The sequence below is a fragment of the Aedes albopictus genome, chromosome 2, assembly GCF_035046485.1.
Source record: "Aedes albopictus strain Foshan chromosome 2, AalbF5, whole genome shotgun sequence".
Lineage (NCBI taxonomy): Eukaryota > Metazoa > Arthropoda > Insecta > Diptera > Culicidae > Aedes > Aedes albopictus.
In genome coordinates, this window is record NC_085137.1 from 332,940,897 (window position 1) to 333,012,985 (window position 72,089).

The following is a 72,089-nucleotide window of genomic DNA, read 5'->3' on the forward strand; positions in this document are numbered from 1 at the left end:
CGATGCAGACAGGTGGCCAACTTTTCTGGGCCTATCTTGATGAGTTCAGCTGTGATCAGGGATGCCAGATGATTTTTTGAAAAATCTGTATCGCACTTTTTAAAAATCTGTATCCCATACAAAATTTGGGTGAAAAATCTGTATTCCATACAAAAAAAAAAAAAATTGGCCCCTCTAGCTAAAAAATCTGTATTTCATATAAAATGAAATCTGTATGGAAGCTTAAAAATCTGTATAATACAGATAAATCTGTATATATGGCATCCCTGACTGTGATACCATCCTTACCAGCTGCTTTGTTGGTTTTGAGCTGGCGAACTTAACTTCCCTCAGCGTGGGAGTTGGTTCATTTCCATCCTCCGCTGCACTGGCGTCGTCGTTTCTTCTGTTGCCGTGGGCTCCCGTGCCTACGTTCTCCACGCCGTTCAGGTGCTGATCGAAGTGCTGCTTCCACCTTTCGATCACCTCACGTCCGTCCGTCAAGAGGCCTCCGTCTTTGTCCCTGCATATTTCGGCTCGCAACACGAAGCCGTTGCGGGATGCGTCGAGCTTCTGAAAGAACTTCCGTGTTTCTTGGGAACGGCATAGCAGTTCCATCCCAAGCAGCACCTGCAACATCATCCAAAATGTGGTTTTCTATGCTTTGGTCTAAAAGAGTTGCAATAAAAGCGCACGCAACTTTCATCTTGTCAGTTGAATTGCATTTAAACTCCGAATATCGTTAAGTTGCAGCTTTGTTTCATAGGAATTACAAATAACATCGTATTTAACATCGATTTATGGAGGCGGAGCTTACATATTCCTCACAAGTGGCAATACAGTCAGCTTGCATTAAATGTGCTATGTAACACACATGAAACATCTTACTCTGCTTTGTTTGTTCAGATTAGGTTCCAAATGTGTTGCGGAAAACTTGCGCGTCTTTTCATTTTGACTTGTGGCAAAGACGGTACAATAAAGTAACGCGTAACTTCAGTAGCTTTTATGGTGCATTGAGCAGCAAATCTTTCACAGAGCTTCTGGTGTAGTATGTAAGGTGTGTGGTTAATACTCCTGGTGTCCATGGTTCGAGTCTGAATATATTTTTTTAATTTTTTTACCATTCCCCCTGGCTCATGTTGCATAACGATTTAAAATTTGCGCTTTTTGCGTTCCAAAGAAGAAGCAATTGTGTTGTGTTGTCCTTAATTAGAACAGTGAATAAATTGCACTGATGTTGCTGATACTGGCTTTGAAACAAGTCGTGTTGCTTGGGATTTCTTCACATTCCGCTTCTTCCAGGCGGCGCTTTTTCTCTCGAAAGAGGCGGGTCTGCTGTTTCCGCTTCTGTTTACAACGTTCCACGTTCTGTCGAGTCCCTTGCTGCAGCATTACCGCCCTCGCTGCGTTCTTCTCCTCCAAAACCGTTCTGCACTTTTCGTCGAACCATTCGTTACGTCGATTCCGTTCCACGTACCCGATGGTGCTCTCGGCTGCGTCGTTGATGGCTGCTTTCACTGTACTCCAGCAGTCCTTTAGAGGGGCCTCATCGAGCTCGCCCTCGTCTGGCAACGCGGCCTCGATATTCTGCGCGTATGCTGAGGCGACATCCGGTTGTTTCAGTCGCTCTAAGTCAGTGGTGCTCAGGCTGGAGGATACCGCGGGCCAAATTTGCAACTCGGGATCGATCTGCGGGCCGCATAAAACATCGATGCATAAAAACAACAAAAAGAACAATTCTAAAGCATATTTATTAAAATTCTGAAATGTTCAATTTAGATTCATAAGTTTGGTTGAGAAAAACGTTTGAGCTTCAAATTGAAACTCAAACAAACCATTTAGAAGTTGCCCCTAGAATTGCCTTGAAGCCACTTCAAGAACTTGTCAAGCAGCTTTTACAAGAATTTCTTTTGAATCGCTCCAAAATGGTTTGCTGGATTTTCTCCTGAAATTTCTTGTAAAGTTGCTCCAGAAGGTTTTCGAGAATGCAGTTTCTTTTAGTTTTTCTAGAATTTTCTTGGAACACCACCAAGAACTCCTCTTAGATTTGCCTTTGAAACTGCCCTGAAGTTACTTCAGGAATTCCTCATTAATCGTTTCCAATAATTTCTCCTAGAATAGCTTCCGGATTTTTCCGAAAAATTTCCAGTAGTTTCTTGAAGATTTTTGCAAATTCTTTCAATAAGTCTCTTCTAAAGTTGATGAAATACTTCATCATTAAATTTATTCAAAAATTAGATTGTTAACAATTCTGGCGTTCGATTTGAATAGGTCGAATTTACATAGGAATCACAGCAAACATACGACCTATTCAAATCGAACGCCAGAATTGTTTCCGGAAGTTTCTTCAACATTATCTTCTGAAGTTGCTGCATAAGTTGCTTCAAATTTATTGTTCAAATTTTCCTCAGGCGTTCTAGGCATCTTTTGTGTCTCGATGCAGTTGGTCCTGGAATCTTGTTTGTAGTTACTCCTGAAAATGCTCTTTTTGTCGCTCGAGGAATTTATTCTAAAGTTGTTTAAGAAATTTCTGTTTGGGCACCAGAACATTTTTCTAGGAGATGCTCGTATAATTTACATGCAGTATCGCCACAACTTTCTCATTGAGTTTCTTCAGGTTTATTTTCTCCAGGATGATTTGAGTTTCTCCATATATTTCGCTTAGAGTTGCTTAAATTTTTTCTCCAATAATGTTTCCTGGAGTTTCTCCAGAAATGTATCCAAAAGTGTCTCCATAAGGGCACAGGAGACGCTTTATGAATCTCGCCTGAGATTTTTTCTTAAAGTTCGTTCAGGAGTTTCGCTTGGACAATTCAAATTGGATTCGTAAGTTTAGTTTCGAAAAATGTGTGAGTCTTATAATAAAAATTTAAACAAACAGTGACAATTAAACAATATTGGCAACCAAGTTGAGATTTGTTGAGAATTTTGTCAAAAACTTCGTACTTTATGTTTTTATGTTCTTCGGAAAGGCGAAATGTGAAATATTTGCTCAGCGTTGCATTGACTGCGCTTAAAAACTCAAGATTACATTTTTAACAAACTTTTATTTGATTCGTACCACTTATAAATAACTATAAGCTGGCTTCGTGACTTAGCTGAAATGCCGAAGTATTTCGGAGTTGCGATTTCGTATCTTACCAGAACGGATAGTTCTTTGTATTTATTTATCATTTATCAGCATTTTATTTTTTGTTTGATTTATTAATAAATTTAACGAGTTATTTCAAATAATCGTTCAAAAATTTCGATTCGTCTTAACGTACTCCGCGGGCCGCATCTTAAGGCTTGATGATCTTGACGTCGTGGTTTGAGCTGCGCGTAAAATGCGTCCTTGTTATCATCAGTGCTTCCGGAGTGTGGGCTGTGCACGTTTATTATGCTGAAGTTGAAGAATCGGCCCTTGATCCTCAACCTGCACATTCTTTCGTCGATCGGCCACCAACCGATCACGCGAGTCTGCATATCACCCATCACGATGACAGCTGTTCCCAGCTCGCGTGTGTTGCCGCAGCTCTGGTAGATGGTATGATTACCTCTAAACGTTCGCACCATGGATTCTGTCTAACACACCTCCTGCAGCGCTACGATGCCGAATCCGCGGTCCTTCAGTAGATCGGCGAGTATGCGGGTGCTCCCAATGAAAGAGATCGGCAGTTCCACGTACCGAGTTTCCAATCGCAAGTCCTTTTTGTTCGCTGGGGTCGTTGCCGTTGGTCTCGGTTCGTATTATTTTGTTGCTGATTTTCCGTTACAATGGTTTTTTACGGCTGGCTCGTAAAGCCTGACACCAACCCCCTACTTTCCGGAGGACCATAGTGCACAGTTGAGCTTAGAGTCCTTCCCTGGCACTCGGATGTAGATCAGCCGCCCCTAACATGGGGATCAGACGCTGTTGTGAGCCGCTCCTCCTGGAGAACATACGCTCAGGTTTGCCGAAGCAAACCCCCCCCCCCTTCCCTGTCAGCCTACGACCAAAGTTCCCACCGGGGTTGGTTACCCGATCTTCCCTAAGGTTGCTCATAGTTTCCGGCCGGTACCACGTGGAGGTAGGGATAGGAGTTGCTGGGCAGAGGCTAGTGGATCTCGATGGGATCTGAATTGCGCAGCATACCCAGCTAGACGTGTGCGCCGAATATTCGGCGTTAACTCGGCGTGAATCAGCGTGGGGCTTCTCAAACAATTATGAACAAAGTTGACTACTTTCTAATGATTGGATGATTGGATTGGATTTTGATGATGGTAGCCTTTCAGAGAAGGGATACGCCGATCGGCGTGCGGTTTTCACGCCGCCGCCGCCACCGATTGCCACGCCGTCACACCGTTGCTTCCTGGACCAGCTTCAAACAACATAACTATAAACTTTTTCCACCAGTGCATGGGTATAACACCCCTTTAACAATCCCCGTTTAAAAAATAAAGTATATTTGATTCCTGTTGACTTGGGGCGCCGCAAGCCGATTCACGCCGATTTCTTATCGATTTCCAAACAGGGCACAGTGGGAAAAAAACGACCCAAAAAGGCACCTAATTATTGCGGTTGATTGCGATCTTTGAAGCCCATCTTTTTCTAATGGAAAAATGCCAAGGAATCGATTGGTGATAGTTTCATTCACCGGAGTTGAGTGTAAGTGTCCATTTTGCCCCATTTTCCCCTAAAAAACACTGTTTTTCTGAATTAAATAATGGTTTCAACTGATTGCGGCTAACCAACCAATTTTTTATTGATGTAGAATTGACAGGTGCATTTTATGGAGCATACCTCAATCTGTGTCTTTGACTGGAAGTGCTCATTTTACCTCATTTTCCCCAAAAAATACTGTTTTTCTGGATTAAAAAATAGTTTCAACTGATTGCGGCTAACCAACCATTTTTTTCTTGATGTAGAATTTACAGGTGCATTCTATGGGACACACCTTGATTTGTGTCATTGTATGAAAGTGCCCATTTTGCCTCATTTTCCCCTAAAATACAGTTATTCTGAATTAAAAAATAGTTTCAACTGGTTGCGGCCAACCAACCAATTTTTACCTGATGTAGAATTAACCGGCACATACTTTGGGGTGCACCTCGATATATGTCATTGACTGGAAGTGCCCATTTTGCCTCATTTTCCCCTAAAACACTGTTTTTTCTGAATTAAAAATTAGTATCAACTGATTGCGGCTTACCTACCATTTTTTCTTGATGTAGAATTGACAGGTGCATTTTTTGAGGCACACCTCTTCCCGTGTCCTTGACTGGAAGTGCTCATTTTGCACAGTTTTCCCCTATAAATACTGTTTTTCTGGATTAAAAAATAGTTTTAACTGATTGCGGCTAACCAACCAATTTTTACCTGATGTAGAAACAACCGGCGCATGCTTTGGGGCACACCTTCATATGTGTCGTTGACTGGAAGCACCCATTTTGTCTTATTTTCCCCTAAAAATACTATTTTTCTGAATTATACAATTGTATCAACTGATTGCGGCTAATCAATCAATTTTTACTTGATGTAAAATTTACCGGCACATACTTTAAGGTGCACCTCGTTCTGTGTCTTTGTGAGGTAGTGCCCATTTTGCTCCATTTTCCCCTAAACTACGGATTTTCTGGATTTAAAAATAGTTTCAATTGATTGCAGCTAATCAATATTTTTTTCCTGATGTAGAATCGACCTATGCATACTATGGGATACACCTCGCGCTATGCGTTAGTCTGAAATTGCCCGTTTAACCAATTTTCCCCTAATTAGTTCCAACTAATTGCTGTTAACCAAGCATTTTTTTTCCTAATGTGAAATTAATCGATGCATTATGACTAGAAGTGCCCATTTCCCCCTTTACCCCATAAAACACTGTTTTTCTCGTTTGAGAAACAATTTCAACTTATTTAACCCTAAAAGGGATACCTTCATGGCCTCAGTTTCGTCACCTCGCTGAGTGTGTTCCATCAAAGACGAGCTCTGAAAGGCGCTGGGGTCCAATGGACCCCAGGTATCCCTTTTAGGGTTAAGCTAACAAGCTAAGCAATTTAAGCTAAAAGCTTAAGCTAACAAAACAAGTTTTTCCTCATGTAGAATTGATCAGAGCATATTGTCAGACAAACTTTGTGTCATTGATTGGAGGTGGTCATGTTGTCCTATCTTCCCCTAAAACACTGTTTTAGTTAGTTGGAACAAACTTTTTAACCCAGAAAACAGTATTTTAGGGGAAAATGGGATGAAACGAGCAATTCCTGACTAACGCATAGCGCGAGGTGTATTCCATAGTATGCATAGGTCGATTCTATTTCAGGGAAAAAATATTGGTTAGTTGCAATCAATTGAAACTATTTTTAAATCCAGAAAACCCGTACACAGAAACAAAATTTGAATATTCATTGGAACGTAATTCAAAATATAATGTAAATGTGAGCCATGTAAACATCTTCTTAATATATATTTCCGTGATAAATCATGGAATCAAAAAGTTATTGGCATCGCACTCAACATTCAGCTATCTTTGTTTTGAATTTCCGCAACACTAGCATACTTGCACGCTAAAACTCTCAAGTTTACATGAACTCGCTGTAAACTTGATTCGTTGCAACATCCAACATGGCGTCGATGTAAACAAACGGTCGTGTTGAGAATCGGATACAGTTCCAAGGAAAAACTTCAATTTTATGGCAAAATCAATGTGCCCACCAAGTTTTTCGGGTAAGTTTTGTGAGAGTTTAATGAAAATATAACAGTATTAATTGATTTGTTATTACATATTTCCAGATAACCAGTGCTGGGAGGTAATTATTAGCAGCACCATCGTCTCGTTCGCCAGAATAGTCCGCTTGACTAAATCCACAATTGTTCGAGCCTACGCATTGATTCCGCATGGAAAACGTTATCAAATGTCCAAATCGGGACCGGAACTACCAGCCTTAAGTACACGGATGATCAATCTTGACGATTACCTAAAACGGTCCCATCCACAAAGACGCTTGCTGCGAATTTTCATAACGGACGAGTTCCATGACCGCCGGTTTGGAATCTTGTCACAGTGCAATTAGGTAGTTAGTGTTGAAATGTGATCCTCATTGTATTTACATACCTAATAGAACATCAATAATTCTACATTTGAAATGATTATGCAAATAAACGCACGCAAGAACAGGAAAAAGTGTGTTCATTTCATTTACAAAAATTGAAGGAAGCTCATACAATACAGTAGCGGTAATATTGAATGTAAATTTAATGCTTTGGCCAACAAGTTTACACGACTATTTTATAGATGGAAGGTGAAAAATAATGTGTCATGTAATGTTACAACAAATGTCACACTCCAATTATGTGCATTATATATAATGTAAATGTACACTAGTTTTTCGAACTGTGTAGTTTAGAGGAAAATGGAGCAAAATAGGCACCACCACCCAAAGACACAGAACGAGGTGTGCCCCAAAATATGCGCCAGTTAATTTTACATCAAGCAAAAATCGATTGGTTAGCTGCAATCAGTTGAAGCATGTCTTTAATTCATAAAAATAGTATTTTTAGGGGAAAATAAGACAAAATGGGTGCTTCCAGTCAACGACACATATGAAGGTGTGCCCCAAAGCATGCGTCGGTTAATTCTGGAACAGATTGAAAATGGTTGGTTAGCCGCAATCAGTTAAAACTATTTTTTAATCCAGAAACACAGTATTTATAGGGAAAAATTGTGCAAAATGAGCACTTCCAGTCAAGGACACGGGAAGAGGTGTGCCTCAAGAAATGCACCTGTCAATTCTACATCAAGAAAAAATGGTAGGTAAGCCGCAATCAGTTGATACTAATTTTTAATTCAGAAAAAACAGTATTTTAGGGGAAAATGAGGCAAAATGGGCACTTCCAGTCAATGACATATATCGAGGTGCACCCCAAAGTATGTGCCGGTTAATTCTACATCAGGTAAAAATTGGTTGGTTGGCCGCAACCAGTTGAAACTATTTTTTAATTCAGAATAACTGTATTTTAGGGGAAAATGAGGCAAAATGGGCACTTTCATACAATGACACAAATCAAGGTGTGTCCCATAGAATGCACCTGTAAATTCTACATCAAGAAAAAAATGGTTGGTTAGCCGCAATCAGTTGAAACCATTATTTAATTCAGAAAAACAGTGTTTTTTAGGGGAAAATGGGGCAAAATGGACACTTACACTCAATTCCGGTGAATGAAACTATCACCAATCGATTCCTTGGCATTTTTCCATTAGGAAAAGATGGGCTTCAAAAATCGCAATCAGCCGCAATAATTAGGTGCCTTTTTGGGTCCGTTTTTTCCCACTGTGAGGGGTGGACTTGAGAATTTAAGGATATTTTTGAAAAAGTGAATAGGCCTAGTACAGATAGTCTGATAATGCTTAACGTTTTAAACATCAGCGATAAAATCTCACTTCTTGGCACTGTATATAAATAGGCTAATCGATGCTTGTTGGCACATATAACGTCACGGTCGATTAACAAACCACAACCTTGAACCATAGGGTAAAAAATATAATTTGGACATGTATGTAATTTGGACATGCACGGCGATATATGTCTTGTTGCGGAGAGCTTATTAAAGTAGATACTTCTCAATATCGATTATTGGATCAAACAGACCCTATTCTGATGAAATTCGTTGAAAATAAGCTTAAAAATTACGAATTTACTTCAAAATTATCGAAAATGTAAATTTTTTCACTAAAACCCCTCAAATGCACAGGTATGCAAGACGACATACACTTCACAGTCACATGCAATATTCACCCTAAAATCGTTGAAATAATAATTGTAAAAAATTTAAATGCCTTATTGCAATGAAAACTGTTCAATAAAGAAGCATTAGGCAGCCAATCTCTTAACATTCATCTAGAACGCTTAAAATATGTGGTGTCCAAAATACATTTCATGTTTTCTACTGTTAATGTATTTTGGTCATCTGACGAACTGCATGGGGATGCTGTGCAATTGCATACTTGGAGGCGTATTCTTTGGGTCTGGCGATATTTTCTCGATTGTAACAAAAATTGTGAAATTTATCAAAATAGATGCCTGTTAAGCGGAGAAATTTGATTATTTGCAAGAAAATATTTGTTAATGTATGCTACTTCCATGATTTAGCAGTACACATGGCTGAACATTGAGATAATTGCCTGTCCAAATTATATATACCTGAGGGTGTCCAAAACATATATTCGGTGACCAAAATGCAATTCTAACAGGCGATTTGAAATTATGATTTTCTCAGCTTAAAATGCTTTCGTTAAGGTTTTTGTCACCAGGAACGCAAAGTACAATCATATTATAAGCGTATTAGTAACTTTGCAAAATAATCAATTGCTTTCTAAGAAAGCTAGGGGACGATTTTTCCAACGTTGTCCTCAGCCTGTCCAAAATACATGAATTACCCTAGCGTCCACAAATGTCTATCGTTTTATGTTAATGGCACAGTTTTGCAACGTGTCATATATCATCCTCAGCATTTTCACAAGAGCTATACTTTAACAACATACAGATATATTGTACATATGCGTAGATGCATATATCAACAGATGCCGACATGAGCCAAATGGTTACACCGTTCAACATTAGATTGCGATGTATGGGACATACCATCAAATCCGCTGAAGATATCTTTGCATGGGTACCTATGTTTGCAAAAGTTATGATAAGAAGCATGTGGTACCACAATCCAAAACTCCTCTAAATCACATAATGAATGAACACGCTTGCTCCACAATTAGTTGAAGCTTGTTTTTTTTCTTAAGACAACGATTTCTATGGTTTCAATTTACTTGGACAAATATTGCTAATGATAAAATTCTTAGACTTCAATAATTTAAAACTAACATTTACATTAGGACAACGCGAGTAGCACAAATTCGTAGGTGGTAGACCGCTGTTTTGCGGGTTGCCTTCAAATCAAACTAATTAAGAAAATACAATACATACACAGATAAAAATAATGAGGTTTACACGTCATGTAAACTTAATTTTAGTCATGTAAACTTAGTGTTGTGATGGTTTACATGATATATCATGTAAATTTGTGTTACATGTCATGTAAACTCTCAGAGTCATGCTGAATTACATGACATTTAATGGAAGTTTACATGATATTTCATGAACTTTACATGATATGTCGTGTAAACTTCTGTGATATCCCACGCTCCAATTATGTGCATCATATGTCACTGAATTTTACACTCTTTTTTCGATCTGTGTATAATGAAATTGCTTTCAATGTTTGAACCCCCGCATTACTCTGTACCTCTCTGTACAACAATTTGCTCTATTCCTAACCATCCTAATCTAAACCATTCAAAATTCGTATACCAGTGTTATCCTTATCTTTTACTATAGTCAATGTCAAGGTCGTTGGCACCACCAGAATGACATACATATACATATGTGCTTGCCAGGCGCACAATCTTTCCCGACTTTCATCTCCTTTCAATTCAATCCTCAGAAGTTGTGCATAGTTGTGATAAAGGGGAGATCAATCTACTTTTTCAGGGTGTAATCACAGATCAACAGACGTGCCACTTAGAACAAATTACTATTTAAATAATTGACTTAGAACGCAATCGCCCAATACTAATCACGATGTGTTTTCTAAAGCGCATATTATAGGTTGCGATAGTGAATAAACGCCTAAAAACGCCAAACAAGCTCAAGAACGATATATTGCGAACTACAGCGTATTTGAACTAACCGTTAAAAAAATTACCGATAGGAAATTATTAGAGTGAGACATATTTTTGTCTATGGTGTAATCATACACAAGAATACAGAATCATCCATCAACAACAAGTTTCGACATTGTTGAATTTAGTTCGTACTAGGATCCGATTGCACGACATAATGCTTATTAGATTTCACGCGACGTTGATTTAGGATTACTACGTGACACTGCACTATCCGAACATTTAGCACAGTTGTTTCACTGTATCGGTTGAATGCACGCACTAGGTCGCTACATTTGTGAATGTAAAAGACGCGCGAATTAGTTAGACCACCACATGCCGTCATCTGTACGTACATTACCGGCGAATGTCTGAAAACGTACTGAAATCTTATGAATGGAAGCGTATTGTCTCCGATTCGTACAGCTGACGCCAACAAATTGTTGCGCGACAACAATCAGTTGCGTGATGCCAAGCGTCGTGACATGATATGATGATATGATACATTAGTATGTGCTGCCATCTCTCAGCGAATACTGTGTTGCATTGAAACGTAATTGCTTTGAGTATGATTGAAGTGCAATAAAGCAATCAATAACGTCTTTTCTTCTCACATGGCGACAACTCCATGAAGCTTCTTTCATCATAAATGAAGAAATGTCCCTACCGACCAACGCCATCTGCCATCCGATCGTTCTACACGCTTTCCACGGAAAACCGCTTCCCCCACCCTAATCGCTTTCCATTTTCCCCTGATTTTTTCCATCGGTTCTCTGCAGAAACGCCATCGCGCGAGTCTTGTTCGGTTTAGCTGCTGTCAAAATGTGTTGATTTTAGCAAAATTTACAGTGTCGGACCGACGATAGGCACCCGAAATGAAGTTTGCCGAGCACCTGGCGGCGCATATTACGCCAGAATGGCGGAAGCAGTACATCATGTACGAGGTAAGCACCGTGGATAGTGGATTTTCATCCCGCGTGAAGGCTTGGCCAGATTTGACCCATCGTGACCTACAGAAGAGAAGCCAAGAGCTCTCGTGCGAACTTGAACTGGTACACACGCTTGGACGGTGTGTAGGAAACGCGATCGGCCGTCGGTGCGCATGTGCGCCATTTTTGGTCGATCGATTTTCCCACGCCGACGCAGATGGCGTTGTTTACAAACGATGTGAGGATGATTTACTGTTTACACGCGATCAGCTGACACGGGGACGCTGTCTCAATGGCAACGAACCGGTGGTGAACCGTTTCCAGGAGGGGGTTGAACACGTGCTTTCCCGGCGGGAGGAGAAATGGCCGGTCACGTTTTTTCTCATTGTTTGCAAACAATGCTTACGTACCGTTCGTGAATATGTAGGTAATGCAACCTGTTGCATGTAAGGCAGCGTGTTAGTAAACGTAGACGATCGGCATAGCGTTTAAGTTATTTTCGGCATGCATATGTTTGCTAATGGTGAGTGACATGTGATGTTTTACTTTTTTTGCAGGAAATGAAAGCTCAGCTGTACGCAGCGGTGGAGCAGTCACCATCCGCGGAGTTGGTTGATCCGGAGGTACTAACGCGATACTTTGCCAAATTCGATGAGCAGTTTTTCCATTTTTGCGATAGCGAGCTAGCGAAGATTAACACGTTCTACTCAGGTAAGCATGGTTTGACCTTCTTCATGCATTGCGTTGGTATATATATGAATTATACATATACGAATTATATTATCACAGACAAACAGGCGTAATACTCTTCAAAACGGCTTGGCACATGCATTTAACGAACAATTCAAATTTCATTTCATTTGCGCGATCCTTCCACTAGGTGCGCTAATGTTCGATCGCTTTGACGTTTGCCAGTGTACACGTTGCTGAATGATGCAAATGAAAATCACAGGTGATTTGTGTAGTGGTGTGCGTGTTAGCCAAACGACAAATCGAAATCCATAATGACCGACATACAGGGCATGGCCAAAATGTTTGGGATAGGCAACTTTTTTTCTCTCACAAAAACGTTCAACATGCTATAACTTTTCATAGAGTGCATCAAAAAATCTCAAATTTTGACTGTTTGTCAACCTATTATATGTGCATCATTGGTACAAGTTTGGGATCGATTGATTAATCTTTCGCAAAGTTAGAACCGTTCGGGTAAAACACTATTTTTTGACAACTCATTTTTGAGCTGTTATATCTCGGAAACCAAATTGAATTAAACCGAATTGAATGAAATTTTGAACGTACACTTACAATATACAAATGCTTCATAAACTATTAAAACATAGATACTTTTTGAACGTTGAAAAAAGTTATCATGGATTGACACTTTTTAGATTTTTCTCGAAAAAATGTATTTTTATAAGTCAATGTCAATAAAGTTTAATGTTGATGTCCAAAGATTTTCCACTTTTGTTCTCAAGTTATCTTTAATCTGATATATTGTAGCCTATTAAGATTAAAGGAAGAACACATTTAGTAATTTTTGTGTGGTATTGTAAATTTGACTTATTTTCCCCTATATGGGTAAAAATTCCAACCCGGTATAACTTAATTCGCCGTGAGAAAATATTACATTTTATAACGATGTATTAAGTAAATATATATTGTTGATAAACGTTAAAAAGTTCATTCAATTCGATTCACTGGTTTCCGAGATATGACAGCTCAAAAATGAGATGTCTAAAAAATAGTGTTTTACTCGAACGGTTCTAACTTCGCGAAAAATTATTCAATCGAGCCCAAATTTGTACCAACCAATGATGTACATATAGCAGGTTGACAAACAGTCAAAATTTGAGATTTTTTTATGCACTCTATAAGAAGTTACAGCATGTTGATTTTTTTTTGTGGGAGAAAAAATGTTGCCTATCCCATACATTTTGGTAACCCCCTGTATCTCGCGCGGTTCTGCATTAGAATAACCAGCCACAGAAATCCAATGTCGCGACTGTTCGTGTGACTAACATCTAGTTTGCCTCGCCCTTACAGCGTCAGTAGAGGTACTATAAGTGTCAAATAAATTTTGTTTACCAAAACAAAAGGTCCTCTACAAGATGGGCACTTAAACATAATCAATTATTACAACTAAACTTATTAAAATTATTATTGCTGTGTGCATTCAAAATGCAAATATCAAATGCGGGAGCACCAAATGCGGTAAGATTTTCTAACAAGTAACCCGATGTCAGTGAAAGCTTTCGAATCCTAGGTTGGCGGTGATATCGGCTATGGTTGCTACGTTGCCTTTGGTAACATGTGTTACCGCGTTTGAAGCGCATTTGGGCACCGTTTGCATCTTGAACGCACACAGCAATAAATAGGAAAACTGAGTACAGCGCCATTCGCGTTCTAGTGTATTTCTATTGGTTCTACCAACAGGTGGCAGTATGCTCATGAAAAGACACCGGGCAAAAGCTTTTGATGATTTTTTTTTCCAAGAGTTACGTCAGTTTGTCTGTGATACTATACTTCTAATGCAATATTGGTTACTATGGTTTGCCTAATGTTTAATAAGCATTATTGTTGATAAAGCTTTCGATGTATTTCTATATTTTTTGTGCTCCAAGTCATTCAAACTGTCTTTGAAGATTGAGATACTTTCAAGATATTCAGGAACATCCAAACTGTCCTGCTTTTCACGACATGGGATTCACAGCTGTAACAGTAAATTTTCCACCTTTTTTTTTATTTATTTATTACATATAACAGTAGCGTAAGGACAATCCTTATAAATTACTACATTAGTAAAGATTAAGTTTACAAAAATTCATTTACAGTAACTCTGTTAACCTTAAATCTAATATCTTAATACGTATTATGTGCTAGTCTATATTATTTAGCAAGTTGGTGCATTCGAGTCGAAATCCACTCAGATTTCGGAGATTTTTAAGCTCAGAAGGTAGTTCATTCCAATAATTAATGCTCTGCACAAATAGGGTGCTTCTGTAATGGGAAGTGTTGAAATGTGGAAGAAGGAAATTACGGTTTCGGTTGCTTTGAAGCGGTTGAAATTTATCGCTTAAGTATGTAGGCGTTAGGGAATTTATAATTTTAAACATTGTTAAGCATGTCCTGAGTTTAAGAAAGACTATTCTTTCTTCCGACATTCGCACTACGTGTCCAGCCCACTGAAGTCTGCCGTATTTTATACGTTTCACAATATTCGCATCTTCGTACACTTGGTACAACTCGTGATTCATGCGTCTGCGCCACACTCCATTTTCTTGTTTCCCACCGAGAATTGTCCGCAGCACTTTGCGCTCAAAAACTCCAAAAGCTTTTCGGTCTACCTCCTTTAACGTCCACGCTTCGTGACCGTAGAGGGCAACCGGAAGAATCAGCGTCTTATACAGAGCGAATTTTGTTTGCGTTTGCAAGTTATGGGACCTAAGCTGGCTACGCAATCCGTAAAAGACCCTATTCGCAGCTGCAATACGCCTTTTCACTTCACGGGAAACGTCATTGTCACATGTCACAAGTGTTCCAAGATAAACAAATTCTTCAACAACTTCAAACACTTCCCCATCAATCACTACCTCAGCACTAACACCACTAGGCCTGCTTCTGTCTCTACCCGCTATCATGTACTTCGTCTTGGTAGAGTTAATCGTCAAGCCTATCCTCGCTGTCTCTCTCTTCAGAGGAGCATAAGCTTCCTCCACTGCCCTACGATCGATGCCGATGAGATCAATATCGTCCGCAAAACCGAGGAGCATTGCGACCGTGTGATGATAGAGCCATTCCTCTGCACGCCTGACCTCCTAATCGCTCCTTCGAGTGCAATGTTGAACAATAAATTTGAAAGAGCATCCCCCTGCTTCAATCCATCCAAGGTCACAAACGACGTAGACACTTCGTCCGCGATCCGAATACTTGATTTTGATCCATCCAGCGTTGCGCGTATCAGCCTAATTAGTTTCGCCGGGAAACCATGTTCTGACATTATCTGCCAAAGCTCATTTCTTTTCACTGAATCGTACGCTGCTTTAAAATCAATGAACAGATGGTGAGTCTGCAAGTTATATTCCCGAAATTTATCTAGGATCATCCGCAGGGTAAACATTTAATCCGTCGTTGATCGGCCCTCACGAAAACCAGCCTGGTATTCGCCGACGAAGGACTCCTCAAGAGGTCGCAGTCTGTTGAACAGGACACGCGACAGTATCTTATACGCCGAATTTAAAAGGGTAATCCCTCTGTAATTGGCACACTCCAGTCTGTGCCCTTTCTTGTAGATTGGGCATATGAGGCCATCCAACCAACTAGTGGGCAATTCTTCATCCTCCCAAATCTTTATAATAATCTGATGGATTGATTGATGTAGCTGCTCGCTTCCGTGCTTAAGAAGTTCGACCGGGATCTCGTCCTTCCCAGCAGCCTTGCTGTTTTTCAGCTCCTTAAGGGCCTTTTTAACCTCATCCAGTGTTGGTGGTTCCACTGCTTGACTGTCATCCATTATGTTAATCCTGTTCCTGGGTGCTCCTTCGCTGCTACCATTCAACAAATCTTCGAAGTGCTCCTTCCACCTGGCTGCCACCATTGTTTTGTCTGTCAGCAAATTTCCTTCCCGGTCATTGCACATGGCGGGCACTGGCGCAGTCTTGCGCCGCGCGCCATTGACAGTTGCATAAAATCTCCGCATATCGTTCCTGTCCATACTTTCCTGCGCTTCAGCAATAACACTCTCTTCGTGTTGCCGTTTTTTCCTGCGGTGGATTCGTTTCTCTTCTGCTCTTGCAACCCTGTACCGCTCTCTGTTCTGCCGGGTACCGGCCACTAGCATTCGACTTCTGGCGGCATTCTTTTCGTTCGTCGCTCGTTGGCAGTCCTCGTCAAACCAAGCATTACGTTGGCGTCGCTGAGCGGTACCAATCACCTCTTGCACTGTTGTTGTCACTGCTTCGTGGATACTTCCCCACAAGCTGTTGACATCTCCAGATCTGTTGGTCTCTCCTATCCTCTCGTCTAGCTTCTGATGGTACTGTGCAGCAACCCCTTCGGCTGATAAGCGTTGGATATTGAAACGCATCGTCCTGTTGTTTCTTGAACTCGTGACGCTGGATAATCGCGCCCGAATTTTAGCGGCTACAAGATAAACGACATTTCCTTCATTTTAAACAAACTAAAAGTTCTAATTTATGCCGATGACATGAAGCTCTTTCTGGAGATACGAAATGAAGAAGACATCAATGTATTCCACAATGAAATTCACATATTCTACGTATGGTGCAAAAAAAGCCTTTTAGAATTAAATGTAAAAAAATGCAACTTAATATCATTTAGCAGAAAAAGAACAACACCAAACATTTCAGTTGCATTAGGAAATCAAAATGTGGAAAAATGTGAAAGAGTAAGAGACTTAGGAGTAATCTTAGACTCTAAGCTTACTTTCGTAGACCACTACAACACAATAATTCACAGGGCTAATAACATGCTAGGGTTTATTAAGCGTTTCTGCTACAACTTTAATGACCCATACACAATAAAAACTCTGTATATTGCATATGTAAGATCAATACTGGAATATTGCAGCATTGTATGGTCTCCTTTTTCAATCACGCACGAAGAAAGATTAGAATCAGTACAAAAGCAATTTCTATTATATGCTCTTCGTAAATTAGGTTGGACTTCATTTCCACTTCCATCATATGAAGCACGCTGCAAGCTTATCGACATACAAACATTGAAAGAGCGGCGTGAAATTGCAATGGTTTCTTTTGTTAACGATATCGTTTCACAACGTATTGATTCAACAAAAATCTTATCCTCATTAAATTTTTACATACCTTCTCGGCAACTACGAAATCGAAACATATTCATAACAAACCACCGTAGAACAAACTACGCCAAATTTGGGCCTCTTAATCGAATGATGGACATTTATAATCAACACTGCGAAACCATTGACTTTACAATGTCTCGGCATAACCTTAGAAAATACTTTTTTGTAATTACGTTGCGAAAAGTTTTACTTTTCCATCAGTGAAAATGTCGGGAAAAGGCCTACTTTTCCACACTTGAACAACAGTGCCGAAAAGTACTACTTTTCGGCACTCTCAAGTGTGCCGAAAAGTAGTACTTTTCGGCACTGTTGTTGAAATGGCCAATTTGATTATTCTTTTGCACTCTTTTGTACTACACTAAGTCTAACTAACTAAGTCAATTTGCTGGACGTACATTTCTTTTATGTTCAGGTACGTCCTGCATTTGATTTCCGGTATTATTTCTTTCAAAATTAGAAAGCTAAGTGCCAGACCAAACTGGACGTGAGCTTGAAAATTTGTGACAGTCATCTCGGTCTGTCCTGATCTGCCGGCCTTCTGAAACGCCTACTTGATTAGATAATAGCCTAAAGCACGTGGAAGCTCGCTTACCTGTTATCTCAGAATGTGTTCGTGTGGCAAATGAAGGTGGTATTCGATGGTTGTTTTCGTAATTACAAAAAACTTTGTATGCAACTCGTTGCAAAACTCGATTTTTTCAGCACTCGTTGTATTTATCCAACTCGGCAAGCCTCGTTGGATAAATGTACAACTCGTGCTGAAAAAATCATCATTTTGCAACTTGTTGCATAAATAACTATTACAGTCTTCGAAGTCCCAACACCTAAAAACATTATAAATACACTACCTATCCTAATTTAATTTTTTAATATTTTTTATGTATTTCTTGGACTAAACTATAGCATTAAGAAACAAAAAATATGTATATGTAAATGTACTAGTCTACGTCGGTTGACGAAATAAATAAATAAATAAATAATGATCCGAGTCGATGTTCGGGCCTCTGTAGGACCTCACATCTATGACGTCCGAGAAATGTCGCCCGTCGACCAGCACGTGGTCTATCTGGGAGCAAGTGTCACCACTCGGGTGTCGCCAAGTGTGTTTTCGGATATTCTTACGTGCGAAGTAGGTACTGCTGATTGCCATCCCTCTAGCAGCAGCGAATGTCACAAGGCGCAGACCATTATCGTTGGTAACAGAATGAAGGCTTTCCGTTCCAATGACAGGCCGAAAAAACATTCTCTGCCGATCTGCGCTTTTGCATCTCCGATGACTATTTTGACATCTTGTTTTGGGCACTCTCCGTAGGCCTTATCAAGGCTCTTATAGAACTCATCCTTCATGTCATCGGGTTTGTCGTTCGTTGGCGCATAGATGCTGATCAGGCTGTAGTTGAAGAACTTGCCCTTCATCCTCAACCCACAGATTCGGTCGCTTATCGGCTTCCACCGAATAACTCGCTTCATCTGCTTCCCGATCACTGTAAAGCCAACTCCGCGTTCTGCCTTATCGCCGCAGCTGTAGTAGATGTGGTGCTTGAATGAAGTGTTGGCGATGGGATTCGCGTTCTCCAGTTTTGGGCCAGCGTATCTCCTGGATAGCGGCCACATTAACGCCGACATTCCGCAGTTCACGAGCTAGGAGCCCAACACGTGCGGGTTCATTCAAAGTTCTCACGTTCCAAGATCCGACTTTCCAATCGTTGTCCTTTATTCGTTGCCGGGTCTGTTGCCGTTGAATCAATCCGTTTACTCTACTATTGCTTTTCTGGGTGTTTGAAGGTTTTCAGCAGGCTACCTTACCTGGGCCGCGCTGCCTACATTGCATTGAAGGGGCTGCCTCCTTAGGTATAGCTGACGCAATACAGCATTTCATACTCAGCCGCTGGATGCCAGAACAGACGCTGTTTGAGCCGCACCTCCTTGGTGACTAGACGCTCGGATGGTACCTCCTCAATCTAGCTGAAGTCAGAAGGACAACAGTGCCCAGGCTGCACTACCAGCTAAGCACACAACTCTTTTTTTTTTTTTTTTTTTTTTTTATAGAATGAGGAAACCTGTTGGTTAGCAACACCGTAGGAAAACCACATTCTGCACTACCTGACCTTGCTCCGCGGCACGCCCGTTAGGGATTACTTCGTAGAGGAGGGGGGGGACTGTGCTTTCGCACTCTCGCTCATCTGTCAGCCATCACACTCGGCATATCTCTAGGGGGCCAACTCGACTAACTGTTGGTCGGCCCGCCATTTCCTTTGGAGGTGGAGCACGATTGTGGATACCGTGTTCGACACGACATTCCACTCGTCCACCCCCGTACACATCCTCTCAATAATGTTATCGGGAGTAGTATCCCTGCCGCATACCTCTAACATGCTCGACCTCTGCTCCGCAAAACGCGGGCACTCGAAGAGTACATGTTCCGCCGTCTCCGCCCTGTTTGCACACTCCGGGCATGAGGGTGAGTTTGCATGCCCGAACCTGTGCAGGTACCACCTAAAGCACCCATGGCCCGACAGAAATTGTGTCAGGTGAAAGTTCACTTCGCCATGGGGTCTACACGTCCACCGGGACACGCTCGGTATGAGCCTGTGTGTCCACCTACCCTTTGTTGAAGAGTCCCAGACTCTTTGCCATTTCACCATAGACGAAGTTCTGGCGTTTCGTCGCGCACCTCTCGTACCTCTTTCATCGTAGCACTCAACATCCTCGGCCAACACCAGTGCTATCGGCATCATGCCCGCTAACACGCATACCGCGTCTTTCGAGACAGTCCGGTATGCACTGGCCACCCTGAGGCACATCAGCCTATGTACACTCTCTAGTCGGTCAACATTCCTCTGCAGCTTGAGCGCGTTCGACCATGCGGCGGCGCCATACCGTAGTATGGACACCGCGACTGACGCGAGCAGCTTCCGCTTACTCGAGACAACTGCCGAACTGTTTGACATCATCCTAGACAATGCCATAACCGCTACACTCGCCCTCTTACAAGCATACTCGACATGACTACTGAAGCTCAACTTGTCGTCGACCATGACTCCAAGGAGCTTCAGTGAGCGACAGGACTCGATCGAGCACCCGCCCGTGGTGACCACTGCCTGCTGTGCAGACTGGCGGTTGTTCACCACCACCACCTCTGTCTTGTGGTGTGCGAGTGTCAGTTGCCTCGACCTCATCCAGCCCTCCACTATGTCAATCGCATGCGCTGCCGTCAATTCCACCTCTTCGAGCGACTCACCGTATACCACCAGGGTAATGTCGTCGGCGAAGCCAACCAACTTTACTCCCGGTGGTAGTGCTAGCCTCAGTACTCCATCATATGCCGCGTTCCACAGTACCGGACCCAAGATGGATCCTTGCGGTACACCTGCAGTGACATTGTACTGTTTTTGGCCTTCCTCGGTGTCGTAAATCAGCACCCTGTTCTGGAAGTAACTACCCAGAATACGCCTTAGGCCAGCCGGGACCCCTAAGCGAGATATGGCGCTCTCTATGGCGGCCCAGCTTACACTATTGAAGGCGTTTCTAACGTCTAGCGTTACGATCGCGCAGTACCGTATGCCTCTCCTCTTTTTCTGCAGCGCAATTTCGGCCAATCCAGTCACCGACCTAATGGCATCCACTGTCGATCTACCTTTGCGAAACCCGTACTGGCTGTCTGATAGCCCCGCGTTGTCCGACCTCTCGGTATAGACCAATAACCTTGACAGAATGATCCGCTCCAGGAGTTTCCCGGCCGTGTCCAGGAGGCAAATTGGTCTATAAGCCGACGGGTCGCCTGGTGGCTTCCCGTGCTTGGGCAGTAGAACCAACTTTTGCCTTTTCCACCTCTCCGGAAACTCGCCTCTATCCAAGCATCTCTGCATAGCCGATCTGATCATGTCAGGGCTAGCCTCGATGGCCGCTTTGATAGCCACCGTCGGAATGCCATCCGGGCCCGGGGCCTTGTTCAGCTTAAGTGATTTCGCAATTGCGGCTAACTCCTCATTCGTCACTGGGGGAACCTCACTCGGACCAGGATGGTCTTGTGGTGTGGGTGCCCATGGTCTCACCTCGTGGTGCGGGAACAACGTTTCCACGATCCTCTGCAGCATCGCGGGAGAGCGTTCCGGTGGTGCAGATGTGCCTTTCGTTTTGCACATGACTACGCGGTACGCATCACCCAAGGGGGTTGTGTTGGCCGTCTGACAGAGATCGTTGAAGCACGCCCGCTTACGCGCCTTGATCTCTTTGTTCAGTGCCAACTTTGCCGCCCTGTATGCCACCTCTCGCTCCGCTCTCGACTCATCGGTCCGGGCTCTCTGCATCCTTCTCCTTGCCCTGTGGCAAGATGCACGGAGCTCCGCGATTTCTTGACACCACCAGTACACCGGTCTTCGTCCATTCCTGGGTATGGATCGCCTCGGCATTGCCGCATCACACGCTCGTCTCAAGGTACCAACTAGACCGTCGCTAGACAAGTAGTCTGTATTCTGCTCCATGAGCATCCACTCCACAAATGCTGGCTTATCGAAACTCGAGGTTAGCCATCCTCGGTGAGTGTCGGTTATCCTCGACTGCTGCCGTCTACCGCCCTGTTCGATACTGTATCGAATCGCCAGGTGATCACTATGCGTGTACCCGTTATCAACTCTCCAGTCTGAGCTAGGGTTAAGCCCTGGGCTCCAGAAGGTCACATCAATGATGGACTCCGCACCGTTTCTGCTAAAAGTGCTTACACTGCCGACATTCGCGATCTCAACGTTCAATCCCGCCATAGCTTCGAGTAGAGCCCAACCTCTCTCGTTCGTAGAGCGACTGCCCCACTCGACCGCCCACGCGTTAAAGTCCCCACCGATGACCAAGGGGCTCAGTCCAGCTAGAGCGCTTGACAGCGAATCTAGCATGGACGAGAACTGACCTATCGGCCACCTAGGTGGGGCATAGCAGCTGCAGTAGTAGACTCCGCCGATCTTCGCAATCGCGAAGCCCTCGCACGTCGTGGAGATTATCTCCTGGACCGGGTACCGACCGGTCGTACAGATCGCCGCTTTCTTGGCCTTATCCGCAACCCAGTTTCCGTTATTGGGGGGGATGCGGTATGGGTCCGAAAGAAGCGCGATGTCTATACTCGACTCCGAGGCGGATTGCCACAACAGCTGCTGCGCGGCTTCACAGTGATTCAGGTTCAACTGTGTGACTTGCGTCATTTTCGGCCGTTACGTCCACTTATGCTTGGGCACTTAGGCCCACCCGTCACATGGCCCTTGTTCGTCGTGCAAATCAGACACTTTGGCGCCGATTTACACTCCCTGACGAAGTGGCCTTCTACTCCGCATCTCCTGCAGAGCTTGCTCCTATCCGGGCCTTTGCACGCCCACGACTTGTGGCCTCGTCCGAAACACCTGAAGCACACTTCCGGCGGCTCACATACACTGAGCGGGCACTCTGACCATCCGACTTCGACCATGCCCTTAGCAGTCGCTTTCTTCGCTTCCCCGACTGGAAGCTTGATCGTCGCGATCTGCATACCTGCTGGGCCTCGCCTCATGCGGATCGATGCGCATGGCGCGTCCACATTACACTGCTGTTTAAGAACAGCAGAGAGCTCCTCCGCGGTGGTGATCTCATCCAAGTTCTTACACTGGATGGTCATCTCCGGCGTCAGAGCCCTCACCCGCACTTTTTCACCAAGCACTTCTTGTGCTAGAGCCGTGTAGGAAGAGCCCTTGTTAACGGCATTCTTCTTCAGCTCTAGCATCATCTCTCCAGTCCTAGTGCGCCGGATGCTTTTAACATCCGCACCTAGTCCCGAGAGACGATCCTCGCTCCGCATAGCCCGCAGCACATCTGCGTAGCTATTGCCCTCTGCTTTGAGCACCAGTGCGTCGCCTTTCGTACGCTTACGCGCCGGCTTCGCCTTGGTTTTGCTCAAAACCTTCTCTCTTTCTACGCGCCCTCTCTTGCCAACCGTGATCCAAGGGTTCACCTTCCCTTGGACCGGTTGGTCACTGCTACCGCTCTTAGCAGTCTCGCCTCGGGGTTTCGGCTCTTTGCCCCGAGCCCGTTTCGCTACCGGCTTGGCGTTACTCGCACTACGCGGGCGTTTGCCACTCACCGGCCGCTCCACATCCATCGATCTCGGCCGTTTGGTTTGGGCCGAGATTTTTTCACTCTCTGCAGCCCCACCTGGCTGCACCTTGCACACACTCTCTGTGGAGGAGCGGTCCGTTTGCGTGGACCTCTCCTCTCTACCCGCACTACGATCAAACAGGAGATCGTACTCCCTCCGGGCCTGGGCGACCGAATCGCGGAGCCTCAGCAGACCTTTTTTAAGGTCTTTACTGATGTTGTTCCGCCCACTGGTGTATCCGATCAGCTCGTCGAGCTGTTCGGAGACCACCAGCAGCTTCGGAAGTCCATCCCTGTTGCGAGTCAGCGCACGCGTGAGCTCTGCCCCACTCATCTGCGTGTCCTCTATTGCCGACCCGACCCTCGGAGTGCCGTACTCCGACACTTGCGGGGATTCTACCCTCGACGCCTGCGTTGGTGATCTGACCAGTCCGCTTTTCGCGAACGGGTTGATCACCTCACCCTCCACGTTCTCAGATTCCCTAATCAAATACGATTCCATCACTGCTGTAAGGGTCCCCCTTAGAGCCGCTATCCCTCACTGCCACTGAAGTAGTCGCCCAAGGATCCCGGTGGTTATCTATGCAAGCAGGGAGGCCACCCACGGGTTGGCACAGGCCCTTATGGGACCTGAGCTCAGAGCCAGGATCAGCGCAAATCAGGATACTTCAACTGAACCTACCTCCACCCAGTTAGTTTCCTAAGCTGGATACAGTTCGGGAACGTACTCTAAGGCCTTGCCAAGGTTTTATGGGACGGAAGGCGGCTCCGACATTAGCCCATCCGTCGTTTCAGGTCAGTGTCACCCGGCCCTACTAAGAGGATAGAATGCCGTCACCACCAGCACTCCTCTACTCCGCGGTCCTCTTAGAGTGTACCATCTCATTGACCAGTAACGTCGCGCGCCAGTATATCGTAATCAGGAGCTTACTGACATCGCTCCTGATGTGCCCGAGGCACCCCTGACTAGGCTGTGGCACTTTGGAAGCGGTGCCGGTTCGCTTGAACAGAGTTGATGCTTCCGGATGTGTGGTATTTCTGAAGAGGCCCAGCAGAGCCCACTGCTGAACCCCCGCCACGCCTAGGCAAACCCCGCTTGAACAGTTCGTGTGCAGCGCACATGATGCTCGGTCACCTTGCGATGCCAAAGGTGAGTCCTCACTGATGTTAGAACATGCTTCGCCTAAGAAACGCCATCTTAAGCTCCCACCGACACACAACTCTTAGCTGGCGGTCTTTGTCATCGTTTGACCCGTGGAAGCATGAGGTAGGAACTTGTGAGGACCAGAGCTATGTTGGACGCTCTCCTTATCGATTCACCGTTTTGCAGCCCCAGACCATCTCATTACTCTTGAAAAATCTGCGTTCACTAAGTCGGCCATAACATGTAAAGGTAAATCCAAGGAGTGAAAATAAATTTGGACGACGTCAGCAAACAAATTAATGAAACAGGATTTCAGTACATCAGGTAAATCATTGATAAATAATGAAAAAAGTAAGGGTCCTAAAATGGAGCCTTGTGGGACACCAGAGGTAATGCTAGCAGTATTAGAGTAAACTCCATTGGCGAACACTGATTGAGTACGATTGCACAGATATGTCCGTACCAATCCAATTGCAGAACTAGAGAATTGGAAGATTGATGAAAGTTTACGTAACAATTTAGCATGGGAAACTTTATCGAAGGCCTCAGAAAAATCTATAAGCAGTAAAAAAGCAACCCCTCTTTTATCGATTGAAGCATGTGTATATCGTCATGAACTTTAAGGACTGTAGTTGTTGTACTGTGCCCACAGCGGAATCCAGATTGATAACGCGACAGCATGTCATGAGCTTGGAAGTGTTGTTGGATTTGGGATTTGAGCATTTTTTCGAATACCTTTGACAAGGCCGGAAGAATGCTGATTGGGCGAAGGTTATCAAGAGTGTTACTTCTAGACTTTTTCCGAATGGGGATGATCTTGGCGCATTTCCATGCACGAGGATATTTTGAAGTTTCAATAATCAAATTGAATAAAAACGTTATCTTTGTAACTAGACAAGGTAAAACTAGTTTGATAAATTTTAGAGGTATGTTGTCTAAGCCAACTGCATCAGATGTAATGGATTTTATTGCCAAAATTGTATCTGCATCATCAACTGGAGAGAAACAAAATCCGTTATCATTACCTACAAATATAGAGTCGTTACTACTACCACTAAAGTTGGTTGCAAAAACATCATTAATTTCGTCGCTAGAATGTTCCCATTTTTCTTGGTTGGTAGAAGGTTTTGTAGAGTTAATTTGCTTTAGCTTTTTCCACAGATTTTGACTAGAGTTAGACAAACTGACGCGATAATCAACGTAATTGGACTTCGCGGCATTTATTAAGCTAGTAACTTTATTCCGTAATCTTCTGTACTGAGCATGATGATGAAAAGTCCTATCAGTATTCCAAAGTCTCTAGGCTATATCGCGTTCAATCATAGGCTTCTGAATTTCAGGAGTGAACCATGGGTTGCGTTTTGGATTACAACGGCGAAGAGGAACGAAAACATCATGCAAATCTGATAGAATTGTATTGAACAAATCGATAGCAACATCAGTGTCAGTTATGCTACGAGAAACGTCTCAATTTACAGAATCGATCGCATCTACGAGTGATGGAATATCTACGCTATTGTAATCACGAAACATATACATACTATTGCATTCGATGCGGGAAATATTAAGTGATGCAAATATTACATCATGCTTTGAAAACGCTGGGGCGGATACTTGATGAAGGTTGCTAACAAACTGAATATCAGAAGTAAATACAAGATCTATTTGAGAACAACCACTTATGAAAAAGTGTGTAGACCAAAGCAACCAATCTGTCTGTTTTGTAAGAAGGTTTACTCCAGTCCGTGTTAAAGTTACCCAAGATAACTACATCTGTGTAATTTAAAGAAAGCTCGGTAAATTTGTCATACAAAACTTGAGAACAATCTGATTGAGGGGGGTTGTAAATTGTAGCCAAAAGAAATTTATGTTGTTTGTACCTAATTTCAAGAAAAATATATTCGGTGAGATTGGAATAAGCTGCATTCAGTAGATGCTCTGACATCGAAAGGATTTTATGGTTCAGATCATTTTTTATGTACACACAAATACCTCCTCCACGACCGTAGATTCTATCATTTCGTACTAGTTTTAACCTTGTAAAGAAATCAAATCATCTGGAATTTCTTCAGTAAGCCAACTTTTATTTAGTTAGTTTTGAGTTACTCTACTTCACCAATGGTAAGCAGAAAGCTCAAGAGATAATGTGACAGACTTACAGAAACTCCTGCAGCTTATGGAATTTCCGGAAGCTGTTCTTAATCTCAAAACTAAAAGACAATGATCTATTTATAGTTCCATCATATAAGGCTAGATGTATTTCATACACCCATGATTACTGAGTTTATTGGGATGTAGACACTCATGAGAATATTCCATACGTTGTTGATCATCAAAGAAATCAGGTTTTACAATGCAGAATAATTCAAAAATGCAGAGCAATGTAGGACATTTATAATTTGTTTTGTAACATTCTGTAGTGCAGTAGAAAAGAATACTGTCGCCAGTATAGACATGAATTTCTGAACTTTATGGAAAATTAGATGACATAGATTAATCCAAATCATATTTGTTTGTATAATGAGACCATTTATAGTCATAGTGACTAATGTTATGACGGCAGATTTGAAAAGATAAACTCCATAACAGTTTTGATCGCACATAGTTTCCCAAAAATAATAAGGTTTAGTAAAGAACCACGAGATTTATGTAAATATGATTTGAATTGCGTTCAAAATACCGGGAAGCCTGGAAGTACTGGTACTAGTTCTGATGTAACGTCAGGAAAAAAACATACTTTTCAGAGACGAATACGTCCTAGTTCCTGTTTTGACATGGTGTTTGTTTCTTATCTATTTGCAGAAAAGCTAGCAGAAGCCACCCGAAAATTTGCCAATCTACGCACGGAGTTGAGTGAAACGCTCGAGCTCGAAGAATCTACCAAAAAGAAAAAGGACAATCTCCACAGGGTAAAGAAAAACCTTTTGCGGAAAAAGAATGTTTCCGTTCGTAAAATCCAGGAGCTGAAGCTTGCCTTCAGCGAGTTTTATTTAAGTCTTATCCTGCTGCAGAACTATCAAAATCTCAACTTCACCGGATTTCGCAAAATTCTAAAGAAACACGACAAACTGTTGAACGTGGACTTTGGTGCACGATGGAGAGCGGAGCACGTGGAGTCGGCACACTTTTACGTGAACAAGGACATCGACCGGTTGATCCACGAAACGGAAAACATTGTTACCAATGAAATCGAGGGCGGCGATCGACAGCGGGCCATGAAGCGTCTCCGAGTGCCACCTTTGGGCGAGCAGCAAAGTCCATGGACCACTTTCAAAGTGGGGTTATTTTCCGGATCGCTACTAGTGCTGTGCGTAGCAGTGTTGCTTTCGGCTATGTTCTACGATCGCAAAGATGACTGGATAGTTGCATTTCGATTGTATCGTGGACCACTTTTGGTAGTGGAGTTCCTCTTCCTCTGGGGAATCAATGTTTACGGATGGCGCTCGTCCGGCGTCAATCATGTACTGATATTCGAGTTAGATCCCCGGAATCATCTATCCGAGCAGCATCTAATGGAACTGGCATCAATTTTCGGAGTCATATGGACACTGAGTGTTCTTAGTTATCTCTATGCAGAATCGCTGAGCATACCGGCTTACCTGAGCCCCTTGGCGTTGTACCTACTGATGGCAGCATTCCTATTCAATCCAACAAAAACCTTTCGTCATGAAGCTCGCTTTTGGACAATCAGAATTATTAGTCGAATTGTTATGGCACCGTTTTTCTACGTAAATTTTGCCGATTTCTGGCTGGCGGACCAGCTAAACAGCATTGTTCCTGCATTTCTGGACTTGCAGTACTTCATCTGCTTCTATTCAACCATCACCAACTGGAATCATGTAGAAAACCCGAACCAATGCATTGATAACTCCCTGTGGATTCGACCCATCGTAGCTATGCTACCGGCATGGTTCCGTATGGCGCAGTGTCTGAGGCGATTCCGTGACACCCGTGATGCGCATCCACATTTGGCCAACGCCGTAAAGTATTCAACGTCTTTCTTTGTGGTGGCATTTTCTTCGTTGACGCAAGCCACTCGGGATCAGTACGAGAAAAGCATCGATAACCCTTGGTTCTACCTGTGGATCATCGCTTCGATTGTGTCGTCCTGCTATGCGTACACTTGGGACATCAAGATGGATTGGGGACTGTTCGACGCGAAGGCCAACGATAACAAATTCTTGCGAGACGAGGTGGTGTACAGCTCAAATGTAAGTATTATTAATGTGTGGAGCGGACCTGGTGTGATGGTTAGAACGCTTGACTATCACGCCGAGGACCTGGGATCGAATCCCACTCCCGACAAACTCACAAAATGTGAGTTCTTCCTTCGGAAGGGAAGTAAAGCGTGGGTCCCGAGATGAACTAGCCTTGGGCTAAAAAATCTCGTTAATACAGATAAAAAAAAGTATTATTAAAAAATATATTTATCGCAATCCTAGGCATGAGCATGAGCATGAGCATAGATGACCGCACAATTCGTAGTTGCTACTCCGTGATTGACCAGAGCAATCGAAATTGCACAAGGAACCAATGAATAGAGCTTGGGACTAGCTTACTATTCTCAATGTAAACAGTTCGAGAGCTCTAAACTTTAGTAAGGTCAATAACGGCGCCGGCCACGTCCTTGCGGTCAACGAGGATGGGAAGGAATGTTAGTGAGACAAACGTTGTTATAAAGACCGCGAATTGCTGCATCTCCTCGTTTATCTCAGGAAGGAATGTTTGTTAGTAGAGTAGTGTACATTGTCAATCTGGGAGTCACCTAAGGTTGGTGATGTAATTTATTAAGGGGCATAAAGTTTTCAAAAATTGTATGGGGCTAAAACAACAAGATTTTTTTCGACGAAAAAAAATAGCGTATAACCGATGCTTTAAGAATTGCGATATTTCCACTCGTTTTCAAGTTACTGAGCAAAGTAGGATTGGTTTGCTTCGGGATCTGAAAAATGGTGTTTTTTTTCTGCGGTTTTTGCTAGCGACTCAAAAACGAGTGGAGATATTACAATTCTAAACACATTTTTGGCCCTTAGGGTTCTAAAATCATCGGTTTTAATAGAATAGCGTATTTTTCTTCGAAAAAAAAATCATGTTTTTTTATTTTCAGACAACTTTAGGCCTCTTGAGAAACCGCTTAGCCTTGAGATACGGACTTCAAATTTTGACACGATCATTTCTGAGCTAAATCGATCATTTTCCAATAACGATCCTACAACATTTACAGTTGTTGCAAAACAAGGGACGGCTTAGTGTCCATCCCGGGATGTCCCGGGACAAGAGTTCTCGGAATTCAGGTGATTCCTGGATTTTTCGAATCCTGGGATTATTATTTTGGCTTCTCGGAATTCCAGGTATTCCCGGGTGTGTATTATTTTCAATTATTATCGCCAAAACTTCATATTTGACATATTCAACAAAATCTTTAACCAACATTTTATGATGTGTCATTTTGTGATTATACCCTAAAATACAGATTTCACGTATTTAGGATTTTTTTTCCTCAAAGTTTCAAATTTAAACGCAAGATCGGTATTACTTTACCTCTTCATGGCCTTTAAGAGGTAGTTTACTAGCTTTTATAAAATATATATAAATGGAAAAGTTGCTGTTGCATAAACAAATACAATGTATCCCAATTCACATCAGCATATTCGCTGGTTTCTGCTTTGCATATTATATTTAAAAACAGATCTACGGTTTATAAAAGTTCAAACAAAAGCGATGAGCTGCATAGGTTAAACATTTGACAAATCTTATTTTACTTCTACATTTGCCCTTGCCATAAGAAATTGCATTACATTGATAATGCATATTACACTATCATGCTGTAAATATTTTCGAACTGGGTAAGTGTAAGTTTTAGTGAGAATCATGTCCTGTGTTCGAAAACGTGAAGGAAAAAAATACAGTAGAGCAAAGTTCGACTTTCCATACAAGACTGTTGATTTAAAATCTATTTTTGTTCTATTTTTAAGCAAAATTGTTCGCTTCATACGTCTCTTTTTCCGTCCCTAATGCTCCTGATAGAGCTGATTTTTTTTTGTAACTGGCTAACATCTAATATTTCAAATGTATGTTGAGAAAAAAAATCAACTCTTCATTATGTTTTGGATATTTTGTTCAAATTTAAGGATATTGGCAAATATATTCTGCAATATCTCGACTCCCACTAATTTGATGCAAACATTATGTTTACATGATCGAAACATATTATATTCAGCTATCTAATTATGGAAAAAGAATCTTAGGTATGACGGAGATTCGATTCGAGCCGATATAATTAAATCGAGGATCCATGTAGAGAGAAACCTTAAACTGAACAGTGCTAGTCAATCTTTTCAGCCGTTTTTCCATTGCCTTCAAAAGTTTTGCTGAAAGAGTATTGTCCTTCATCCCGTACAACTGAGCCTGACAAATTAGCCACTGAGTATAGAATTCCGATAGTGGCACGTACTTTTGTTGGAGAGACACCGTTAGAAAAAACAATGGTTTCAAGGCATTACAAAACATATCAATAAATGTCCAGTGTTGCCACGACCACAGCACCGGCAACCCGGCCTGCGACGTCTGGAGATTCCCTCCATCAACGCTAGGCGCGCCACCGAATAGACAGATTGATTTCAACACTATTGTAGGAAACCTTCACTCCATTCATTGACAATGTTTTGATCTTAATCTGATGTGTACATGATCGTGCTAATTTAGAATCTTTATTTTAACTAAACTCCCTATCAAAAGTAGGATTTATATATAATGAATTGATTAGTCAGTGCCTAATAGTCGTCTCCTGAATTACAGATAAAATTCCGACTAGTAAATGCTGTAGAAGTACCCTAAATTAATCGCTATTTTCATTCGTAACTTGGTAGGTTAGATCTTTACTATGACAAGTGAATTATACAAAGTAATGTTTCTGATTTCTACAGGTTGAATTTGATGCCTAAAATTGTCATTATTTCTCTAAATTAGAACTATACACTATTATACTACGGTAAGCTATCTATAACACCTCAAATTGTGCTAAAGATATATTATATTGCTATATTAATCCCAGCAGACAGATATCGATGAAAATTGGATTGTTCCTTGTGAATTTGGCATAAAAAAAAGCACTATTAAATGTAAGTAGTACAATAACATGCTATCAGAAAATGTTAATAATGATAGAACCTGTTCCAGCTTGAAGCATTTCAAAATAAAGTTGCTATCAAGAATAGTGCCAAGTTTGTTTGACGCAACAAACTTCAAGATTTAATATCGATATGGATGCCCAGCACCAAACAGCCACCCCGCCACCACGACCTGGATACAGTTGCGTTGCCTGTAAGCGCCCGGATTCGGCCGATAATATCGTAGCCTGCGATACATGCAGTCTTTGGTGGCATTACACATGCGCCGGTGTCACCGATTCGGTAAGAGACCAGGAGTGGACATGTAGGAGATGCCTACCAGCTCCCACGGTACCACAGTCGGTACGATCCACTACGTCGAGTCGCAGAGCCATCCTCCAAATGAAACGGCTGGCTGAGCAGCAAGAACTAGAGAGAAAGCAGCTGGAATTGGAGAGGAAACAGTTGGAACTTCAGAAGAAGCACTCGCAGGAGAAATTCGATCTGGAAGAGACGTTAACGGAAGAGGAAGACAATCGTAGTGTCAGAAGCCGCGTGATCGAGATTGAGTCTCGAGAGAAGCAGGTATCCACATGGATTGATCAGCATACCCCCGCAACCAACCAACCGGTCGTCCCAGCTTCGCATGTAGCAGCGCTTACTGAGCTTCCACAGCCGATGCAGCCGCTGATCAACAATCTACCGGATGAGGAACAAGGAGCTGTAGGAGGATATGATTGTTTGAGACAGCCAGACCCCCAGAAAGCTACCACGCCCACCGATGAAGTGACGATCGAGCGAGCTGTGCAATCAGGTTTTCAACGACTGCAGCAGCAGCTGGCACAGTGCCAACAACAGCCAGAACCGACACTTGCACAGATTCAAGATCTGGAGGCACAATTGCAGAGATTTCGGATTCAACTACAGCAGCGAAACCAGTCAACTCCTCTCAAGCTACCTGTGCCAAGCACGAGTAAAGGTGCGATTCCCAAAGCGCAATGTATAACGCAGACGAACAGGACGCGAGAATCAGTTGAGAAGCAGACAGATCCTCTTGTAGATCAGCACGGCAGAGACACTGTTCCTCTAGCTAAATCGGTTCCGATGGCAGCTCCATTAGAGCAATCGCGACAGGTAATATTCTCGAATCGTTCTGCCAGCAATCTGATTTCAAACGAGCAACCGCGTTCCCATCAAGCGCGATCGGATCTTCTTCCACATGAAACAGATTCATACGAGCAGCCGCGTACGCTTCACGCGCCCTCGAACATTCTTCCTCCAGGATCGGATCCATTCAGACAGCAGCACTCGGCGCAGTTCAACTATTACGATGCTCCAGGCAATTCGAGCTCACTTGCGCAGCCGCAGGTCTATTCTGCACCGTCGAGTTTCCCAGCTGTATTACCGACCGCCGTTCTACGTCGACCATCCCAAGAACAACTCGCTGCAAGACAGGTGATGCCACGCGATCTGCCCGAGTTCTCAGGTGACCCAGAAGAATGGCCGATATTCTTTAGCAGTTTCACTAACTCCACGGCCGCTTGTGGGTTCAGTAATGTGGAGAATCTCGCCCGCCTGCAACGCTGCCTGAAAGGTAGCGCCTTGAAGTCAGTGCGATACTATCTCCTATCACCTGACTCCGTTCCGGATGTGATGGACACACTACGAACGTTGTATGGACGCCCGGAGGTTATTATCAACAGGCTTATTCGAACCGTGCGCGAGACGCCAAATCCCAAGTCCGAGAGATTGGACTCCCTAATTGACTTCGGAATGTCCGTCAGAAACCTGACCCAACATCTGGTTGCAGCCGGCCAGCAAGCGCACCTGGCGAACCCGGCGCTGCTTCAAGAATTAGTTGAAAAACTACCAGCCAACGTGAAACTGCAGTGGGCGCAGCATTTGTCATTTCGCCCTGATGCAAGTTTGCGGAATTTTAGCGATTTTATGTCAACAATAGTTGAGTCGGTTAGCAAAGTGGTTATTTTTTCCGGCGGACAGCAGGACAAGTCGCGGAGCAAAGACAAAAGTTTCGTCCATGCACACGCTGAGCAACCAACATCGGGTAACGCAGTGAAAGACAAAACGGAGCAGGATAAAGTTTGTCTATTCTGCGGAAAAGCTGGTCATCGGATGAAAGACTGCACTAAGTTCCAAAAACTCGCAGTAGACGATCGATGGAAAAATGTGCAGATGCTGAAGGTTTGCAGAACTTGTCTTAATCTACACGGGCGACGCACGTGCCGCATTTCAAGTCGATGTGGGATAGACGGTTGCCAATTCCGTCACCATCAACTGCTACACCAGAAGAGCGAAGAAATCAACAAGAAGACGCCGGAAGTCAGGAGGACAGAAGATCATGCACACCACCATCATGAGCAGTCCATTCTGTTCCGCATCATTCCCATAAAAATCCATGGGACTACAAAATCCGTCAATGCGTTTGCCTTTTTGGACGAAGGCTCTTCCGCAACGCTCGTCGAGCGCAGCTTAGTTGAAGAACTTGGGATTGAAGGTCCAAACGTCCCGCTCTGTCTCAAGTGGACGGCAAATATGACAAGAAACGAAGAAGAATCGCAGGTAGTATCATTGGAGGTATCTGGAGTTGATCAGAAGAATCGGCTCCACCTAGTGAACGTCCGCACCGTAGAAAGTTTGAACCTACCAACTCAAACGCTCCGCTTCGATGAACTTCAAAAGGACCACCCTCATCTGAAAGGCCTTCCAATCCATAACTACGAGAACGCTACTCCTAAGCTCCTTGTAGGCCTTCGAAATTTGCAGTTTGCAGTACCGCTGAAAGTCAAACAAGGACGAAGCGGTGTCATAGCGACCAAAACGCGTTTGGGATGGTGCGTATACGGCAGTCTGGACGAGGTGCAAAACAACGCGGAGTTCAGCTACCACGTGTGTGAATGTGAAGCCGAAGAGAAGCTGGAGCAACTAGTTAAAGAATACTTCAATGCTGAAGACTGTGGAGTACGCCATCAGGATATCCTGGAGTCCGATGCCGAAACGCGAGCACGGAAGATCATGGAAGCGACGACAAGCAGGATAGGAAACCGTTTTGAAACCGGGCTTGTGTGGAAGACAGACATCGTGGAGTTTCCTGACAGCTTTCCGATGGCGTTACGCCGTCTGCAGTGCCTCGAGAGGCGCATGGATAAAGACCCACTTCTAAAAGAGAACATCCACCGTCAAGTACAGGAATACCAACAAAAGGGCTTTGCACACCTAGCAACAGAAGACGAGCTTGCCGAGGTAGATCCCAGGCGGATCTGGTATCTTCCGTTAGGAGCAGTCTACAACCCCAAAAAACCGGGGAAGGTACGATTAATCTGGGACGCAGCGGCAAAAGTAGACGGAATCTCGTTGAACTCCCTTCTGCTACCCGGCCCGGACCTTCTTGTATCGTTGGTATCGGTGCAGTTTCTTTTTCGTCAATATCCAGTCGCCGTCAGTGGAGACATCAAAGAGATGTTCCACCAGACGAGAGTTATCGAACGTGACCGACCTTCTCAAAGCTTCCTGTTCCGCAGCAACCCGTTACAAAAGCCAGACGTCTATATAATGGACGTGTTAACCTTCGGAGCAACCAGCTCTCCAACGTCAGCTCAATTCGTTAAGAACCGAAATGCACAGGAGTTTGCCGACGAGTTCCCGAGAGCTGCTGATGCCATAATCAAACGGCATTACGTCGACGATTATCTCGACAGTTTTGAGACAATCGACGAGGCGAAGACGGTTTCTGGCGAGGTTAAATGGATCCATGCACAAGGAGGCTTCGAGATCCGAAATTGGTCGTCCAACCAAAAGGCAGTACTGGATCACTTGGGAGAAGCTCCGAAACAGGAAACGATAGATTTATCCTTGCAGTCGAAAACGGAGCGTGTGCTGGGAATGCTGTGGTGCACAAGAGAGGACGTGCTATGCTTCTCTACAGTCTTCAAGGACGAAATCGCGACGCTGATTGAAACGGGAACGAAACCGACTAAACGCCAGGTACTGAAATGTATCATGAGTCTGTTTGACCCGTTAGGCCTACTGGCGTGCGTCCTAGTACACGGGAAGGTAATAATGCAGAGCATATGGCGTAGCGGCATCAAATGGGATGAGTGTATCGACGAAAACGTCTACCAAGAATGGACGAAATGGATTGGCTTGTTGGACGACGTTAGCACTGTAAAAATACCTAGGTGCTACTTCCACAATGCGAGTTTGGATCTGTACCGTTCGTTGGAAGCACACGTTTTTGTCGACGCAAGTGAAGCTGCATACGCAGCTGTAGTTTACTTCCGTATTGTCAACCAAAACGGAACTGGAACATGCGCTTTAGTGTCTGCGAAAACAAAGGTGGCCCCACTAAGGTACGTCTCCATACCAAGGTTGGAGTTGATGGCGGCTGTCCTAGGGGTTAGATTGTTCTCATTCGTGCGCGACAACCATTCCGTCAAAATCAATCGAGCAATCTACTGGTCTGACTCTGAAGTTACCCTAGCTTGGATCCGCTCGGAACATCGGAAGTACCGCCCGTTTGTAGCCTGTCGTGTTGGTGAAATACTGTCGTCGACCAACGTGAACGATTGGAGACATGTTCCCAGCAAGATGAACGTTTCAGACGAAGCAACTAAGTGGACTGACGGGCTGTCTCTTGGAGCGTCAAGCCGCTGGTTCAATGGCCCAGCATATCTGCAACTGCCGGAAAATGAGTGGCCCAAATCGAAACGATCTATTGCGACTACTGATGAAGAGTTGAGAGTGTGTCATCTACATCAAGAATCCGACGTTCTGTGCTCTCCCATAGACTACAGCCGATTTTCCAACTGGAATCGGCTGCTACGTACAACGGCGTATGTGATCCGTTTCGGAACGCCTCGTAGTCGGAACACCTCGGGAAAAAGAATTTATCACTTGTTAACACATGAAGAATTGAAGGTAGCTGAGATTCTGCTGTGGAAATTAATACAATCAGAAGCATATCCGGATGAGATTGCGATTCTCTCGAAAAACCGGACTCTACCGATGGACAAACAACTAGTTCTGGATAAATCAAGTCCACTTTGGAGTCTGTCACCTATGCTTGACGAAAATGGGATTCTTCGCATCGATAGCCGCATTACAGCAGCCCAAGGAGTAGCAGAAGACCTAAAGTTTCCAATTATATTACCTAGGAAGCATTCGGTTACCATCCTCATCGTCAACGATTATCATCGGAAGTTCCTGCACGGGAATTCTGAAACGGTGGCCAACGAAATACGGCAACGATTTTATGTTGCTCATCTGCGCACCGTAGTTAAAGGACTGGAGAAGAGATGTCAATGGTGCAGAGTATATAAGGCCAAGCCTTCGACGCCAAGAATGAGCCCTCTTCCGGAAGCACGTTTATCGCCTGGTGTACGCCCGTTCACCAACATCGGAGTCGATTATTTCGGGCCAATCCTGGTGAAAGTGAATCGAACCGTAGCTAAACGCTGGGTGTGCTTGATTACGTGCCTCACAATCCGCGCTGTGCATGTAGAGGTTGCATATGACCTTTCGACGAAGTCTTGTATTGCCTGTCTACGCCGCTTTGTCTGTCGCAGGGGAGCACCGAAGGAAATTTATTCCGACAATGGACGGAACTTCACCGGAGCAAATCGCGTGCTGAGGGATCAAATCGACCAAATCGAACGAGAAACAGCTACGACCTTTATCAGCACGGAGACGAAGTGGTTCTTCATTCCGCCATCGTGTCCTCATATGGGTGGGTCATGGGAGCGAATGGTTCGTTCTATCAAAACAGCTATGACCAGCCTTCCACAAGATGAGAAACTCAACGACGAGGGATTGTTGACGGTACTAGCGGAGGCCGAAGCTATCGTTAACTCCCGACCACTTACCTACCTACCGTTACACTCGGCTGAACAAGAAGCACTCACACCCAACCATTTCATTATGGGAAGTTCAGGCGGAGTTACACAACCGATCATGACAAAAAAGGACTACGTGAGTGACATCTACGCATCTTGGGACCTGATTCAACGACGGACTAATCATTTCTGGAAACGGTGGGTCCTGGAATACCTGCCTACACTTACTAAGCGTACAAAGTGGTTTGGAGAAGTGAAGCCGCTCAAAATTGGAGACCTTGTTGTAGTAATCGATGAAACCAGAAGGAATGGCTGGATACGCGGACGTGTTGTAGAAGTAGCTACAGGCAGAGATGGCAGAATTAGGCAGGCGATGATTCAGACATCTGGTGGACTGTTCCGGCGGCCTGTCTCCAAATTGGCTGTACTGGACGTGGTAGGACGCAGTGAGGCTGCTGGACCCATGCATCCTCACGGGGAGGGGGATGTTGCCACGACCACAGCACCGGCAACCCGGCCTGCGACGTCTGGAGATTCCCTCCATCAACGCTAGGCGCGCCACCGAATAGACAGATTGATTTCAACACTATTGTAGGAAACCTTCACTCCATTCATTGACAATGTTTTGATCTTAATCTGATGTGTACATGATCGTGCTAATTTAGAATCTTTATTTTAACTAAACTCCCTATCAAAAGTAGGATTTATATATAATGAATTGATTAGTCAGTGCCTAATAGTCGTCTCCTGAATTACAGATAAAATTCCGACTAGTAAATGCTGTAGAAGTACCCTAAATTAATCGCTATTTTCATTCGTAACTTGGTAGGTTAGATCTTTACTATGACAAGTGAATTATACAAAGTAATGTTTCTGATTTCTACAGGTTGAATTTGATGCCTAAAATTGTCATTATTTCTCTAAATTAGAACTATACACTATTATACTACGGTAAGCTATCTATAACACCTCAAATTGTGCTAAAGATATATTATATTGCTATATTAATCCCAGCAGACAGATATCGATGAAAATTGGATTGTTCCTTGTGAATTTGGCATAAAAAAAAGCACTATTAAATGTAAGTAGTACAATAACATGCTATCAGAAAATGTTAATAATGATAGAACCTGTTCCAGCTTGAAGCATTTCAAAATAAAGTTGCTATCAAGAATAGTGCCAAGTTTGTTTGACGCAACATCCAGTGTTTTGAAAAAGCTAAATATAAAAACAAATATTACATTTATAATTACAGCAGATAACACATAAGTGTTTATAAATCATGTAAATTTACGAATGTATAGCATGACCAATAAAGAACAGTAAGGACTGTGACTGGGAACCCCATAAATATTTATTTTTTTCTTATTTATTTATTTATTTATTCAATTACGTAATAGCACAAGTAACCACTATTGGTTTTCAAAGTATATGCTACTATTTCTATATCCAACTATTTCTAGTATCTAAATGCTAATGTACTTTAATTTCATTTGGAAAGAGTATCGATGCAAGTTTTGGATGAATGATAGTTGCCTTTTTGCCTACAATGTGCTGGTAATTCATTCCAAATTTTAATGACTCGTTGACGAAATGAATTTTTTAAGTAATTTGAACGACATCTAGGTACAATGAGCAACGGCGCTCTTGTTGATCGTACGTAAGTGAAAAAGTTTTCGAGGTACTTTGGAGGGTTGGTAAGAGTCTTAAATGTTTGATTACAAAGCCTGGTTTTGAGATGATTGACAAAGGTGCGTCCCAAAAGAAATGTTTCATAACTGGAGATATGGTCATATTTTTTGAGATTGTATACATACAGGGGATGGCCAAAATGTTTGGGATAGGCAACTTTTTTTCTCCCACAAAAAAATTCAACATGCTGTAACTTTTCATAGAGTGCATCAAAAAATCTCAAATTTTGACTGTTTGTCAACCTATTATGTATGCATCATTGGTACAAATTTGGGCTTGATTGATTAATTTTTCGCGAAGTTAGAACCGTTCGCGTAAAACACTATTTTTAGACAACTATTTTTTGAACTGTCATATCTTGGAAACCAGTGAACCGAATTAAATAAATTTTCTAACGTTTATCAACAATATATTGATATCTAATACGACGTTATAAAATGTAATATTTTCTCACGGCGAATTAAGTTATATCGAGTTGAAATTTTTACCCATATAGAGGAAAATAAGTAAAATTTACAATACCACCCAAAAATTATTAAATGTGTTCTTCCTTCAATCTAAATAGGCTCTAATATATCTGATTAGAGATTTTTTGAGAACAGAAGTGGAAAACCTTTGGATATCAACACTACAATTTATTGACACTGATGTAAAAAAAATACATTTTTTCGAGAAAAGTCCAAAAAATGTCAATCCATGATAACTTTTTCCAACGTTTGAAAAGTACCTATGTTTTAATAGCTTGCGAAACATTTACATATTGTTAGTGTACGTTCAAAATTTCATTCAATTTGGTTTACTGGTTTCCGAGATATGACAGCACAAAAATGAGTTGTCTAAAAAAAGGTGTTTTACCAGAACGGTTCTAACTTTGCAAAATATTAATCAATCGAGCCCAAATTTGTACCAATGATGCACATATAATAGCTTGACAAACAGTCAAAATTTGAGATTTTTTGATGCGCTCTATGAAAAGTTATAACATGTTGAACTTTTTTGTGAGAGAAAAAAAAGTTGCCTATCCCAAACATTTTGGCCATCCCCTGTATGTATCTAGTGACAGCATTGTAAACTAAATTGAGTTTTCTCAAATTTTTTTGCGAAACCAGTCCGAAAAGTATGTCTCCATAATCAAAAAGAAACACTAGTTGTGAACGTGCCAGACGAAGTCTAACATGTTGTGGAGTGAAATATCTTAGAGTTGCGAGAGAATGAAGAGCATTGTAGACTGTCCTGCATACAGAATTGACTTGGGCATTCCAGTTCAAATGATGGGCCATTATTATGCCGACATTTTTAACCGTTCCCGACACAGACATACGTTTCGTTTGAAACAAAATAGTTTGAGTTTTGGTCGTGTTATGTACAAGACCATTTCGTTCACACCATCTAATGATGTTATAAATATCACTGTTCATTTGTCTTACTATTTCTGATATGTAATCAGTTAAAACAGAAAGGTATAACTGACAATCATCTGCATACAAATGAAGTTTACAAAAAGATAACACGAGTGGTAAATCATTAATATACATTGAGAAAAGTAGAGGATCCAGAATAGATCCCCGTGGTACGCCGCAAGAAACTGAAACTCTGTCAGATTTAATACTGTTAAATTCAACATATTGAGTACGGTTTGATTAGTAGGAAAATATTAGTTTTACTGAAGGATTATCCAAGTTGAAATTATGCGACAGTTTTCTACAAAGAAGTTTATGATTAATGGAGTAAAACGCCTTACTAAAATCTAACAACGCCATTAAAGTAACATTTTTTTTAGCCAATGCTTCTCTTACATCATTTTCAATTATTATCAGGGTAGTGACCGTAGGGTGCCTGTACCAGTTATCGCACTACCTAAGAAAAACTATTTCTACAAAAATAAGAAGAAGACCGACGAATGTAAACAATAAGTCAAATGATTGATTTGTTTCAATACTTTACAGGAAAAATATAGAAATGGAGCCAAAACTACTTTTAGTAATTATTACGGCGTGTGCCAATGATAGGAACCCTGTTCCAGTTATGGACACATTTGTTAATTTGGGTTCCACTTCGCACTATTTACATGCATTCCTTATGGGAGTTGCCATAACTGGTACACTATGGCGAAATAGGGTGCAAGGAGGCCAAAAAGTTAAGGAAAATTATTTATTTCTACCATAATTTGAGCAAATTGTGAAGTTTGAAAGATTGCAATCATCTTTTGTGATCGTGATCTGTTGTTCACGCTTTTTTTCTTGTTGATTTGTATCTTTAAAGGTTGAAAATCAACTATGGCGAATTTGAGGTACTATAGCCATAACTGGTACACTGAGCCTACTTCAAGTTTTTCGGTATCCAGATTGCAAATCATACAGCAAATCATACCGAGTCAAATATTTGTTTAGCAGCTTCGAAAGAATGGATTCGAATATAGACAGTGCGAAGAGTATGCTTATCGGTCGATAAACTTTTTGAGAAGTCGGATTGTCATTTTTCTCAATTGGAATAACCTTGGAAATTTTTCAGTTCATAGGGTAGTCCGAACAAGTAATGAAAAAATTGAAAATATCAGTTATATACGGTAAGATAACACACAAGGACATTTTCAGCATTTTAAGAGGAATCAGATCATCTCCAACAGAATCGCAAGATGCTGACATAAACTCAGTAAATATTTCATCGCCAGTTACTCCTCTAAATGAACATTGTGGATGCGAAACAACGACATCCACGCTTTCCATAAACGAAATCGGAACATAGTGTGAAAGGAAATAGCAATTCAAGGATCCTGCAGCGACATCACCACCACCTTGTTTTGAATTCATCTGCTTAAGGACAAGGTATTTTGAGCTATGTACTCCAAATACCTTGTCCTTAAGGCGAAAATGGAAGCATTTCCTCATTTTTTGGTGTTTGATTTTTTATTAATTATCGAAGCAATATTTTCAAAATCGGTTTTGGTGCACATGTAGAGTATGGATCATGGTATCTTCTGAATTTTTTTTTTGTGGTGGAAAATGTTTTTCGTTTTTGCAGAAACCATTTTTGAATAATATCACTAGTTTACAAAATAAAACGAAAGTCGTGAACTTCCGTCAACGACCAAAAATTTTGAAGCATAATTTAGAGCTGATTTCGAAACCGTGCTTCAAAAAATTTTAAGTAGAACAGTTCTTGAGTTTAATACCATTCGATCATCTGAATGCAGGTTTAGCGTCAGATTGATGAAATTCAAGATATTGGCGAGTTTTGGGGTCGATCTCCTTAAATTTTAGCAAATTTTTCAAAAAATATATTAGAAAAATAATTTTTTCTATAAGAAAAAAAAAACAATTTAAACATTCTTTCTCAACGTTTATTTGACATATCATATGTGGGCGAGTTACAGTAAAAAATTTAGCTCAATCGGAGCATTGGTTACGGAGTATGGGATGTATGAAGTGAGCGACATTGCTTAAAAATAGAACAAAAATCGATTCCAAATCATCAACCTTGTATGGAAAGTCGAAAAAATTTCCGCTCTATTGTAATTTTTTTTCCATCGCGTTCTCGAACTCAGGGCATGATTCTCCACCAAAAACGATCATCAGTTTACCGAGTTCAAAAATGCTGTAAACTAGTGTATTTAACAAAAAAATGGTTTCTGCAAAAATGGAAAACATTTTCCACCTCAAAAAAATTCAGAAGATACCTTGATCCATACTCTTCATGTGCACGAAAACCGATTTTGAAAATATTGCTTCGTTATTTAATGAAAAATCAAAAACCAAATAAATGAGGAAATGCCTATTAATAAAGTTAACTCAAAGTGATGTCACGTTTCATCACTAATGGGGCTTTTAGCGAGCGGAGACAGCATGTTGACTTAAATTTACATAATTTATTATTGTAAAAAATCGAAACATTACTTACCCATTTCAGGAAATTTGTTTTCCAACATTAGGTAGAACAGTTTCTCTTCGCAGAGAGCCTTGAGCATCAAGTAGACAACATTCCAGCGTGTTACGTTAGACGGGGGTGCTAAATGAGCCTTATACTTATATTTAATGCGTCCCATACAGCTAGCTGGCATGTATGTGCGGCATTCCGTGTGCTTTCGGGCAGCAGCTCGTCGAGATCATCCGGCATTTCAATGGCATCGTCCAGTTCTTCCTCCCCAGTGTCTGCAGCAGCAAATTCGCCATCCAACGGTGGATTTTCCTGATCAACATTTTCCTCATCCCTGTCATCGTAGTCTTCCATAGCTTCATCGGTAGCGTTCAGGTCCATTCTACGAAAAACTTCCATTTCTTGGTAAACGGCTTCGACGGCAGTCATCTCTTCCCGCACGTTTGATTTTTCGGCCAACTCCGAAGACAGGGTATCACATGAGTGACTGTGAAAATTTGTTCTCGTTGTATTCCGTACACCTTCAATACTTCATTCTCAATAGTTTCTTATAACTTGGCGGCTGTTTGACTGCTGGTCATTTCTGTATTTACTGAAAAGAAATAAATTTAGTTTCGTTTAGTTTAGTTTAGTTTAGGGTTTGTGATGACCGAAAATGGGTCTACGTAGTATTAAGTGGCTGATAAAAAAATACTCACCCAAGCATCTGAAAACAACATTTCCTTCGTTGAAGAATTGAACCATGACTCCGAACGAATCATGATTCCGCCGAGAAGCGCTGTCGATTTTAAGCATTTTTCCCTTAAGTTAACTTCTGCCGAAATCCTGCGTCTTGCCAGATCCGCGGCTTAGGAGTACAACTGCGTCAGGATTTTGCGATTCATTTTAATTTTGAATGCTTCCCACTGCGGCTTCATCAAAGTTTCAAATCCTATCCACTCTGGAAAGCTAATTGGAAGCGCGTGCCGGTTCCCATTTGCAACGTCCGAGGAGCACTCTTTCACGGACAGTGCCAGGCCGCTTTTGCTTCTTGGTTGGCGGCGATTCCTCAGCGGATTTTACAGGTGCCAGTCAGTGGTATGCCAAGAGCTTCCAGCTTCTGGGTGTGCTGTGTACGAATATGACTCAGGAACTTTCCATGGTTCAGTTTCGCAACCTGCACATAGTTGCAATTGGCGGCCACCATACACTTGTACTGCTCGCCATGCACTGCCACTACTTTCCCGATTTCGTCCTTAAGACCACTGCTTTTTCCATTTTAAACACTTTTAATCGACCACTTGTTGATACACCCGGAATCATACACAACTTAGCAGACATTTTTTTTCTACCCCAATATAAACAAAACTGACAAACGAATGAACGTAATGCTAAATGACTCGCGAGACTATATGAGCTTCGCTCTCGTGAATCACACAAACCATGAATGAATGCATTTTCTCACTCACGGCGTTTCATGAGGTTATGTGAGATATGTAGGATTAAACTTGTGGATGTGAATTAGGCTGACGAGTCATTTCAATTGCTCACTAGGTATGAACCAAATGAATTGTTTCGCGCATGAGTTTGTTATTGTTTTTATCGGATGATTCTTTTCGTGCGAGAGAGCTCAATGAGACTCGGTTTTTTCCAACACTGAAAAAGATTGAAAATTGGTTGACCGCAACGCAAAATATTTATATTTTAGTAAATTCCATATTTAAAAAAAAAACTGTGGCGCTCGATTTTCAGGAAAAACTCGAAAAGTGTTTTACTTAAAATTTTTTGAAGCACGATCTTGTTATCAGTACATAATAATTATGCATCAAAAATTTTGGTCGTTAATAGAAGTTCGCGAGTTTCGTTTTATTTTGTAAACTAGTGTCATCCAAGCAATATATGTACTTTCACAACAAGAAACAACACAACACTAAACACCTACGCATCTATTGTTTTCGTTTTCGCACGAAACAATGGCGAACGCGATCGATTATGCTTCGATACCCACCCCATGGGAGAGCGATGCATGCATAGCATGGAACAACACAATACTCCACAGGGACTTATAGACTCTAGATTCCAGGAACATCCCCGGGAACCATGTATTCATTTAGATATATTTCGCTTGGTCCAGTTCGCGACTACGAAGGTTGATGAGCCGGGAAACACACTTTCTTCCTACGGGGTTTCTTATGAAATTATGAGTGAAAAAAAAGCAAAAAAATCTTCGCTCCTTCACTTTTTCACAGAAAACCGCAAATAAAATCATCATCTTCGCAGTCCCCAGTAGTGGTGTTTCGTCATTTTTTTTAATGGTTTTGATATTGGGTCAGTTTCCAGATTAAGTAAATTTATGCATATAAACTTGTATACATTATTACATACAAACGAACCAGAAAAGCCAATTATAATAAATTTACATTTACATGCATTAACTCAATCATGGCTAACGCAGAAAACAACAGGTTAATAAATCCAATACATATTATATACATATCAATATCAATAAAAGGGAAGCATAGCCACGCTGCAAATAATAGCTTTAAATATACGAAGATGGATTTTCATTCAGTATGCTGCAATCGCGAATATCTTCAGCCGCAATGGTTTGTTTAACTCTAGATATATGTATGTTTACCTTACCCCGGTTCATTACGATTTGCATATACTTACTATCCTATTACACTCAACAAAGTCCAATCAGTAAAGCTTATTCATCATAGCACGTATGTTAGGGTTCCACTTTGCTATGATTAAAATTATGCAAAATTTAGTTGAATCAATACGGATTGAAATATTTTTTACTCAATCAAGTCCTAAAATGAAGCTGAAGATTTTGTCATCAAAACATAAACCACGAAGGCCAACCCTACTACAACATCCTGCTTTCTTTCTACTCCCCCTCCTTTCCAGTGGTTCTACTACTTCGCAATCGTGGAGGATTTGATTCTGCGGTTCGGATGGACGCTGTCCATGAGCCTCATCGAGATGGGCTACATAGACCGCGAGATAATCGTGTCGATTCTCAGCCCACTGGAGGTGTTCCGGCGGTTTATCTGGAATTACTTCCGACTGGAGAACGAGCATTTAAACAACTGCGGTAATTTCCGTGCCGTGCGTGACATTTCCGTGGCTCCGATGGATTGTTCGGATCAGGTGAGTACATATTCGCGCATTTTCATTTCGAGCGGGGCGTGTGTAGGATGGAATTTGTTTACACGCTGACGATGCTATGGCGCGGAGACACGTGTAATCAAGATAATAATCAGCGGTTATGGTTTTTGCTCCTGGTTTGGAGAAGTGTTGATTTATCAACTGAACTGAGATTTAAATTCTTTATTATTTAGTTTCATGTTAGAGTATTGTTGACTAGATAGAAAAGACTTTTTAATAACGATTGTTGTGAAATATGTATCGTGAGTAAAGCCTGTATCCGCAATAATCGGGACACAGAAATACAACTGTAACTCTGCAATAAATACATTAAAACTGCTCAAATTTGGCCTTATAACATCTTAAGATGTGCTCATTTCACCTACAAAATTTCATGTGAATCGGTGTAGTACTTGTCGAAGTTCGTTTCAACAAGTCACCCAGACTGAAGGGGTTTTTCTTTCCGTAAAATTAACCTCCAGAGCAATGTATAATCTACGGCTCTTTATTTAGGAGATTAATAAAATCCTGCATCATAATGAGGATGAGAGGAAGAAGGGTAGAATTTAAGGTTTACAATTTAAGGTTGATTGGTAATTAAGCATATAACTTTGTAGTATAATAACAGATGTAAGTGTATGTTTCGTAATATAAGTCGCATAGCGTATTTCATTTAGTTAGAGCTTCAACTTACGTTTAGTTTCCCCTAGTGTAATCCGGAGGGTCTTGAGTGGTATTTGTGTTCCTAGTAGCTGTAAGGATATTCTTTTATAATTTTAGGCTGTTACATAATTTATGCTGTCTCACCGTTTCGGTTTAGCTTTAGGAAAACATAGGTTATACGCTCTGCGGCTTGCAAAGTACTTGCACTGTAGTAATACGCACTAATTCAAGAAAATCTATTAGATTAAGGCTTGTATACACGAAACATTTCATATACCTGATTTCACTTGTAAGTAGTTTAAGATCAAATAGGGATTTAAGTATAGAAAATAACTTTAGAACTTAATTATAGAAAATAACTTCAGATAGCAGTATTTCACTCCGTGTTATCAATCAACGTGATGTCTTTTGTCTAATCATCTACTTACGATGGTGACAGTCGGTCGTTCTGTCACTCCCAAGTCAGGCCGTCAAAGCTGCGAAGACAGGGCTGCTACAGAGGCACAGACACAATGGGCGCGCACTGTTAGAACAGTTCACACTCCCCCCGGGTACGACAGTCCTCAGGCTGGCTTACTTCCTTCGCGCCTTACGTCCAGAACTGCCAGTTTGGTGACCGCTCGAACGTAGACTCCTGTAGACGTTCGTACTGTAGCTGAGCGAACTTCTCCATCTTTGCCCGGATGAGTTTCGATGACCTTTCCCTTAGGCCAGCAGTTGCGAGGTAGCCGAGGGTCGGCGATCACTACCACGTCTCCTACGGCTACTGGAGTGGTTTGACAAAACCACTTGGACCGTTTGGTGATTTCTGGCAGATAGTCACTTAGCCAACGCTTCCAGAACGTGTTGGCTAGTACCTGGGAGGCTAAGATGTTTTGGCGGAGAGCACTGCTGCTGTCGTCGAAAGTAGTATAGGGCTTGATCCCGTTTGAGGAACCAAGAAGGAAATGGTTCGGTGTCAAGGCTGGGGCACTGTCATCATCGACCGGGACATGGGTTAGCGGTCTAGAGTTGATGGTGTTTTCAACTTCGATTAGAACGTTGCGCAGGACTTCATCGGTTGGGTTTCTGGGAGGGTTGATCTTCTGTAGGTTTCGTTTTACACTTCCTATTAGTCGCTCCCAGCTGCCTCCCATGTGTGGCGCAAGGGGTGGGTTAAACGACCAGGTTGTATCGACAGAAGTGAACTCCTTCATTATGTCGTCCACGTTAACTGCTGCGGCGGCCTCTTTCATCTGTCGGGATGCCCCAATGAAGTTGGTTCCTCTATCGCTATATATTACACTGGGCGTACCACGGCGTGCCATGAAATTTCTGATAGCCATTATGCAGGAGTCTGTGGTTAAAGAAGGAACCAGTTCGAGATGGATTGCCCGGATTGTCAAACACGTTGCGAGCATTCCCCAACGTTTTTCAGTGCGTCTACCAACGGTTACTTCGTACGGCCCGAAGAAATCAATCCCTGTATGTGTAAAGGGTGGCGAGTACGCTGCAAGCCGTGCTGTCGGAAGATCGGCCATAATTGGTGGTCGTGGATTTGCATGGTCGTTTTTACATCTTTGGCAGTTCTTCTTTACCTTGGCATAGGCAGCACGGATGCGTGGAATGTAGAATTTCTGTCGGAGCTCGTTGACCACTGCTTCATGATTCTGATGATGGAATTTTTGGTGGTAGTACGCAATTATTAAGCTTGTGGTTGGGTGGTCACGTGGTAGGATGATTGGTTTCTTTGCATCTTCCGTGGCGTATTGGCAGGCTGCAATCCTTGTCCGCATTCGCATCAATCCTCTGCTATCTAACCATGGCGTTAACTGATACACGCTGCTCTGCTTCGGTATTGTTCTAGAGTTACTGGGGGTATGCTGTGATTTCTCCAAGATGGCAATCTCTTCTGGATACCCATCGCGTTGAGCTGAGCGCAGAAGGTAAGCTTCAGCAGAAACTAGTTCATCCTTCGTTGCGGGCCCACTGATAGTTGGCTTTCTGAAGATTTTGCGGCGACAGTTAGTCGGGAATCGGATGACGAAGGCAGTGGCATTTAGCATACGCTTCCAGCCAGAAAAATCTCTTGGATTCACAAGTGGTTCACAGGGAACGTGACAGGCAAGGAAACTGGGACGAAGTTCCTCCTCTGTAGAGCGGTTTTCCGTAGGTTGCTGGGGCCAGTCCGTCTCTTGTAGCCTTAGGAATTCTGGGCCTACGAACCATCTGCTATCGGGTGTAAGGTCGGGCCGGGAGCCCCACTTGGTACCGTCGTCTGCAACATTCATTTTAGATGGTACCCAGCGCCACTCATTTGCCTCGGTAGTCTCCAAAATTTCACTGACACGGAATGCAACAAACTGCGTGTATCGACGATGGTCCGCATTCAGCCAACAAAGTACATCGCGAGAGTCGGTCCAATAATACTTCCTGGATATTTTCAAAGACAGGGCGTCCGCAATCGTGTGAGCTAGCCTAGCACCAACTACAGCAGCCTGTAGCTCCAGTCGGGGAATGGACACGAACTTCAAAGGTGCTACCCTAGTCTTTGCTGCAACGATCCTACACTCGATGGTCTGGCGCTTGACAAACCGTAGATAGGCGACAGCGGACATTCCGCCTTCACTGGCATCAGCGAAAATGTGGAGCTCTGCTTCATCTTCAGGGTTCTGGATTAGTGAGCTATAGCATCTGGGGATTCGAACTTGCTCTACTTGCGGCAACAACTTCAACCAGCGCTGCCATTTTGTAAATGCGTCATTGGTTATCTCCTCGTCCCATTGCACGCCAGAGCGCCACACTTCCTGCAGCAACACTTTCAGGAACATAAGAAAGTGAGCGATGAGGCCAAGAGGGTCGAAAATTGACATTAGCACTCGTAGAACTTCCCGCTTTGTAGGACGCCTGTGGCCCTCCATGAGAGCGCAGTCGTATCGCTTCCATCCAATCTTGTAGGTGAATGTATCTGAAGCAGTGCACCACCACATACCCAAGACTTTCTCGGTGCTGATTTCTGGGGATAAATCTAGGTCTTTCTCGCTTAATCCCTTTTCATTGAGAGCCTCCAGAACTGCTGGTGAGTTACTGACCCAATTGCGGATCTCAAACCCTCCTTGCTGATGGACGTATTTCACCTCTCTCGCCGTTGTTATAGCATCTTCTTCGGATTTTAGGCTGACGAGCATATCATCCACGTAGTGTTTCTTCTGGATCACTTCAGAAGCCTTTGGATAGTCTTCAGCATGGCGCTCCGCATTGATATTTTTAATATATTGCGCACAGCTAGGGGAGCAACAGGCTCCGAACGTCATGACTTGCATCACATAGATCACGATTTCCCCCTTTTCGTTCCACCACAGGAAGCGTTGGCATTGTTGATCTGCATCCTGGATTCGTATCTGGTGGAACATTTCACGTATGTCCCCTGTAAGGCCCACTCTGTTTTCTCGAAATTGCAGCAATATACACAACAGCGAACAAAGTTGATCGGGTCCCTTTAGTAAGACTGAATTCAACGAGACGCCAAAGGAGCAAGCTGCACAGTCCCAAACTAGCCTCACCTTGCCTGGCTTGTTCGGGTTTATAACCGGAAAAACTGGAAGGTACCACACCTTTGAAAACCGTCGGTTTAGTTCGTCTTCCGAAAGCATTCGGGCATATCCTTTGGCGACGTAGTCCGCAATCATTCCATGCAGCATCTCTGCTAGTTCTGGGTCCTTGGAGAGACGTCTTTGCAAACACTGGTGTCTTCGCAGAGCCATATTGTAGTTGTCTGGTAGACGGACGTTGTTGTGACGCCACAGCAGTCCGGTCGTGTAACGCTCCCCATCGTAGACAGTCAGTTGCTTCAAGAGATCTTGAGCCCGTTGGTCTTCGGTGGAGATAAGAAGTTTGTCCGGTTTTGTGATGCCGAGGCTTTCTAGAGCAAAGTGCTTCTTCACCGTCTGATGTAGCTCGTCATCTCTTGCCCGATCACACGAACACACGTGAAAAGTATAGTGGACTAGGTTCCCTACGTCGTCGCCTTCCGTGTTTTCTCCACCGCATACTGTCCAGCCTAACCGTGTCTTAACAGCTACTGGTTCCCCAATATTTCCTTCTTTGCTCTTCAATACAAGGCTGACTTGCACGTGCTTCATTCCGATGAGGATCCTTGGTCGGACGTCGTAATAGGAATCGATGGGAAGTCCCTTAAGATGTGGGTATTGATGGCCCATTTCTTCCACGTTTAGTGTCTGATATGGAAGCAACAAGTGGTCGACTGTTCTCACTCCGGTTAGTTGAAAGTTCTTTGCCGCCTTGCTCGTTCCTGAGATCTCCAAGGTAACCGATTGCGAATCATTTTCGCATCGCTGGGTTCCTCCTGTCCAGCGAAGACACAGCGGTATCGTTGCACCTTTTAATTTGAGCTGGTCCGCCAGTTCTTGATCTATCAAACTTAGATGCGATCCCTCATCCAGGAACGCGTATGTATGGATGGAACCTTGAGGTCCACTGAGTACCACGGGTAGGTAGCGGAATAGGACTGCATTTGACTTCGCTTGATGCGTATTGCAATCGTGCGTTGGTATTTGGGTCGCAGATTCTGGTTGCATGGAGACCTGTGCTCGGGACGTAGATGACTCTTGTATGATTTGGTCAGAGCGTTGTTGAATGTTCTGGTCCCTATGGAGCAGCTCGTGATGTTTGTAGATGCATCCATTTCGCCCGCACGGTTTTGCGTCGCATCCTCCTTTATGGCGACGTAGACAACTTCGGCAGAGTTTGAATTCTCTTACAATGGCCCATCTACATTCACGGGACAGCTCCAGAAACTGCTTGCACTTTGAGGCGTTTTTGCATTCTCCTTTACACACCGCACACACCTCTGAAACAAGGGCCGGTGGTTTTGAGACAGGTACACGACTGTGTTCTCTCTGTTCTCCATCGGAGTCAACGGTTTTTGGGTGACGACTGGATTCGGAGACAGTCTCAGAGTGAGCGTTTACATATGCGTTCGGCTTCTTGTTACCACGTCCATCGTTGCGTGTTGGCTTCGACTCGTCTGAATCGACCGGAAAGACGACGGTGCTAGCTGCCTCGGCCAATGAATATACCCAATTCCCAAAGGTCGCCAAGTTGACCCGCTGAACGTTTTGCCGATGCCTGGCCCAATCTAGTTTCAACGTGGCCGGGAGCTTGTTCACCAGCTGGTGTAGAAGAGACACATTGTACATATAATCCTCAAGTTCGTACGCGTCTACCGTGGCGCAGAAATTTTGAACGTTAACTGCGAACTCCACTAACGTCTCCAGGCGATCTTCCCGAATCGCTGGTAGGGCATTCACCTTCTGAATCAGGGAGTGAACAACGGCTTCAGGTTGGCCAAATCTCATTTTCAGAGTACGCATAATCGCCGGAACGTTCGACGGATGCATCAGTAGGCTCCGCGCCGTTTCATACGCCTTTCCTTCCAATGACTTCTGGAGCCGGATAAGGTTCTCCTCATTCGTAAAACCGCACATGTTCGTAGTGCTGTTAAACATTGACATAAACACCGGCCATTCCTCGAACTTTCCGGAAAACTTGGGTAAGTCTTTAGAAATTCCTTGACGAGCTGCCAACTGCTGACGGGAAAACGAACAGGGCTCGAAATCTTCTTCATGGTTTCCAGAGTGGAAATCTGCTTCTCGGAAATTCCTTCTTGGCTGCTGACTTCGTGGTTCATACGGTTCCATAAAACTCCTACCAATCGATGAAGGTTGGACGCGAGGTTCCCGACGAAGATCACAACGCTCAAGTACTGCTTCAATTCGGTTCTGGTTTCTACCGGATCGGTCCACCAATGGAGAAGAACCAATTTGAGCTCTTCCGGAGTAGTTCTGTGTCGAATGTCTCTGCGGATCAAAGACTTCTACACTCTGGGGATCCAATGCATTCTCTACGCGGATGTTGTTGGTATCTTGAACCCACTGTCTAACACGGTCTTCGGATCCACTGCACTCAGATCCGGTTCGACTGTGCATCTGCTCCAGTAAATCGTACTTCCTGTCCAGATATGCACGATGCTTCTCTGCTTGTAGCTTTTCATATTCCTGTTCTTCCTCGAGCCGCTGTAGCTGTAATTGTAGGATGGATCTACGCGATGACGAAGATGCCTGCGAAGCGGTTGATTTACCACGACGAGCGACCCCGTAGGTAGGAATCAGTTTTTCCGCCGGCTCCGATACCGTATTGCAGCGCTCGTGTCCGCCGGTTCCAGGTGTACGTTTGGGGATAAACTGCTTGGAAGGTGCTGACTTCTGTTGTTCAGCGCGAGTTGACGATCCAGCTGGAGGGCGATTTGTAGTAGAAGAAGAAGACTGCTGGACCCCGGTTGCAGCAACGCATTTGGGACAACTCCAGCTCCTATCCGCGATTTCCTCTGTAACGCCGACACACGCAAAATGGATCCATCTATCACACTTGTCGCACTGAACCATGTCGTTATTGTCCTCCTCCTGGCAGAACGTACAGCTCTGTTCCGCGACTTGATCATCCTTTTTAGCTCCTGCCAGATCCTTTTCTTCGTCCGTGACCACCACCACTATATTACCACCACCACTGACATCGATCACTTCTGACTGCTTTTCTTTTGACCGTGCGCCCTTTGAACCGCTTTTGCCATCTTTCCCACTTTTACGACCAGACATCTTTCGTATAAACGATTTTATTAATTTGTCGAAGTTCGTTTCAACAAGTCACCCAGACTGAAGGGGTTTTTCTTTCCGTAAAATTAACCTCCAGAGCAATGTATAATCTACGGCTCTTTATTTAGGAGATTAATAAAATCCTGCATCATAATGAGGATGAGAGGAAGAAGGGTAGAATTTAAGGTTTACAATTTAAGGTTGATTGGTAATTAAGCATATAACTTTGTAGTATAATAACAGATGTAAGTGTATGTTTCGTAATATAAGTCGCATAGCGTATTTCATTTAGTTAGAGCTTCAACTTACGTTTAGTTTCCCCTAGTGTAATCCGGAGGGTCTTGAGTGGTATTTGTGTTCCTAGTAGCTGTAAGGATATTCTTTTATAATTTTAGGCTGTTACATAATTTATGCTGTCTCACCGTTTCGGTTTAGCTTTAGGAAAACATAGGTTATACGCTCTGCGGCTTGCAAAGTACTTGCACTGTAGTAATACGCACTAATTCAAGAAAATCTATTAGATTAAGGCTTGTATACACGAAACATTTCATATACCTGATTTCACTTGTAAGTAGTTTAAGATCAAATAGGGATTTAAGTATAGAAAATAACTTTAGAACTTAATTATAGAAAATAACTTCAGATAGCAGTATTTCACTCCGTGTTATCAATCAACGTGATGTCTTTTGTCTAATCATCTACTTACGATGGTGACAGTCGGTCGTTCTGTCACTCCCAAGTCAGGCCGTCAAAGCTGCGAAGACAGGGCTGCTACAGAGGCACAGACACAATGGGCGCGCACTGTTAGAACAGTTCACAGTACTTTTTGTTGTAGCAATGAAGGAGTAGAATGTGCGCCATTAGATTTTGTACAGTCTCTAGTTTTGCTTGTCAGCATTGTAACTTTTGAATTTGGCAAAGGAAATGGCTGAAATTTTGATTACAAACCTCTCAATCTACATTTGTTGCATGGACAAAATTTCAAAACAATCGATGCATTGCCAACCATTTTATAGTCGAAACATGTATTGGAACTGACCGTGATTCAAGCTCCTCAGAGCGCAATTAGTCAGCACTCTTTATTGTTTCGATTGTACTATTGAAAGTACTATACCAAAAATCGTCAAAATTGACAGGCATAATTAACACATAATCAGCTACCTTCTGTGAAAATTTCATGAAAATTGGCTGAGAAATTGAAAAGTTATGCATAGGAAAACATCGCACATGAAAAACACGAAAAATTTTCACTAACACTCACCCCTATCAACACCAGTAGTTTTCAAACCAATTGATCAAAGTTAATGAAATTTTGCATGAAAGTGACTCTATAAGTATCATAATTGCTAACGAAATTTCATTATTATCATCACAGAACTTTGAACTGTAGCGTAAAAGAATCATCTATTATGCGAATGAAAATTGGCCATGATTGTACAAAATACTTAAAACTACGTCTGTTTGTTTTTCATCCACAGTTAAAAGTAATGCATAGATTTTTATGAAATTTTGCACAAATTATAAACATACACCGAAGAGATCTCAGTCAATTATTTGGCCAATTTTACCGATTCATTACAGAGCTACAGTCGTACATCTGTGTCCCGATTATTGCGGATACAGGCTTCAGCAGCGTATCATCGATCCAAAATTTGGGGTCACCCCTCATAATTATTATGTAATAGTCAAATATTTGGGATCACTTTCGGAAACAAATGGAAAAGAGAAGTCGTTATCTAGCTACTTTATTGGCGCTGCAGTCTTGGGGAATAAAAACGACTGTTTTAGATTTGTCCCGACGTTTCGACTCTGTGTCGAGTCTTCTTCAAAGGGAAAATTCTGACCAAAAAATAAGCTACGGTTCACTTGACAAGAAATCCGATGTACAGACACAAACAAGACACCGACAGTCCTATGTCCATTCGAACAAAAAGCGACTAGTCAGAATTTTCCCTTTGAAGAAGACTCAAAACAGAGTCGAAACGTCGGGACAAATCTAAAACAGTCGTTTCGATTCCCCAAGACTGCAGCGCCGATAAAGTAGCTAGACCACACATATCAGTCGAACTCTGTTAAGAAGTCGTTATCTTACTCATCTTTCATTCAATTTTTAATTCTTTTGGCTCTTTTTAAACACTAAATACTGATACTGCATGAAATTAATGAAAAAAAAATCTGTTTAATTTTATTACAGACCACGATCCTTCGCATGATGGACGAGGAAGACGGTGTGCGAAATCGACGGACGGTGAAAAAATTGAACACCAAGAAGAAATCCGAGCAGCGACTGCTTCTTCGCGAGGCCGAATCGACTGAGGACTTGGAAATGTAAAATCACTGTCATCATTTTTGCTATCTGCATGCACAACTCATATCGAAGACATATAGTATTCCATGTAACTGAAAAGTGTCATGCCCGGGCTTACCACACTTAGTCATTCTCTTCGCTACGTGTAATTGACCATTCTCGAGTTCGTGCCACGCATATTTAGTGAACTTCGTAACGGAAGGTGCATGCATTTCGTCGTTGTATGAAAAACTAGTGGACAGATTTAGCCGATTGTCACGTATGAAGCATCGCCTGTAGTGATTCAAAATGATAGATGCCATTCAGTGCTAGTGATACTGAAGTTTGCGTAGAGATAAGCGCTTTAATTGCCCTTACCATTTTCCTTTGTCTTTTCCGCAGGAATTCCAATCAAAACAGGAAGGTCCAGTGGGAAATATAGGCCACGGATAGTTACACAATTGGGACCAACCTGCCATAAATCCTAGCGACCGAATCCGAATCACACCAAAATACGATCCCCATGACCTAGATTTCCCTCTGAGAGAAGCACGTTCGCCAACCGAACACACCACAACCCCAGTAACAGAAGCCTTCGATCCAACTGCACTGCACCACCACCCACCCCTGCCGATAGGTATTTGTGTCGTTTCTGTGTGTTTCCATCATTGAATTGGGTAATTGGAAAGCGTATGTTTCAATTCGAAATTTCTGTTGGACCAGAGTACGCATGGAGCAATGGTATATTCCCTATGGATGGAGTTATTTATTTACAGCAGAATTATAGGCAATATTTATTAAGAGATTTCCAGATTTTTATTACCTTATAGCACGACGAATGAGAGTAAATGTAAAGAAACCTATAAAGTTAATATAGTATGATGGATTTATTTTCGAATTAATATAGGTACTGGTTATGTGTCTTACGTTGTAATAATGTGAAATGTGTCCACTTAGATGTTAGTGGATGCCAATTCATAAAATTGAACGATGTCAACTCTTCGATGTACAATTCCTAATATTCTAAATACACGGTTTTCATTTAGGTTGGTTCGAAAGTGTAAACTCTTCAGGGCACCCACCACCGTAAAAAATACAACCACAGAGAAACAGACATCACACTGTACTAACTTTCTATCGTTTTTGTTTTTAACTAGGTATAAGTTCATGTTTTCATGTTCATGAATTCGGTACGTTTGCTTTCTACTACTATCTAGTAAGCACTCGACCAAATACAGTTTCGTGACGACGATTTTGAAAGTAGTCGTATACTGTCTGTGGTAGAGATGGGAACTCTTACTTGCAAAGAATTAACTTCACTTGCTATTCCCTCAGTTCAAAAGCAAGCTATCATAAACAATGTATGGAGTACTTTTAGCTTGTAATTTTATCTCAAAGTTAGGGACCGTTCATAAGCCACGTAGACTTTTTGGGGAAGGGGGAGGGGGTGGTCTGGCCAAAGTCTACGCTTCATACAAATTTCAAATTTTTTGAATGGACAAAAGTCTACGAGGGGGGAGGGGGTGTCTGAGATTGGCAAATTTTGGTCTACGAGGTTTATGAACAGCCCCTTAGGGTCACACTAAGCTAGTAGTGAGTTCTTTATTCATTTTATGAACTCCTTTCTTTCATTTTTCGACGTTTTGTCCTTATGACGTTTTGTCACCCAACCCAGAAATTTTATGCATACGGCCAGCACAATCGAAAATGATTTTCCAGCTTACTTACAATGCAATAATGGCACTCATCTTGAAGGGTTAATACTAATGATTCAACCACGATTAAATGAAGATCGTCAGCAACTCCTATCACTACCAACCCCGAAGGGAATCTTGGTCATATTTAGGCTGATAGGGATGGGCGATTTGCTTCTGCAAACCTTAGCTTTTGTTCTTTCAGCAAGACCGGCTCACAACATCCTAGCTCACAACAACAGCGTCTGCATTCCATGTTAGGGGCGGTTGATCGACGTCCGAGTGTCAGGGAAGAACTTTAGGCTCAACTGTGCACTATGGCCCACTGGAAATTGGGGGTTGGTGTCCGGCTCTGCGAGGCAGCCGTAAAACACATTGTGACGGAAAAGCAGCAACAGAATAATACGAACCGAGAGCAACGGTAATCAACCCAAAGAACATAAAGGACTTGCGATTGGAAACTCGGTACGTGGAACTGCCGATCTCTCAACTTCATTGGGAGCACCCGCATACTCGCTGATCTATTGAAGGATCGCAGGTTCGGCATAGTAGCGCTACAGGACAGGATCCATTGTGATAAAGTTTAGAGGTTATCATAAATACCATCTACCAGAGCAGCGGCAACACATATAAGCTGGGAACAGCTGTTATCGTGATTATAGAGTGTCCATCCCGGGACAAGAATTCCCGGGATTTGAGTAATTTCCGGATTTCCCGAATCCCGGGATTTTATTTTTATGGAGGAATCCCGAGATGAAGGTAATTTGTAGCTAAATCTACCAAATAACTTGCCAAAAACTTTACCTGGAATTTTTTACGTTTACCGATTTTTTCATATACTGCTGTTAAGCTTTCTACACTAGGTCTTGCTTGAAAAAAAATCATTCATGATAAAATTGATATCATGTTATACTTTGAATTCATTATTGAATTATTACGTTGAAATTTGATTTGCTCCTGAAGGAAATCAAAGAATCTCAGAAACAAGAACTAAATCTGTAGAATTTGTCAAAAAATTAGATCAAGGTATCTTCTGATTTATTTTCCTCGTCGAAAAAGATTATCAGTTTAACAAAAACCATTTTTAACTAAATTTAAAAGCTTGTTTTTTTGGAAACGTTAAATTTTTTTCCACCAGAAAAATAATTAAGAGGTACCTTGATTATTTCTCTAACAGGCTGTGAAATTCGATTTTGAAAATATTTATCGCTTTATAATTTCTACGTGAAAGATATTCATAGCTGTTTGGAAGGACAATGCATGCTAAGGCAACTGCATATAATGCAGTGGTTGGTCTAAAAGGCTCACATGCAGAAATCAAATTACCAAAATTCCCCTAAATAATCTGTCCATCTGGACAAAGAGATTTAGGGATCGAGTTTGCTCCGCAAAAAAAATCAATTGGCTGTATTTTCTAGAAAGCAGAACCCAGCCCAACTGAAACTTAATCTTTTGGGAATAGAAATCGACCAGTCTTTGACTTCGAAATACCTTCGGGTACCTTGGGGTTTGATTCAAAAGGCACTTGAGGTCTCCAAATTAGGTAGGCTCAGTGTACAAGTTATGGCTATAGTACCTCAAATTGGCTATAGTTGATTTTCATCCTTTAACGATGAAAAACAACATGAAACATTCTGTAAATACAAGATCACACTCACAAAAGATGATTGCAATCATTCAAACTTCAAAATTTGCTAGAATTATTATGGAAATAAATCATTTTCCTTATAATTTCGGCTTCCTTGCACCCTATTTCGCCATAGTGTACCCACAGACAAACAGACGTAACACCTTGAACGATTTTCATGAAAATCCATCGCCCAGTTCACACTACCATCACCTGGTGGAAAAGTTGCACGAATCACTGTGTTGTGCCATATCGTCAACAGAAGGCGCTAGTGTGAAACGTCAAACGCATAGAAATTCGATGCGCGCGCCTCTGGTTGTGAAAGCCACGACTATGAAAATTTAAAATGATCGTTAAAAGCGTGGTCGATGGAAATTTCGCAAGTGTTACGTCTGTTTGTCTGTGGTGTACCTGTTATGGCTAATCCCATAAGAAATGTATGTAAATATTGCGAAGTGGAATTGAAATAAGAAAATGTGTCCATAACTGGTACAGGGTTCCTATCATTGGCACACGCCGTAATAAATACTAAAAGTAGTTTTGGCTCGGTATGTTTATTTTTCCTGTTAAGTATGGAAACAACACAATCATTTGACATATTGGAATCATTCTTTGGTCTTCTTTTTATTTTTATAGACATAGTTTTCCTAAGGTTGTGCGATAACTGGTACAGGCACCCTATTTGGTGCAAAAATATTAACAAAGGATCAATTTTCTACCTACAATTACCGGAATATAGTGGGGTGCTCACCCGGAAGACCTCATAAAACTTTACAAAACGACTATTTTCTCTGTTCTAGAGTATGCTTCTTTCTGTTTCCTCTCAACAGCAAACTTCCACCTAATAAAATTGGAACGAATTCAATACTATTGTTTGCGTATTGCCCTCGGCTGTATGCACTCAACGCATAATGCGAGCCTAGAGGTCCTTGCAAGGGTGAAGCCTCTCCCGAACCGCTTCTGGGAGCTTTCGCTAAGGTTACTCATCAAGTGTGGAGTGAGCAACACACTTGTCATTGGAAACTTCGAACAAATGCTCAGTCTGAGTACTCAGTCTAAATTCAAGAGAACCTATCTCTTCCACATGTCATCTGACATAAGCCTCCCAGGTTATAATTCTCCTCGTGTACGTTTCACCAATGACAGTTTCTCTGTTGAATATGATTTATCCATAAAACAATCAATTCATGGTATTCCAGATCAACTTCGGAGTATATCTGTTCCCCGCGTTTTTAACGAAAAGTACTAAAATGTCAATTCCAGTAAGAGATTCTTTACTGATGGGTCTTACATTAAAGGATCCACTGGCTTTGGTGTCTTCAACGAAAACTGCACCGCATTCCGCAAACTTCGAGAAACTTGTTTGGTTTATGTTGCTGAGTTGGTGGTAATCAACTTCCTTTTTGAGGATGATTTCCAACATGCCCGCAGACCATTTCTTCATCTTCTCGGATAGTCTTAGTTCTATTGAGGCACTCCGGTCGATAGAACCTGTAAAAATCCACCTTACTCTTTTTTTTACAAAAATAAGGTAACAGACGGGTGCACTGGTCGAAAGATCATACAAGATAACCTTTGTATGGGTCCCCTCACATTGCTCAATTTATATGGCAATGAGAAGCACGCTATGTCCAAAGGGGAGTATTATGAAAAGTGAATGTACCTCAAATGTTATTCCCTAGAATCGTAGGTTTGGACCTCTAGTTTCAGAATCTGTGCGATTTATAATATTCCATTTTGGGTTTTTTGATATATTTGATTTTTTTTCCTATTTTTCCATACAAATGTCGAAAAAAGTTATTATAAGGTCAATTTCATCCCATATAAAAATTTATGAGAAAAAACCCAAGATGGATGATTTTAAATTGCACATGTTCTGAATCTAGAGGTCCAAAAATACGGTTCTAGAGAAATAAATTTGAGGTACATTCACTTTTCATAATACTTCCCTTTGGACATAGCGTGAGAAGGTGGACTCTCTCGCAAAGGTGGGCGCACAGGGCGGCAGCATTACGATGAACACCTCAATGGCAACGTTGCAAGTCCTGAAGGTGGCGTAGTAACAGATCTAGGAGTATGTGCACAGGACGGAAGACTTCCGGCCCCTGACCTCCAAGAGATTGAGGAGGAGGTTGGCCGGTTGAAAAACAACAAAGCCGCTGTAGCAGCACCGACGAACCGACGTGACAGTGGCGGTTAAAAACTGTCCCCCCCTAATTTAACGGTCGACCAGCGAAGTGAGCGATCGCTTCTGTCAAATCAGCACAGACGCGAACCGCTTCCTATATGAACACACGGGGGTTTGGTGTCGAGCTATCAAATCGACAATGATTGTTCATAAGGGCCTAACTGACTTGATCGATTTCTCTTCGTCGACTCTCTCTTTCGCTAATAACTTGATCAAAACAAACAAAATCATTATTCTTTTTGTTTCTATAGCAACATGTAGTCGTCTTCTTCGCATTTCAACCATAAAATCTTTGGAGAAATCAATACATTCTGTGATAACACAAAGAGAGGATCGATGAAGAGAACTCGAAAATGTCAGTTAGGCCCAAATGAAAAATCAGTGTCGAAATCATCGCGAGCCGTTATAGAGGTGACGATAGTGTTCGGCTATTTTTCATCATGGCGTCGCGGACAACAAATTTGTATTTATTTGTTCTAGCTGTCACGTCGGTTCGTCGGTGGTAGCAGATCAACTACTAAGCGAGCTTCTAAAATACGGTGGAAAAGCACTGGTGAGAGCACTACACTGGGTCATTACCAAGATTTGGGAGGAGGAAGTGTTACCGGAGGAATGGATGGAAGGTATCGTGTGTCCCATCTACAAAAAGGCGACTACATATTTGGATTGCGGGAACTACCGCGTGATCACACTACTGAGCGTTGCTTACAAGGTACTCTCTTAAATTGTATGCTGCCGTCTATCACCGATTGCAAGAGAGTTCGTGGGGCAATATCAGGCTAGATTCATGGGTGAACGCGTTACAACGGACCAGATGTTCGCCATCCGCCAGGTGTTGCAGAAATGCCGCGAATACAACGTGCCCACACAACACTTGTTCATCGATTTCAAATCGGCGTATGATCGATAGAGAACAGCTATGGCAGATAATGCACGAATACGGATTCCCGGATAAACTGATACGATTGATCAAGGCGACGATGGATCGAGTGATGTGCGTAGTTCGAGTATCAGGGACACTCTCGAGTCCCTTCGAATCTCGCAGAGGGTTACGGCAAGGTGATGGTCTTTCGTGCTTGCTGTTCAACATTGCTTTGGAGGGTGTAATAAGAATGAAACGGGGTTCCAACCGTTACATAGACATCCCTATATTATTATTTAAACGTTCGCCTGCGAAGTAGGCAACACGACTTACAGTGCTCGAATCAATAAGTTTTTTGGTGGGTGTTAGAGTTGGGCGGATTTTGATAGTGTCAGTAAGATGGATTAATGATAGATCAAGAAAACGGAATTAAAAAGGAATTGAACAAGAACGAAGGTTTCGGGGAACTGATGGAGCATCGACTCGATCTTTCCCGTTCAGACCGCCGAAGAGATAAGATCAAAAAAGTGATAATTAAACAGTGAAATTTGGAGCTAATTAAAATTGAAGAAAAGTATAGATAACTAAAATTAAACTGTAGTGAACAAATAATTAACTAATCTATTTTTCAAAGCTTTTACAGTGTTTTCAAAAATCAATTTCTATATACAAAAAATCGTGAGTCAAGTTAGTCTGGAAATTGTGAAAAGTAAGCATGTGATTATAAGCTCATACAAAAAGTGTTTCTAATGAAAATTTCTAATTAGGCCAGTAAACGTGAGTCGAGTGTAGCAAAAGCTACTGAAAATTATTGAAACTATAAGCAAAACAAGAAAACGCGAGGTAATTTTTGAGATCTATGGAGATTGTGTGATGGGGTGCTAACCTGTTCTTTCTATAGTCACCAGCAGTGACCGCGTGGATCGTTGGGCCTCCTATTGGTGGGAAAAGTGGTGGCTTTACGAAGAGAGTGGAGTGGAATCATCAAGTGAATCCCGTTGTTGCACCGTGAACCAACTATTGGTGCTAGTGATCGGACTTTTGGGCAATCCCCCGGGGATATCCTTCGTCTCGTGGCCTCGTGCTGCAAAGGATATTTCTGGAGAGCGTGGACATTAGTATGGGACCGGCTTGTATGGAAAAAATAAATCCTCGCTCCAGTCGACTGTTTAGATCCCATTTAGGTCCCATATGAACTGTACAAAATTTCAGCGGAATCGGTGAAACTATAATTTAGCGCAAGCGGTTCAAAGTTTTCATAGGATTTACTATGGGAAAAGTTACACTTTCAAACAAAAAATCCCAGAGGTCGCCCCTTGTCTCCTTAATTCAAATCGATCAACGTTTCTTGTAGAAAAATCATTTATGAAACTTTCCTTCGAAGACCGCACAACAATTGGATGCTTGTGGAAAAAGTTATTGATTTATTACCGATTAGTGATCCGACGAACGGCTTTTTGTTTTGTTTTATCAGCAGCACTGTAGCTGCTGCCTTGGCTGCTGCTGTTTCTGAGGGTGGTGATGCCACCCGCCACCCCATGCAGCAACGGCAGCAGCAGTGCTGCTGATAAAACAAAACAAAAAGCCGCTCGTTGGATCACTAATCAGTAATAAATCAATAACTTTTTCCACAAGCATCCAATCGTTTTGCGGTCTTCGAAGGAAAGTTTCATAAATGATTTTTCTTCATGAAGCATCGATCGATTTGAATTAACGAGACAAGGGGCGGCCTCTGGGAATTTTTATCTGAAAGCGTAACTTTTCCCATAGTAAATACTATGAAAACTTTGAACCGCTTGCGCTAAATTATAGTTTCACCGATTGCGCTGAAATTTTGCACAGTTCCTATGAGACCTAAATGGAATCCAAAAAGTCAACTGGAGCGAGAATTTGATGTTTGTCCCATACTAGTGGACATCGATAGAGACCTTCGGCCTCGCGAGCATCCCCCACCGTCAACACGTGGATGCAGAAGTCGCGAGTGGTCTGTCTGGGGAAAGACTACCACCGCCAGAGAGATTAGCCCCGACTCACGTCCCGGGTTATCATCAGTAGTGAAACAGTCACGATCACGCACCACCCTCCCACCGCCCATCATCGTTGGATCAACCAAGAGTAAAGTGTTGTGGTTTCGATCCGGCGAGAGCGCCCAGAAACAACGAAGACGACGTCGAATTCTCACCATCATCACCACGTGCGTGGCGTCGGCTCTAACCGATCCCCTGAGCGATAGGGTCAACGAATGCCCAACAGTCTCGGTAGCTGAAGCTAATTTGAGTTCGTCCGAGTAGTGATCAGCGGGACAGGCGGCTAAAGAAGCCTCCGTCGCTTCCCGCGCGTCGCCCGCCGGCGTCGGCTTGTGAGCGACCCGGCCGATTACGCGAACCTCCCGAGTGGATCGACGAATGCATCACCGTCGAGACTGTCACCGATCATCCAGGTAACCCACATCGCGAAGCTGTAAGTACCCAAACCTGCTATGAGCACCCCCATGATCTCACACTGACACGAACATACAGTAGGGTACCTATGCTTGTCTTAGTAGGGAAAATGGGAATAGGTATTGAATTAGGTCGACTCACGAAGAAACATTAGAAAAATGGGCCAGTGACGTCACAAGTAGGTTTTTTTTAAATTGATTAGCATGCTAACCGCTAATGAAATAAAGCCCAAGGAATGATTTTAGTAGATGCGACAAAGGCTTTGAAATACTGCTTGTTTGGAAAACTAAATACACTATGTAAGCATGCACTTTCTAATTTTTTGATTGGTTTCAAATAAACTGGGAACATTTCAATTTTCGAATGAAAAGAGAATTTTAGAGTTTTAACGATTGAAATTTGGGAATCGAAATACCTGCTTTTGGGAGAGCTCTTTGGGAATGTTTGGGAAATCAGTAGGTGGGTTCTGCTGAAGGGCTAGAACTTGTACTAGCTGGGCAAATCTATCGGAAATTCTGACAGACAACTTTGTTGTCTGGCGCGTAAGTCGGAATTTTTGAGACCCTCGCGGGACCCTCCTTACAAGAAGAGCGGGGATAAACACGAGTGGGACGATTTTCACGAAGTCCGTACAGCTGCTTGGTTTCGCTGATGATATTGATATTATTGCTCGTAAATTTGAGACAATGGCGGAAACGTACATCCGACTAAAGAGTGAAGCCAGGCGAATCGGACTAGTCATTAATGTGTCGAAGACAAAGTACATGATGGCAAAGGGCTTCAGGGAGGAATCACCACACCCGCCACCCCGAATTTCTATCGACGGTGATGAAATCGAGGCGGTTGAAGAATTCGTGTACTTAGGCTCACTGGTGACCGCCGACAACGACACCAGCAGAGAAATTCAGAGGCGCATTGTGGCAGGAAATCGTTCTTACTTTGGACTCCGCAGAACTCTACGATCGAATAAAGTCTGCCGTAACACGAAGTTAACTATCTATAAAACGCTGATTATACCGGTACATAGTTCTCTATGGGCACGAAACATGGACCCTACGTGCAGAGGACCAACGCGCCCTTGTAGTTTTCGAACGTTGCGTACCATCTACGGCGGAGTGCAGATGGAAGACGGGACTTTTTTTTGTGCAGATGGAAGACGGGACTTGGAGAAGCCGAATGAACCACGAGCTGCATCAGCTGCTGAGAGAACCAAACAACGTCTACACCGCAAAAATCGGGAGGCTACGGTGAGTGGGTCACGTCATCAGGATGTCGGATAGCAACCCGACTAAAATGGTTCTCGAGAGTCATCCGACCGGTACAAGAAGACGTGGAGCGCAGCGAGCTAAGTGGGTCGACCAAGTGGAGGACGATCGGCGGACCCTACGCAGAGTGCGGAACTGGAGAGAACAGCCATAGACCGAGTGGAATGGAGACGGCTACTATGTACAGCAGAGGCTTCCCCGGCCTTAGCCTGATCGGTAAGGTAAGGTAAGTAAGGGGACTGCGACAAGGTGATTTTAACTCACAGGCAAACTTCCTAACATCGCTCTAGAATATGCAATGCGAAAAGCCGGACTCAACGGTCGACGTATGATTTTCTCGAAATCCTGTCAATTTGTGTGCTATGCGGACAAAGTAGATATTATCGCCAGAACATTTGGAACGGTGACAGAACTGTGCACTTATCTAAAATGCGATGCGACAAAGGTCAGACTGGAGGTGAATGTGTCAAAAACAAAGTAAATGCTAGTACGAGAAACCGAACACGACAGTATTCGTAACGTTGCGAGGTAGTGGAGAAACCTTGGGAGAAACTCGTCCACCTTGGGTGCTTACAATAATGTGAGTCGTGAAATATGAAGATGCATCCCCAGGGGAAGTCATGTCTACTACGGATTCCAGGAGATTTAGTGGTCGATAAAGGTTCACACTCGCACAAAATGTACCATTTAGAAAACGCTCATAAGACCGGTGGTTCTCTACGAACAAGAGACATGGACCAGGACCATGCTAGGACATAGTGTAGGACTGTATAGGGACCCTATAGGGCATCCCTACAAACACTGGAAGTTTTCAAGCGACGCCTGCTAAGGAGGATCTTCGGCGGTGTGCAGAGATAGTTGAACCACAGGCTTGTTGCACTTTACGGCTAACCCAGCATCTAGAAGGATACGGTGGGCACAAGGGTGGGCAGCTCATGTTGCGAGAATGATTGATAAACACCTGCAAAGTTGGAGTTCGCTACGGAGCTGGTTGGATGGAAGGTTTGATCTAGAATAGAGATTGGCAGACACAAACCGAGTATTTTAGATTATTTGTTATCCTAATTTTGATGTTGCGCAAGGAAAATGTACTTATGTACAGAAATAAATAAAAGCATTGAATGTTGGTGAATTTCGCTAAAACAAAACTCTTACCTTATCTTACCTTACTGCTTCATGCGTTCCATCTTGTTATGACAATTATTTTATTCGTATGGATTTTCGGATGAGTGAATGACTTCCAGTATCGGTAAACTACAAATATATTTTCATTTATACTGCCACAAATTGCTTGCCTTATGTAATAATTTTGTTTGTAATTATTTGGTATCACACGTTAAAAATTGATCTTGATTTCGAAATTACTTATCGCAATTTATCTTATCAAGTAGGAAAACACGTTGATTAATTTGGCGTATTTGCTACGCGCTGTGCCTACATTTGGTTGCCTTCATAGGCAATCCATTCGATCCCATCTTATTTATCTGTAATGCGTTTTACTGAAAGTCTCGAATATCATAGATACCAGCCAATGAATCATTCGAATTATAAATAGAGCACAGCTCTTGAAATCTCTTTTATGTCTAATTTTTACGACTCCCATTCATAAACTCATTGAAGTTAATGGGTTTCACATAGAAAATAAACCTTTTGATTTTCTTGTGATTTACCTGCTGCTTGAGTCAGCTTTTGCCTCAGTGTAATCTTACTTATCCCTTGCATTCATTTACAATGATCGATATTCTATTTTCGTTCAATTAATTATGCTTCTTACAGCTCAATGGTAGCATTTTCTTGTCCTACACATACTATTTAAAGGCCTTTTCCTGCCTAAGGCGTCCTTGGTTTACAAACTGCGCTCCTTATCTTGATCCCCAGCTTCATTGTTGCCGCCCGCCTGCTACTTGCTCTAGCTACACCTACTCACGTCTTTCTTCGAGAATTTCGCACTCACGTTGCAGCCAGCCAACGTGGTACATACGACCGACGCCTGCACGGATTGACTTGGTTTCCACTACTTTGCCTTGGCATTGACGGTCCTACATCAGAAACGCGAGGGATGGGATGCCTTTTGGAAATTCCCATGGGCATCATTATTTGTTGGCCACTTGTATAAAATAAGGCGCTGCTCTTGAGTGGCACTCGGTTGTTGAGAGACTCTGGCATTCTAAGTGGAGGAAAGGGCATTCCCGCACTGACGACGATGCTTTGTTATCCTAGATACATATAAGTTGCGTGTGGTCTCTGTGATCTGTGGTCGTTTGTTTTCTGAGGTTCTGTTGAGTTTTGTTCTTCCTAGGGCTACCAGTCAACTACGAAACGAGGAATTTGGCGTATTCTTCATTGTACGACGAAAATTTTTGACAGATCTCAGGTCATTTTGACAGATGATGCAGATGCATGAGCGTAAAAAAGACAAAAACAAAGGCCGTCTTTGTCTTACTCATGCAGAACTGTCAGAATGACATGAGAATTGTCAAAATGAAGCATTTATGCAAAAAAAAACGGGGTAGCTTTCATGATGAGGGAAACTTTGATAGATAATGAGGGTGGCATTTTTATCGTATAACTATGATTCCATTATACAGGGGATACTCAAAATAACTGGGACAGGTAAAATTTTCACTTTTCAAAATATGTTCAACTCGCTGTAACTTTTCGAAAAGAGCATCAAATATTCTCAAATTTTTACTGTAAGTTCATCAACTAGTTGTGTATCAATGGTTCAAATTTGGAAAAGATCGGTCTATTCTACACGAAGTTATAAAGATTCTAGAAAAAGGTATAATTATTCGATAGCCAACTTTGAGCTGTTATATCTCCGGATTCAATAAACCGAAATTATTAATAAGAAAAAAGTTATGGCGATTTCATTTATTCCATGTGTTTTCAGTAAATTTATCTATTTTTCATATGCATCCCATTACTGTTTCAATTTAATGCCGGCTATTTGGTTGCTCTACTTTGAAACATAAATATATTCAATTCAATTAGAGGGAATTTAAATGAACTATAATTACTATCTCGAATTTTGAAACGACTATGAAGATTTGGATAAATTGGAGTTATATTAGAAAAATAAACTAATACAAAATATTTTCTTTCGTGTTAAGAATTTCAAGTTTAGTCAAATGTTTTTGATAGCTCATTATATAAGTCATAAATGGTCAAAATTTCATTGCATTCGGATCATTGAATCCGGAGATATAACAGGTCAAAGTTGGCTATCGCATAATTATACCATTTTCTAGAACCTTCATAACTTTGTGTGAAATGGAACGATTTTTTCCAAATTTTGACCACTGATACAAAACTAGTTGATGAACTTTCAGTAAAAATTTGAGAATATTTGATGCCCTTTTCGAAAAGTTACAGCGAGTTGAACATTTTTTACAAAGTAAAAATTTTACCTTTCCCAGTTATTTTGAGTATCCCCTGTACATATTATACATATGGGTAATTCTCGCTAAATCCAGACCGCCATTCACAAAAAAGGTATGCTTTTATTTTTTTGTCGCTCATTTGCTAGAATATGATAAAAAAGATGAAAACCACTTTGGTTTGTTATATTGATAGGCCCTCGCTAGCTAGGTTGCTTCAGTTCAACTGCAATGAAATTTCCCTAAGAATGTAAAGTTTTGTTTCTATAAAAGGTCGTATCCTTCAGACATTCTCCCAAATTTTCCTTAAGAAATTCTTTGTGAAATTCCACCGTAAATTTTACAAGGATTGCTTTATGAAATTTTCCTTGGATACCATTCAAAACTACTGCAGGAATTCGGTCATAATTCTACCAAGGTCTACTCCTTTTGGCATTCTTCCAGGGAAACGTTTAGAAAATCTTTTGAATTTTCTATAAGTATTTCCTCAGAAATTCTTTCGAAGATTCTTTCTTAAATTATTCCAGTAGTTTTCTTCAGTAATTGTTTCAAAAATTCGCAAAAAAATTTCTTGAAGGGTATGAATCATGTTGCTTATTCGTTTAACTTTTAGTTAAAATTTGACACTTTGGTGGTTATTTTTCATCGGATGGTGAAAAAATAACTACGAGGGCGGCCCATTTTAAATGTGACAGACGAGTAGTTATTTGGAACAAAATACAGTACGCAGCCAAATCATTGCGAACAAAAAAATAACTATCGAACTGTCAAAACTAACCCTGGTCGGGAATTGAGTTATTTTCAACCGGACGCAAAATAGCTATCGAAGTGTCAATTTTTAACTAAAAGTTAAACGAACAAGCGGAACGGTTCACAGCCCAAGAAATCTACAAAGGATTTGTTGAGGAATTGCTCTAAGTATTTGTTGGCGAATTCAAAGTTGCAATCGTAGCAACCCATGTTATTCCATTGGAAATTCTCGCATGCATGTCTCCAGGAATTTCTTCTGGATTTCAATCAGAAAATCCAGTGCTCATAAATAGATTTCTTTAGGATTTCTTCCAGAAATATATCCGGCACTGTCTTCAAGGAAACTCTAGGAATTGCTGCACGGATTCTATAAGGAAATTATTATGCAATAATTCCTAGGAATTTCTATGGGCAGTACTTCCAAAACTGTGCGCCGTGGATATCTCTCAGGTGCGCCGCAGGTTCTTGAGCCACAATGAAAAGAAGAAACTCTTATTATTCAGAATGAAAAATATCTTTTTTGCAGTTTTTATTTTGTGTAGTAAAATTAGTGTCGCATCATTTCAATACGTCATTTTATTCCAATGTCTTGTCTTTCCTTTTTGATAAAGACTTCAAAAGATAGTCGGTTTCCTCTTTTCAAATCATAAGTTAAACATATATTTATTTTACAAATGTAATTTTTGATATCCTCATGCAACTTGAAGATTTTTTTTAAATTTTAAAATTTCTGGAGTTCCGAAAATCGTCTTTAGGCTTCTGAAATTGTTATTGGGACTTTCAGCTATGTTTTTGATTTTATCAATAGCTTTTAATTCAAAGTAAATATTCCAAGGACCTTTTCGAAGTTTTTCCGGAATCATTTTTTTTATTCCGTGTCGGGTAATTCCATTACTGCGAATCCAGAATCATTACTGTCACAGATAATGTCAATCTGCCGGTCTCCATGCTGTCTCAAACGTTTCGGAACGACATTTTTTTCTATAATCACTATCGCAAAACAATTTTGCGACGATTTGAATTCTGATTTCGTGCATGATTCAGAAAATCCCTTTTTTGAGTTGAGACCTCTTCCTTATGTCACAGGTTCTTAACAATCTATTTTTATATCTATTTTCCTGAAATTTGACAATCTCGAGCGATCACGCTGTTGTATTTTGTACAACACGTTGAAAAAAAAAATCTCGCTTTTTGTACTCAGAATTAACGCAGGTAGCTAACCGCGCGAGTTACGGTTAACAAATTTGAAGGTGTCGTATTGAAATGGTGCAAAAGTTTAGTATTTTTGTTAAGTTCAATGAATTTTCAAGCAATTATTTTGATGCAGATGTTTCATTATTGACGAAAGGTAGTAACTGAGAAAATATCATTCTTGATTTGATACCCCAAGTGCTTGCAGGACATATTCCCAAAATCACTGAAAATCGCATGGTTCGGTCTGATTCAACGCCGGACAAGTGTTAAAATGATAAACCTTTTTTTCAAGTTGTTAGTGCGCCGCGGTGTTTTTGAAAATTTTAAAGGGCGCCGCAGTAGCCAAAAGTTTGGGAACCTCTGTCTATGGGTATTCTTTTAGAAATATCCCAAGTGTTTTTTTTTTATCTTCGATCTAGAAGCTTATTTAGGCAATTGCTTGCGGTATACATATAATGGGTGCATGGTTGCCTCACAATTGGATCTACAACGTGGAGCTCCATCGTCGCTGTCATCAAAAGCCGATAGCGACAGAAATTCGGGAGCGAAAGTGGAGGTGGGTCGGCCACACTTTACGCAGGGGCGGAAATGAAATCTGCGAGCAAGCGTTAGATTGGAACCCAGCAGAGCATCGCAGCAGAGGCAGACGCACAGGCTCATGGCGGCGCAGCCTCAACAACGAAGTCAAGCAAGTCGACAGAAATTTGACCTGGCCGCAGGTCAAAGCGATGGCTGGCAATCGTCCAGGATGGAAATCTTTC

The 72,089-nt window shown here is 42.2% G+C and overlaps 2 protein-coding genes and 2 long non-coding RNA genes across 7 annotated transcripts; 3 read left to right on the forward strand and 1 right to left on the reverse strand.

Moving 5' to 3' along the window:
• Window positions 1-11,230: 11,230 nt before the first annotated feature.
• LOC109398107 (solute carrier family 53 member 1) lies at window positions 11,231-56,827 on the forward strand. Its single transcript, XM_062852537.1, has 6 exons — window positions 11,231-11,593; window positions 12,136-12,289; window positions 27,475-28,883; window positions 46,088-46,330; window positions 55,835-55,968; window positions 56,330-56,827. The coding sequence occupies exons 1-6, from the start codon at window positions 11,525-11,527 to the stop codon at window positions 56,367-56,369; spliced, it is 2,049 nt and encodes a 682-aa protein (XP_062708521.1). The 5' UTR covers window positions 11,231-11,524; the 3' UTR covers window positions 56,370-56,827.
• Window positions 31,346-31,771, forward strand: LOC134288258 (uncharacterized). 2 transcript variants are annotated; one of them, XR_009997852.1, is made up of 3 exons: window positions 31,346-31,409; window positions 31,471-31,537; window positions 31,599-31,765. It is a non-coding gene; the product is annotated as an uncharacterized LOC134288258 (long non-coding RNA). The 2 variants fall into 2 exon arrangements; XR_009997851.1 differs by having other exon boundaries at window positions 31,355-31,537; window positions 31,599-31,663; window positions 31,730-31,771.
• On the forward strand, window positions 38,264-38,689 carry LOC115259197 (uncharacterized). 2 transcript variants are annotated; one of them, XR_009997853.1, is made up of 3 exons: window positions 38,264-38,327; window positions 38,389-38,455; window positions 38,517-38,683. It is a non-coding gene; the product is annotated as an uncharacterized LOC115259197 (long non-coding RNA). The 2 variants fall into 2 exon arrangements; XR_003893994.2 differs by having other exon boundaries at window positions 38,273-38,455; window positions 38,517-38,581; window positions 38,648-38,689.
• On the reverse strand, window positions 46,747-54,455 carry LOC115259193 (uncharacterized). 2 transcript variants are annotated; one of them, XR_009997850.1, is made up of 2 exons: window positions 47,135-54,455; window positions 46,747-47,079 (listed from the first exon to the last, which is right to left on the reverse strand). XR_009997850.1 is itself a non-coding variant. In XM_062852536.1 (2 exons), exon 2 carries the CDS (start codon window positions 53,641-53,643, stop codon window positions 47,554-47,556), a length of 6,090 nt encoding a protein of 2,029 aa, XP_062708520.1. In that variant the 5' UTR covers window positions 53,644-54,007; window positions 54,063-54,455; the 3' UTR covers window positions 46,747-47,553. The 2 variants fall into 2 exon arrangements, 1 of the variants encoding a protein (XP_062708520.1); XM_062852536.1 differs by having other exon boundaries at window positions 46,747-54,007; window positions 54,063-54,455.
• Window positions 56,828-72,089: the final 15,262 nt, after the last annotated feature.

Excerpts from the sequence above, each read along its gene's own strand:
- LOC109398107 (XM_062852537.1), top strand. The coding sequence starts at position 11,525 with ATGAAGTTTGCCGAGCACCTGGCGGCGCATATTACGCCAGAATGGCGG. Across the intron at positions 11,594-12,135 it reads AGCAGTACATCATGTACGAG|GAAATGAAAGCTCAGCTGTA; the intron begins GTAAGCACCGTG and ends CTTTTTTTGCAG. Across the intron at positions 28,884-46,087 it reads AGGTGGTGTACAGCTCAAAT|TGGTTCTACTACTTCGCAAT; the intron begins GTAAGTATTATT and ends CCTCCTTTCCAG.
- LOC115259193 (XM_062852536.1), bottom strand. The coding sequence starts at position 53,643 with ATGTCTGGTCGTAAAAGTGGGAAAGATGGCAAAAGCGGTTCAAAGGGC.